A 72,089-nucleotide genomic window follows, 5' to 3' on the forward strand; every position below is an offset into this window, starting at 1 on the left:
ATTATATTACACACATATACAAATTGCGTGGGCCGGGTCTTTTTTCACATAATATATATTTACATCTCAAAGCAATTCTCTAAGATAGAATTAACATGCCACTTTTACAGGTGGGAAAATTTAATTAGTTTCCCAGTCATTAAGCTATGATTTAAATATATTTTTGTTTGAATCCCAAACTCATGTTTGTTCCACTCTTCTAGGAAATATAAACAGATGTTCACAACTTAGAACACATACTGTGAATATGTGAATACGCATAACAGTTTGGATCTACCTGATACGTGTGACAGATTTCTTCACTCCCTGCTGACCCCTGAGAGGAGCCAGGTCATCTATAACTTTGACTTTTCTTTTCAAACTATCATCATCATAGATATACAAAACTATTTCCTTTCCATCATAGACACTTTCCAAATCTCCTTGCTAGTTTATTTGTTTTGCATAACATTCTCTCAAGTCATCTAATAAGCTCCTATTCAATACTTACCATATCCAAATTACACTGTGGAGAATAGAAAGTTAATAAAAATGAACCATAGCTGAATGCTTTGGAAGTAGGAGAATATTCCAAGTATAACCTCCCCACCTCAAATTATGGCAGATCCACAAATGCACCTCTGGTGAGATGCAATGAGGATATTACTTAAAACACAACAGTACATGCAAACAGCTACTTAGAGTATGAAGCAATGAGAATTGTATATTTTTTAAAAAATTTTTAATGTTTATTTTTGAGAGAGAGGGAGTGGGAGAAGGGCAGAGAGAGAGGGAGACACAGAATCTGAAGCAAGCTCCAGGCTCTGAGCTGTCAGCACAGGGCCTGACAAGGGGCTTGATCCCACAAACCATAAGATCATGACCTGAGCTGAAGTTGGACACTTAACCAACTGAGCCACCCAGGCGCCCCGAGAATTGTATAATTTTTTGAAGTTACAGAAATGTTTCAAAAGACATGAAGAAGTGAGGAAGTTCATTCTGGGTTAAAAGGATTAGTCAAAGTATAACAGTATGTTTTGAGAAGAATGAATTTCAGAGAGCCTCTAGTGGAATTATGTCAAGTAACTGAGTTAATTCAGTGGGAAATAATAGTAGCTTGCAAAAATATCATGGTAGTCTGCAAGTAGTATTTAAGGAAGTTTGAATTTTAATTTGAAGACAGCTAGTACAAAAACATGAGAGCTGGATTCTGTTTCATATTTTAAGAAAACATCACTGGAAATTATGTGAATGTTGATTAGATGGATAAGATAATGGAAGTTAATGGGACCAGTCTGGAACAGAGGTGATGAAGGCCTAAAATCAGACAGCCATGGTGGTGATGAGGGGGAAGTAGATACAGTGCACAGTGTCAACATGGAGATGTGCTAAAAAGGGAAAGAGAGAGGCCAGGAAGATTTGCAATGGGATCAAGAATTCAAGTCAGTGAATATGTATGTTTATATAATAATAAGGTTGGGAGAGCCATAAATATCAAAGTTTAATGATTCTACCCCTCCACATTTTTCAGTTGAAAAAACATTACTAGGGAGAGTAACTTTTTTTGAGAGAGAGAGAGTCATTTTAATGGCAAGAATATGTAGAGCTCCTTAGAGGACACCCTTGTGTACATAAAAGAATCAAGGCCCTTAGGAAACCTAGGGCTGTAGGTTCTAAGTTCAGTATTCTCTCCGATTATTTGTTTACTGAACCAGAAATGATTTATTAAGTAACTGCTTTTGCCAGCCACTGTGCTAGGCAGTGGTGTCTAATGTAAGGAAAAGACTTAGCCTCACCTTCAGAGAGCTTACTTTCTTGTTGAGTGGAAACAAAAATCTGTAAGTAAATAAGTCTGTTACAAGATGTAGTCTTGAAAGAAAAAGAAAAAGAGTTATGGCAGCAAATTGGAAAAAGAAAACCGCTTAGATAGAATTATAAAAATGTTTAGTGAAGATTTTTGTCTGAAAGGGAGACCTGAAAGGTAAGTATACGCCTATAAGAAAAAGTAAGAGAAAGTCACTCCAAGTAGAGGAGATGGCATGCACTTTGGCCCTCAGATTGGAGAAATCTTGGCATGTACTTTAAAAATATAAAGAAGTAAGCCATATCTAGATTATAGAAGGCGGTTTCAAATTTAAATTAAATCTGTATAAGTGGATAAAGTACTGGATATATTGCAGGATTAAAGGGAATAAAAATAGTTAAAGCCAAGGAGAATATTAAATTATGTGGGAAAGTCATATAGAATGTGAAAGAAGAGGCTTAAGACCCAGGATTTAGGGGAGAGCTGCTTTTTCTAAAGGACTAGAGGCAGAAAAGTCATTACAGTAATATGAGTGATGTAAATGTGAAGAAATAGAGAACACAAAGCAGAAAAGTTTCAGAAAGTAGAACATCAGCTATGCTAAATACTTGTTGGGTGGAAACATGAAATTAGAGTTGAGATGATCATTGTGTTTTCCAAATGGAACACTTGAGAAAATAGTTTAAATATATTTGGACAGGGGATGGTTAAGGAATGGGGTGGAGGTCATATACATTATTTTTATTTAGTAGAAAGTAGGTGATTGACAGATGAAGAGGAAAAGAAAGCTATGCTTTCCCTTTGTAGGACCAATAGTTATAGACCACCCAAAATAAAACGTGGGTCAATAGGCAATATTTAGCTATAAAAAAGACCCAAAGTGTTATTACTACATGTAAAATACCTACTGTTTTTTAGTACTATTCAAAGAAAATGTAGATTTACACATACACAAATATATACATATAAATGTAAAATTGAATATAATCAAATTTAATCTCCACAACAATTTTTTTATTCCACTTTCTAAGATTATTAAGTATTTCTCAGACAGAGAAAGCATAAGAGAGAAGCATTTCCACAATGGTAAAGATCTTCAAAATCTATTCCTCCTTAAAAGCAGAGAGAACACTGAATAATCAGTGGCCAATCAACTTCTTCAGAACTCTCGAAATTAAACAGAGGACTACAAAATTTTAAGGTGGTTTTTTTTTTTAAGTTTGTTTCTGTATGTATATATGTTTGTATGTATGTATGTATGTATTTTGAGAGAGAGCATGGGAGAGGGTTAGAGAAAGAGGCTTTCCCTGACAGAGGTGTGTTTTTCTAAAAGAAAAATAGCTGATTCTCAGGAAGAACAGTGAACTTTATGGTGTTTTAATTTGTCCTCATTTCATATCCTTCTCCCCTACTCTGTAGAGACAACAGCCTGACAACCATGGAGGCTGTAAAAAAAAAAGCAGTCTCACAGTCAAAGGAAAGAGAATATAGATTTGGAGCTCCCACAAAATTCCTGTCTCCCCAAAGTGTCACTGGTTGACCTGTCTGGCAGCTTTCTGAAAAATTCCCGTTCACAAAGCTTGTCTTTATTTGACCTAATTCATAGGTCACTGAGAATCCCTACCTCCAAGACGTTTGTTAAAGCAATCCTCAGCAATTGTTTACCATTGCAGCTGCCTGAGGCAGTGATGCTAGGGAACCAAACAAAAGACCCAGCAAACATCTTAAAAGGAAAGTCTGGGAATATAATGACTCTAGTAGACTTTGAAATGCTCCAACATATTCCTCTGGAGCTAGCAAGACACATACATGTGCAGGTCTGTGCCTGCTTAAAAAAAGGCTTAAGAAAGCCTTAATCTCTTACTTCTGTCAGTCTTTAAGTTTCTGAACAATCAGGAAATGAATTTAGTGATTCATCACTTACGTATACAGTGCTCATCACAAGTGCCCTCCTTAATATCCATCACCCATTGACGTCACCATTGCCCCACTCACCACCCCTCCAGAACCCTGTTTCTTCTCTATATAAAGAGTCAATTTTATGGTTTGTCCCTTTCTCTCTTTTTTTTCTTTCCCCTACATTCATCTGTTTTGTTTCTTAAATCCCACATATTAATGGAATAATATAGTATTTGTCTTTCTCTGACTTATTTTGTTCAGCATAATACACTCTAGCTCCATCCACATCATTGTAAATGGCAAGATTTCATTCTTTTTGATGGCTGAGTAATATTCCATTGTATACATATACACCACCTCTTGTTTTCCATCGGTGGACATTTGGGGTCTCTCCATAATTTGGCTATTGTTTATAATGCTTCTATAAACATTGGGGTGCATGTGCCCCCTCAAAACAGTTTTTGTATCCTTTGGGTAAATATCTAGTAGTGCAATTGCTGGGTTATAGGGTTCAACCTAGCTTTATAATTATTACTTTATGTTGTTATTTTAATAAGATAGGGGGAGGAATGAGTTACAAACCAACATACATTTATATTGGATTTTATATCTACCTATATATTTTATTTACTAGTCTTATTTCCTTGTGTGAATTCTAGTTAATGCCTATTGTCTTTTCATTTTAGCTTCAATTACCCCTTTACTTTTTTGCCACTTTTTTTGAGGTATAATTGATATATAGAGTTTCAGGTGTACAACATAATAATTCAATATTTGTATACATAGAGTGTTTCTTATATAACCAGTCTGATAGCAATGAATTCTAACTTTTTGTTTTTCTTTAAAAAAAATTTTTTTTAATGTTTATTTATTTTTGAGAGAGAGAGAGAGAGAGACAGAACATGAACCAGGGAGGAGCAGAGGAGACATGAAATAAGAAGCAGGCTCCAGGCTGTCAGCACAGAGCCCAATGTGGGACTTGAACTCCCGCGAGATCATGACCTGAGCCAAAGTCAGACACTTAAGCAACTGAGTCACTCAGGTGCCCCTTCAGTTTTTGTTTTTCAGATAATGTCTTAATTTCTTCCTTTGGAGGATAGTTTCACTGGATAAGGTTTGCATAAAATTTGTATGAAGAAACAAACAAGAAGCAAAATCAGACTTATAAACACAGAGAACAAACTGATGGTTGGCAGAGGGGAGGAGAGTGGGGTAAATGGACAAAATGGGTGAAGGGGAGTGGGAGATACAGGCCTCCAGTTATGGAATGAATAAGTCACAGGAATAAAAAGCACAACATATAGAATATAATCAATGATATTGTAATAGCATTATATGGTGGCAGACGGTAAGTACTTTGTGGGGAACATAACATAATGTATAAACTTATTGAATCATTATGTTGTACACCTGAAACTAATTTAACATTGTGTGTCAACTATACTCAAAATTTTTTTTAATTAACAAAATGTTTGAAACACAAAGGGGTTGAAAGTTAAAGGAGAGTTGGAGAGCTGGACTAGTTATGCTGCAGCAGACAAAATAGACATTAAGAAAAAATATTAGAGGACCACTTGGGTGGCTCAGTTGGTTAAACATCCAACTCTTGATTTTGGCTCACTTCATAATCTCACAGCTTGTGAGATTGAGTTCCGCATGGGGTTCTGCACTGTCAGTGCAGAGCCTGCTTAGGATTCTCTTTCTCCCTATCTCTCTGCCCCTCCCCCACTCATGCATGTGTGCTTACATGTCTGTGCTCTCTCTCAAATAAATAAACATTAAAAAAAGAAAAAATATTAAAGGCAAAGATAGGCATTTTATAATGATAAAATGTCAATCTATTAGGAAAACATAACAATTATAAACACATATGCACTTAACAACATAGTCCCAAAACATATGAAGTGAAGGAGACATAATTAAAGAGACGAATTGAAAATCAAATAATAATTGGAGATTCGAGACACAACTTTCAATAATGTAAATAACAAACATACATAAGGTCAGTAAGGAAACAGAAGACAAACGAAATACAGCTAAGAATTATCTATAGAACATGCCACCCAACAACAGTAGAATGCATGTTATTCTCAAGTACATATAGAACATTTTTCAGGATATGCTATATGTTAGGCCATAAAGCAAGCCTTATTAAATTTAAAAGGATGGACATCCTAAAAAGTATGTTTTCCCACCATAATGGAATTAAATCAGAAGTTGATAACAGACAGAAATTTGGGAAAGTTATAAGTATGTGAAAATTAAACAACAAATCCCTAAATAACCAAAAAGTCCATAAGAAATCAGAAGGAAAATGAAAACATACTTTGAGATGAACGAAAATGGAAATAACAGCATACCAAGACTTATGGAATGCAGTTAAAGGAGTGCTTCAGTGTGGGGGTTGGGGGAAATCTATACTGTTCATAACTATGAAAAAAGAAAAAGAAAAAATATGAAATCCAAATACTCATTTTTCATCCTAAGGAGCTAGAGAAAATAAACCCAAGACAGCAGAAAGAAGGAATTTATATAAATCAGAGTGGAAATATGTGAAATACAAATAGTAAGACAATAAAAAAATTAATTAAACTAAAAGTTCTTTGGAAAGATCAACTTTATAAGTCTGGTAAAAGTATCTATCAAAATTCAACACTCTTTCATGATAATGACACTCAACAAACTAGGGATAGACTACTTCTTCAACTTCGTAAAGGACATCTGTGATAAAACCAGGGCTGACATCTTGCTTACTGACAGAAGACTGAATGCTTTTTCCCTAAGATCAGGAATAAGGCAAGTATTTGTTTTCACTACTGCTGAATGTTGCACTGGGTATTCTATCCAAAGAAATTAGGCAAGAAAAAAAAAGATACCTAGATTAGAAGAAAAGAAATAAAACGATTTTTATTTGCAGGTGACATAATCTTATATTTAGAAAATCCTAAGAAAAATTGTTTTTAAATGAACAAAATAGGCAAATTCCAGGAGATAGAAAAAAAATTAATGTTTTCCAGGGAGGGAGGAATTGGGAGTGTGTGCTCTTTTGGATGGGGTTACTTTGGGAGCTGATGGAAATGTTCTGGGATGAGATCGTGTTGATAGTTGCACAACTCTGTAGAAAAACTAAAACACACTGAATTGTACACTGTGAAAGGGTCAATTTTATATGTTAATTACGTCTCAACAAAGGTATCATTAAAAAATAAAGTCAGGATTGGTAAAAAGAATTGCTGTAATTTGGACCTGCATCTAAAATCATGATTTTTCTTAATTGTAATAGATTGGTTATTAAGAAGGTTTTATTAATAACAGACATTGAGCCTGAGATACAGAACAACTAAAAAATAGGACCACATTCATAAGGAGAAGAGCTGGAAATAGAGTTCAAAATAAGATTTGCTTGTGCTCTTGAAAGGTGTCTACTTCCCTAACTGCCTTATGCAGAATGGACAGATTAAGACTCTGAATTTGTATTGGGTGATATCATTGTACACACAGCACTCTCAGCTTCTGAATTTATTATAACCAACAAAACAGGGTAAATTTTGTCCTCAAGACTTTTAGTCATCAGTGCTGATTCTCTGACAAAATTAAATTTGATTTAGTTTCTTATTACTTTGCATTTTGTAGGACTGCTCTACTTAATTTTCATTTCTATAATGCATCCACTCAACATTTGCGTGTTGAGCACCTACTATATGCCAGGAATTTTTCTTGACAATGAAGTAGTTTACTTTCATTTCCTTTTTCTCCAGTTTCTCTAAAAGCTAGTTATTATTCGAGACCTCTAAGTTTCTTTTTGTAACTGATGGCCATAGATTTGTCTTCCTATTAGAATATTTACATTCTCAGAGTTTTTTTGTCAATTTATGAATACACTGTGGAAAAATTCTACAACCCCAAAATAGAACTATTTTAAAGAGATACCATTGTTAATTTTGAAAAAGTTTTAAGTATAAATGAGTAAAATTAACACATATGTGTAACCACACGAAAATCAATTATTAAACATTTATTTCATCCCATGTAGTTCTCAAATCTGGCAACAGTCTTATGTTGATTAATTGTTCAGGATGGAAGCCATACTCTCCTGCTTTCTTCATTACTCAATCTTGATTCAGCTTCATTTCCTCTTAAGGTTCATTGAGATTAATGATGCACTCCATTTAGCACAACAAAAGAATTCTAATTCTCTGTAAATTTGGAGTTTGTTCTCTTGTGAATTCCACTCCTCTGATAACTAGACAGACTTGAAATATGCTAGTTTTTGTTTGATGACATAAAGGCCAAAAGGAAAGGTCACAGTAGGACCACTTTTAATGAGTTATTAGATAAATACATTTTCTAAATAGTTTAATGTCATCATTAAACTTCAAAGTGGTTTAAGAAAAGCCTTTAAATATGTATGTCAGCTCTCAATTATCTATGCTAATGGAAAGGAACAGCAGTATGTATAATGCAAAATGGATGAAAATATACACATATTTGGCTTAGAGGACACCTGTGTCATATGCTCAGAGAATAAGTAAAATTCAAATCACTCCTTCCCAGTGAGCTGTTTTTGTCATTAACATAGTCCATGGTTTCTGGTAAACTTCTCATATTCTCTTTTTAGTCATAATGCTGGACACTATCATCTTTCAAATTTAAATAATGGTGCTAGTACAAACAAAGAAGTGCATAGCCTCCTTAGAGTTTTCTAAATGGCTTATGCCTCCTTGAGTAGTTGAGGGAGATAAGAATATTATATTATAAAAAAGTCTTTCATTACATTTTTGGGGCAGAATACAAGGAGTAAAGATCCCCAGAGCATCAGGACAGGTAAAGGTTTAGGAATTGAATAATATACTGAGTACCTACTAAGGGCCATGTATTTAGTGCAGTTGTTGCTAACAATTAATTCATTCCAATATCTTGATTCGGTGTTATCACCTTGTGCAAGATAATGTACTGGGAGCTGGGAATCTTATGGTGAGCTTAATGTATGGCAGAAAGCACCTGTATCAAAAGACTAATAATAAATTACTTAATCATGAATTTTGTAATATATTATTCCAAAATGGCAAATGTTGAGAGTTAGGAAAACTTATGGAAAGAGTGCTTGCCTAGTATAAATAGAAAAGAGATCAGAAAAGACCTCTGATTAAGTGATATTTCACTTGTGACCAGACTGCCTAACAAGATGAAAAAATAATAACATGATGTGGGTAGATGACACAGAAAGGCAATATATATGATTATCTTGAGTCAAGATTTAAGGCTTAAATGAGTAACTTGAAGGGTTAATTTTAATATTAGCTTTAAGCAGAAGTAAATATACTGTAAAGCTGATACAAATTTTGGGCCACTGTGAGAGCTATTGCTGGGATGGTATTCCTGGCTCAGAGCATAAACCAGATTGTACTCTAGAAGCACGTCGATATAATTTTTTTTTTCCAAAATTTTCATGAGTTCTGAAAGGAATCTGTTATCTCCAAGGTTCCTATAATTTGATGTGACTTCTTTGCTTCTGCTAATAAGCATTTAATTTAGCATCTAATTTTGTACTTACATCTTTTTTTTTAAATGAGAACTTCCAAAATATATAAACTTTAGGTTCTCCAAGCCCATATATCTGTCCTGCCCTGGTTTTAAGTAAGCAGATAGCAAGTTGAATACAAGATAGTACAACAATGAAGAATCAATCAGTGTGCCTAATTTTATGCATCCCATTTGGGTTTTCCAATTTTTAAGATTGCTAGAGAGCATCATACTTAACTTCCTTCTAAGTGTGAAATAATATAGTCCTTGTTTATACCTTTAAGATAAACGGTACCAACAAGGATCACAATTTTAAAGATATCAAGTATGGCTATTTACTCAGATCAGAATTTTAAGATGGAATTTTCTCTTTTGAAAGAACTTATATATTATACAAGGTTCTGAATAGTTTCCAGAATCTTGTGGACTGAGGAGTGCAGAGAGATTGATGAGAAATAATCATTGGGCTCCAAAACAGTGGCACTGAAAAAATGGGGAAAATGTCCATAAAGAAATAGAAAACTTGACTCCAACTATTTTGGAGAGTTACTTGGTTTTCTTGAGAGGAGAAAAAAATCAAATATGGTCATAGTTACAAGATTTTTTTTCTCCCCAAATCTCTTAAAATGTTTTTCTTTGTTTATTTTTTAAAGTTATCATTATCATTAAATCTGTCAATAATAAAAGTGTAAAGAATCAAATAGAAAAATAGGAAATGGACCTTAAGATTAGAGGAAGATAAATGAGACATAATGGCTTGGAGTGTGGGCTCTAGAGCTAAGGTGACTGGGTTCAAATTTATTTACTTCTATCAGTTTCCTAAGTAAAATGGAGACAATTATAGCTCCTAGTAAGTAGCAAGAAACCATTGAAAACAGGCTGCAGATACAATAGCAAAACTTCGCAGAAAATAGAATATTAACACACAGTTTTATTATTAGTGATCAGTGAAATGTAAGTTAAAATTTCTTACTTTTTTCTATCACATTGGCAAAAAAATAATAATTAGTTTAGCCAATAGTGTTGATAGTATCAGGATAACTTATTTATCCACATTTTTGGAGTGTCATAAATATATGTGATATTTTTTCAAAGGACGATTTTATGGCAAATATCAAATTTTAAAATTTATTTTTTAAGATTATGTATTTATTTTGAGAGAGAGAGAGATGTGTGTGCACAAGTGGGGGAGGGACAGAGAGAAGGAGAGACAGAATCCCAACTAGGCTCTGCACTGTGGAGGCAGAGCCCCAGGTGGGGCTTGAACTCACGAATCTGAGCCCAGATCAAGAGTCAAATACAACCAACTGAGCCACTCAGGCACCCCTCAAAAGTTTAAATTTAAATTAAATATAATCCTTTCATTCTAGCAACAATAATTTTTAAATATAATAATAATTCTGAATGCATAATAATAATACATTCAAAAAATTGTAACCTCTTTTGGGTATTCATGAAAATACAATGCCTATACAGACATTATATGAGGTAGGTGCAGTATCAAAATAAAGTTTATTTTATTCTGTAAGCAAAAGTTTTAGTAGTGTTTGGATAAATCATTATAAAGAGAAGAAAAAAGCATAGAAATACTGGTGGCTTTTATAAATTTTAGAATTGCAGAATAAGACCTTGCTAAGTTAGAACACAATTTTAGTTATTAAAGGTTTAAAAGTACTGAATTACTAAAGTGAAAACAAAAAATAGTGTTTTATTTCTGTAATTTATCAATATTCAATTTTCCATGCAGAATACTTAATTTTTCATCAAAATTTCAGTAGCCTGTATAGTATAACAGGTCCGGCTTTACTATTTTTGGCACTGAGGATATATTGATGTCTGTGTTACTTTTATTCACTAATTTAACAACTTAGGGTCTACTAGGTGCTAGACAACAACAAAAAAACCCAATAACAACAAAATAGGCAATAATCTTTCCCTTATGGAACGTGTATTAGTGTTGAAAGAAAAGGGGCAGAATTAAACAAAAATGCATTAATCAGACATTTAGTGGATGAGGAGAGATATAGATGAAACTTTTAGATTTCCATGAAAACAAAACCTGAGAAAAGGATTTGTCACTGTAGTTTAATAATAAAACAAGTAGTTTATTCGGAAAGTAATATAAGCAAGAGGATGTGATAGGAAGTGCCTGAAGTGAGAAGAGAAAAACTGAATACAGTGTACATTATTGAGATTGATCATATAAACAAAAGAGGCTTGAGCCCACAGATGCTTCCAGAAGAACAGACAGACTCCCAGAAATATCCATCCCAAGAGTAGAGGTTGGGACATATCGCCGTTCTCTATTGTTTGAGGAACATCCCGAAGACATATGGGGAAGGTTTAAGTGGATAGTTTCATGACAGACGAGCTGAGGGAATGAATGTACTTCACAGAGCACTAAAACGTCTGTCATTATGCTTAAGACTCATTTTCTTCCCCAGCTTAGCAGGGAGCCAGCTTTAGTAAAGAGCTGACTCAGCCTAGGTTAGCTCAGTGGAGAATAAGACTGATGATTGCCCACTTAGTTATGTTGTGGCCATTGTTGAATTGATAAGAGCAAGTGGAGAGGTGGGAGTGAATCTTGACTGGAGTGGACCAAGAGGAAAGATGAACAAAGGGCAAAACGATGGCTGGCATTGACAACTAAAAGAGATTTTCCATACAGGGAAGGAAAAATGAGACAGTCAAAAGAGGAGTTTTTATTTTGTGTTTTTTAAAGACTATAGCAATAAATCTACTCTTGTCTGTTGATGAGAATATCCCAGTAGAGAAGGTGAAAACTTGACATCATCGAGACCAAAGAGACAATTGCTGGGATGATGTCCTAAAACGTCAGCTATTACTTAAGCTCGTGACTTATCTGTTTTTGAGTGAGGAATATGGAATATGAAGATTCACCATACAGACATCACAGTCTGGTAGGAAGGGGAAGCTTAGAGGCTTACATTGCACTGATATAACACAATTCCATTTTTGCCTAATGGGAAGTATGGGCTACAAAATTTCCCACAAAATACATATGGACCTTCCACTGAATAGATGGTTAGCTCTGGAGACATCTCTTTTCTCTAGACACGAGAAAGGTTAATATTCAAATTCCACAAGTCAGTAACAACTAAGGATAAAAGTAAATTGAAATACTTCTTTTCTGGAAGTACACACACTGACAGTTTTCTGTTTTATGATACCTTATGCTGTTTAATTAAACACACACACAAAATATTGAAAAAGTTACTGTGGCAATACATGGGTAATGCCTCTGTGCTTTTATTAGTATGTGAGCAATTAATAGAATAAAATAACTTTATTATTAAATCAAATAAAAGAAAATCACCTTAGGAGAAAGATACTTCAGATGCATTTATTGTCATCTTTTCTAATCATCGTTATTTCAGTTTCTCTTTTACATTTTATGTGATCACAGTTATAGACACAATAGCAAATGTTTTAAAAGTCGTATTTATTTTCAATCACAGCAAGGATACATGGAAATGTTCTGAACACTTTGGGCTCATATTAGGTCACCAGGTAGTTACTAAAAATAGGGGTTTATTAACATCAGACAGATCTCTTTATTTACTCCACAGGATTATTTTTCTGAGTCACTATGTGACTGATATGACATTTAGTCTTAAAGTTCCAAGTTGAAGTCTTATTTCTTCTTTTTTTAAAAATATTTTAGTTCCAGTATAGTTAACATATAGCGTCATATTAGCTTCACATGTCCAACGCAGTGATTCAGCAGTTTCAGATATTACTTAGTGCTCATCAAAGTAAGTTTTCTCTTAATTCCCTTCACCTATGTTACCAGCCCCCCCCAACCCCCGCTCAACTCCCCTTTGGTAACCCTGTGTTCTCTCATTCTCATTTCATAATGAGCTTAAAATCGAAGTGTGTTTTGAGGAGTTGATAGAAATGAGTACAGAGATTTAGACACATGGAAATGTCTAAAAGGAGGTAGAATGTAATTGTATTTCCAATGACCTCTGATGTTAGAGTTTATTAATATTTTATATGGAGTTTTGATACTCACTTTATGTTTATACCTGTTTCATGTATTCTGATGCAAATTATTAAGCAATGACAATAATACAGGAAGAAAAGCATGGTAATGTTTGCATAAATCAGATAGTATTGATAAATGATGTAATTTGCAAAATTAATGCAATAATAGTTGTCACAGACTTCAATATTTTATTTTTCTTTAAGAACAAACTCTAATTTATTACTGTGCAACTATCTAACAATGCATTTTTTAGGTGTCAACAGAGATGAATCATAACTTGCACTTATAAAATGCCACAGGTAACTAGATATATTATAGGATCATAAAATTTATTTCTGCTTATAAGCATCCATATGCAATAAAATCAAAATTTATTTACATAAGCTCACTATTAATAATTTCTTCTATAATGTTATGCGGTGATCTCAAAAAATCATATAGAATGCAATTGAGATGTATTTTTCATAAAGAACAGAATATTTTGCACTTGATTTTAATTTAATATGGCAAACCTTATCTAATTGTAATTTTAAATGACATTAATTTGCATATTGCTTTAGGTTTTATTTTAAGTCATTGTCTCAATTGTTAACTGATGAACTTTACTTGATTCCTCTGTAATGAGTTCAAGAATAAATGTGTATTTTTCCTGGTAGAAACAGTTGGCTGAAAAACTGTATAGCCAAGGCTTAATAAAATGGGAACAAATAAATATAATATGGCAATATCTAAGTGAATACATTTAGGGATATAAAATGAATACATTAGAGATCTCTATATAATACATGAAATATCATGGAAAAAAACATTGTTTTAGGAAATATGCTAATTTAACCAAAAATACTGTAGAATTTGAGGGAGTGGGAGAAAAATATTAAACTGGGCACTGTGTCTTTTCTGAGACTTAGAAGAAACAGCGTGCTTTGTGAAAAGCACAATAATTCTGAGGGTCAGATATTAAATAATAATACCTTGAGATGTTTAGATATCTAAAATTACTATTTTTTTTTAAATACTTGTATTTTTTCTTGTATTCCAGTTTTTGGCCATCAAGGAAATGCACTAACCCTAATTAACTATCTTATGTGTCATGATCCCCAAAATGTTTTTTGTTTGGGAGTAGGTCACAGACGGTTAGTTTTTCTGAGCCTGAAAATACTGTGTATGGCACACCTATTTACAAAATTACCCAAAGCTCTAAGTTGATACTTCTTAGGGAGCACAGAATAATGGAAATTGTAGCTATTTAAGGTAATGACTAATAGATCATGGTGCCACTATGGTTAGATGGAGTGTTAATCAATTAGAATATTGCTCAATTTCCATAATAATAATAATAATACAATTCATGCTGGCAAAGAGAAGCTGGTATCAGCCATTGCTGTTCTTTACCCATTTTCCAGATACAAGTAAGTTCATAGACCCAGACACTATTGCTTAAAATGTGTTTCTCCTGTAAAAGGAACTGTGAAAGTTCCTGTAATTCTGCTGCATGTATACATAGTAAATAATCATTTAAAATTTCCAAAAAAGAATCTACAAACACTTGCTAGAAAAATTATGCAATAAGCCAGATTTTTCATATCTCTTAGATAAGAGTTTTGAATTGACAGTGATAAAGACTCAAAGCAGCCTTATAGTCTTTGAATTAAGTAGGAGCTTATGTCTACCAGGTGATAAATGGAAAACTGATCCAACGCTATTTCACAGCCAGTATTCTGTGAATAATCTGTGAATGTTCTAATATTCTGTGAATATTTCTCCGGTTTAAAAACATAAGATCTGGGGTGCCTGGGTGGTTCTGTCGGTTAAGCGTCGGACTTCAGCTCAGGTCATGATCTCGCGGTCCGTGAGTTTGAGCCCCGTTTCGGGCTCTGTGCTGACCGCTTAGAGCCTGGAGCCTATTTCGGATTCTGTGTCTCCCTCTCTTTCTGCCCCTCCCCTGTTCATGCTCTGTCTCTATCTGTCTCAAAAATAAATAAACATTCAAAAAATTAAAAAAAAACATAAGATCTGGATACATATACTTAAACATTGGTGTAACCCTCACCTGTGGAGTGAGGATTAGTTCCCTATTCTGGGAAGTAACAGCCATTATGATAGAAGAGATTAAATGGAAACTTCTACAACCTTCCTTCATTTAAGTCAAGGTAGTAAACCACAAGAAATAACAGATTTGCCAAAAATTGCAGACATTGACTCCATTGACAAAAGCTTGAAGAATGTAGTTATGGTGGGGGCACCTGGGTGGCTCAGTCAGTCAAGCTTCCACCTTCAGCTCAGGTCATGATCTTGTGGCTCATGAGTTTGAGCCCCATGTTGGGCTCTGTGCTGACAGCTCCCAGTCTGGAGCCTACCTCAGCTTCTGTCTCTCTCTGTCTAACCTTCCCACTCTCACGCTCTGTCTCTCTCTGTCTCTCAAAAAATAAATAAATGTTAAAAAATTTTTTCAAAAAAAGAATGCAGTTATGGTCGAGCCCATCACATCAACTAACTTCGATGATACTGATAAAATTCAGATGGGTTATGGCAGATGACTATAAAGTATTGCGCGCCTAGTCAGGTTATAGCTCCACCACAGCTAATGTGACCAGTTACTGCAAGAGATAAGCAAAACTTCTATCACTTGATCTACATGTCTTGACTTGGCAAATGTTTTCCTTGATTCCAGTAGGAAGAGAGAATCAAAACCAGTTAAACTATAATTGGAAAGCAGAGCTCCAATCTATGAGAGTGTTTCAGGGCTCTTTCAACTTGCCTTTGTCACGGTGGAGTCATAGAGATCTTGATCATCTTAATATTCACCAGAACATCACATCAGTCCATTATATTAATGATATTAGGTAATTGAATTCCATGAGCAGAAAGTATAAAATATGCTGGATGCTCTATTAGGAAATAATTACCATCTACCATCATAATTACTATCTATGGTAAATGGTAATTGAAGATTTAAGAACCTGCTACATTGGTGAATGTTTTAGGAGCTAAGTGGCTGCAGCATGCCAAGATCTTCCCTCTGAAATAAGGGACAAGTTGCTACACTTCACGTCTCCATCAACATAATAAGGCATAATGGGCTTCTTTGGACTTTGTAAGCAGCATACATAATACCTGGAGATTCTGCTATGACTTAATAGGCAAGTGAGGCTGTCTGTTGAAATATGATGCAGGGCAAGAAAGAGTTATACAGCGGGTCTAGTTTGTAAGTTTATCTTTGGCATATGCGAAGGTGCTAAAAGTGGCTGGAGTAGAAAAGTTCTTGGTAGACACCAGTAAGTGAGTTGCAAAGTGTACCTGTAAAGTTTTGGACACGTATTATTTTCCATTTGCAAATGAGATCTTATTATATTACTTGGATCCAGAAAATGTCTGTTGCTAACTTTAGGGACAAATGGACATTCTTAACATGTTTTAGGGTTGGTGGGTATAGCAAAAATCCATAGTATATTGGGAAACGTATATCAAACAGATCCAGAAGGCATAAATGAACACATTAAGAGAAGTGCAGATTTCTATGTTCTCTATCTATGTTGCACTGATAATGTTCCAGTTCAGCCTTATGATCTTTTTTAGTTTTAAATATTTTTATTTTAAAAATGTTTACTTACTTATTTTGAGAAAGGAAGAGAGGGGGGGTGGGAGAGAGAGAGAGAGAGAGAGAGAGAGAGAGAGAGAGAGAGAGAGAGCAGAGGATGAGCAGGGAAAAAGAATCCCAATCAGCCTTCAAAATTTCAGCACAGAGCCCATCGGTGAGATCATGGCCTGGGCTTGATCTCAGATGCTTAACTGATTGAGCCACTCAGGTGCGCTCCAAGCCTTATGATCTAATGTGGGGTTTCTTTTGAGTAAATGATAGAGAGGAAAAGGACTCAAAACTAGTTCATATATATGTTACTGTACTATTGGCGATAGCCAGAAATAGTCAGCTACCCCTGACCTAACCCTAATTCTGACTCTTTAAATATAAAACATAAACCCCCCCCCCATATCCTGAAGATCAGTGTTGAAGGAAAATCTTTCATTAGTCAGTTCCACAAGCAATAATCAAGGTCATCCAAACAATGAAGCCAAGACTATAATGAAAAACAGCAGAATGGAGGTGTCTCATACTCTAAATCTTTTATCACCTAATTTAGATATAAAGTCAATGATGACCTATTAAGATCTGATGAGATGTCAGGCAGTATAATCCAAATTGTTATGAAGATAATTTGAAATAAAGCTTTGCATCTTCTATTAAAAGTGATGTGGGTGCCTTGGTGGCTCAGTTGGTTAAGCTACAAACTCTTGATCTCAACTCAGGTCATTATCTTGGGGTTTGTGGGATTGAGCCCCACCATGGGGCTCCATGCTGATAGCATGGATTCCGTTTGGGATTCTCTCTCCCTCTTTCTCTGCCCCTCTTCCAAGCTCTCTCTCAATATAAATAAATACATTTTACAAAATGATGAACATTACCTTGAACTATTAGATAATAATATCTAATCATGATATCATGATTAATAAGATATTTATGTCAGTAAATAAGCAAATATAGAGGTAAACTCTAAAATTTTAATAGTATTTAAAGCCATTTGACAGTATTGTTTTATTACCTTATTAAAACTGCTTATAAAATATTTTATGCTGCTTTTGAGTTTTTAAGAGTTAAATATAGAGTGGAAGATTGGAATTTTATGGTATTTGTCAATGATTTTTAATAATGAAATACGTGAACTACTTTTTTCATGTCCTTCTAAAGGAAAGACATGCTTGAGAAAGTGTATGTTAAATTAAAAAGCGTGTTTTTGATGAAAACTGGATTATATGGAGAAACTAAAGATGTGAAATCATTGATTGTGTTTCTGCTTTAACTGGAATTCAGAAAAAGAAAGAATATAAAATCAAATGAAGAATAAAATAAAATATTCTATTATAAGATTTCAGCTAGAACCACCAGTGAAATGCATTTATCACATCATTTATAGGCAAGCTATTGCAAAATCACACACATATATGGTTAATGTAATTATTGGAGAGTAAAATGAGTATTATAATTTGTGAAGCTTATCTCAATTAAATTTACCAATATTTATAACATACCTTTCCAGTGATTTTAGATATTAAAATCAAGTATTAGAATAAACTTAATATAAATACATATTTTTGAAATTAATAAAGCTTCAATTACATTCTTTTCATAACTGATAACTATTAATATTATTTTGTTGAAGACGAAATGTTATCTTTAATAAAGAGATTGATCAATTTATAACTTGTATTTTCTCACATATTGTAATATTTCTATTTTTTGTATTTTATTTTATAGATATTAAATCATTGAAATATGTCTATAATATTTGTGTATAAGTATACACATAGAAGAGTATACAGAAGGAAAGTGTCATTATAGAAATTTGAAAAATCCTACTTTTCCATTGTAGGGTAACTTTGATTTATACCATCAAATAATGCTAAAAATAACTGCCTCTCTAATACAGGGCATTTGCCCAGTGCCAAAGAATCTAGAATAAATATCTTCATCTGATTATTTTTATATTTTTATATGCACAATAATTATATCTTTCCCTCTCCATAATGTTTGGCACTATGCATATTGATCTTAAGAATAATGAGGTATCATAGATATCATATCATATATTTTGATATTTAATTTTTGAAATGTAATTGATGTATAAAATTATATTAGTTTCAGGCATACAACATAATGATTTAATATTTGTATACATTGCAAAGTGATCATCATTTTAAGTGTAGTTACCATCCTCACACAGAGTTACAAACAAAAATATTTTTCTTGTAATGAAAACTTTGAAGAAAAATCTTCTCAATAACTTTCAAATATGCCATATAATATTATTAGCTATAATCATCATGCTATATATTACATTCCTATGGCTTATTTATTTTACAACTGGAAGTTTATATCTCTTGATCCCCTTTTCCCATTTCACCCATCTTAGCTTTGGGCTTATATACAGTCTTTGTTATGCTGAGGTACTAAACCTAATTCGTTGAGGTTTTTATCAATAAATGGATGTTGAATGTTGTAATATACTTTTTCTGCATCTATTGAAATGATCGTATGATTTTTGTTCTTGATTTTGTTAAGTAGTGTATCACATTGATTGATTTGTGGTCATTAAACTACCCTTGCATCCCTGGATTAAACCCCACTTGATCATAATATATGGTCCTTTGAATGTATTGCTAAATTCGATTTGCTAATGTTTTATTGATCATTTTTTTCCATCTATGTTAATCAGGGATATTGGCCTGTTATTCTCTTTTTAAAATTTTTTAATGTTTATTTATTTTTGAGAGACAAAGCACAAGTGGGGGAGGGACAGAGAGACATAGGGAGATACAAATACGTAGCAGCCTCCAAGCTCTGAGCTGTCAGCGGAGGGCCTGATGTGTTTAAACTCATGAACTGTGAGATCATGACCTGAGCATGAAACTTAACAGACTGAGCCACCCAGATGCCCCAATTCTCTTTCTTTCTTGTGGTTTCCTTGTTTAGTTTTGGTATCAAGGTAATGCTGCCCTAATAAAATCAACTTGGAAAGATTCCTTCCTTTTCAATTTTTTTGGAAGAGAGTGAGAAGGATAGATATTAAATTTTCTTTGAGTAATTGTTGTAATTCATCAGTGAAGCTGTCTGGCTGTGGACTTTTGTTTATTCACAGGTTTTTGGTTACTGATTCTATCTACTTACAAGTAATCAGTCTATTCAGACTTTCTATTTCTTCATTATTCAGTCTTGAAAGATTGTATGTTTCTAGGAATTCATCCATTTCTTTATGGTTGCCCATCTGTTAGTGGTATCCTATTGTAAAGTATTCATAAACGCAACAGTTCAGCTATATTATCAGGTTGAGGTTTTTAGACATTGCTCTTATTCATAGTGTTCTTTAGAAAGATGTCATGGACACTTATGAATTTCACATGGCCTCACTAAAGAATAGAATTGTGGAAGCACCTGAGTGGCTCAGTCAGTTGAGTGACTGACTTCAGCTCATGTCATGATCTCACAGCTCGTGGGTTCACGCGCCGCATCAGGCTCTGTGCTAACAACTCGGAGCCTGGAGCCTGCTTCAGGTTCTGTGTCTCCCTCTCTCTCTGCCCCTTCTCCACTCGAGCACTATCTCTCTCTCTCACTCCCTCTCTCTCTCTCTCTCTCTTTCAATATAAATAAACATTAAAATTTTTTTTTAAAATGGGATTGTGAAGTGTAGAGACAGGACAGGGAAAACATGATATAGTAGCAACAAAGATAACCAGTGCTCTGGAAACTCAAAACCAATAGAGAGAACATTAGCCAATGAGACAAAGTCAGACAAAGTTCCAAGTTAGCTAAGCCTATTTCTAGGATCTGTCACATTTTCCTATTTCTAGTTGAGTTTTCCTAAGCAGACTCCAAATCTTTGGTTTTTAGTTCATTCTAGTGTCTCTTAGCCCCCTCTGGTGTATTCTGCCTATATTTAGTCCCTACATTGTCATCTCACAAATCAAAATGATTTTTTCTGGTCTTCAGTCTTACTCTTCAGACTTACTTTTGGAGTAATGCTTTCCCTTAGTAAGCTGAGTTTTAACTGGGTGCATTCTATGGTGAATATGGTGCTTCTGTCCTCACTCAAGCATCAACTGGACAACATCAAGACATGAAAAAAAATCCAATAGTCCCTAACTCCTACTATATACTCTTCTCTTCAATAAAGTTCACCTTCATAGTGCTTTAAGTAAATGGAGTCTGTGACTCTTTGGAGTTCATAGATATATAGCTATTAGATGGGAACTTTGGCACAACTGCCCCAGAGGCTTTTTGGATCTGCTCATGCTTAGAATTACAACTTTACATGAGTTGCATCAACCTCAGATGCAATGTCCAGCACATAAGCAATGCAGCATTCCCAGACCTGCTGTTTCGGAAGGGGCTTTAATTATACCCCCATTGATTTGAGATTATTTAAGTAAGCTTTTCATACACTCGTTATAGATCGCTATCGCTTTGAAAAGCGAAAATCATACTGATCACATATTAGTAAGTTTGAGCTTCTCAGAAGAAATCGTCCATATAACTGAAGATATAACTGAAGATAATAATATCTTAATTGTATAGATTTCTTCTATATCTTAATTTCTTCTATATCTTAATATCTATTATTTCTTCTATATATTAAATGTATAGATTTAAGGAGTGAAGATCTCAAAATCTCTGTATTTAGCTTAGATTAAGCAACAAATAATCAAATTATATGCAAATGAATATTTTATTCAATATAACCAACCTGCATAACATCTTCAGTGCAAATCAGCAAATACTATAGAATTAAAAACCCTTAAGATCCCTAGTGGCCAGAACATTTCTTGCATGCACAATGTCTCAAGGAAGCACATTTAGCCTGGTTACACCAGCAATTGCCATTTTGTACAAACTCCTAAAAAAAAATCTATCCAATCACACTACACTTAATTTCACTTAATTTTAATCACAGTGTACTTGCATAGACTGGTTTCTTTTAAACACTGATTTATTTTCTAAATGGAGAGTCATGGTTGTTATTTAAGATCTAATGTTCCCCACTGGTCACATTTGGGAGGCTTTCCAACAGCAGGGCACAATTGTTATTTAAGACATAACGTGCCTAACCAGTCCCATTTGGGAGCTTTTTCTGGCTGTACTGAGGCTCTTGCCTGCCTGGCAAATAATGAACCAGTGCCAGAAAAATTGCATAAATTCCTTAATGTATCTGTGTATTCTTCCAGAATTTAGCTAAGCTCTTGTTTTCTTCTTGTTCTAATTAAAATGCTGAGTGAAGGGGACAACGTTTTTATAGAACTATATATTTTTTTCCTTTTGGTGTAGCAAGCCTACTTTGGCTATTTATTTTGGGCATACTTGAAAAATTAATAGAATTCTGAATAGCAAAATCAAGCAAGTCATAAGGCACAGATTAACTGGGTAAAGTGGTACTTGAGCTCTAGGCTTGCCTTATGAATGAAAAATTGACAAGCACAGCCTCCAGAGTAATAGTTGTATTCCTAATGCTCTGAGTGGATGATATTCATCTGGACAAGTGCAAAGCACCACATCTATCATTATACTTTATCTGTTTTAATAACGTCACCCCTTTGTAGCTAAGGATACAGAGAAATTATTATTTTTACCACTCTCCCAATAGTCATTAAATCATGCTGTAGACTCTGGTATAACATTAAGATAAAAATATAGGAGAAGATATTTATTCTATTTGATTTTTTTTAAATGTGAGTGATAATTTTATACAATAAAATGCATAGATATTAGGTATTCAACTTGATGAGCTTGGGCAATTTTATAAATCTATGTAATTACCACTCAATAGAGATATAAATCATTTCCATCACCTAGAAATGTCCCTTGTACTCTGTTCTAGTCAATTTTCACCCACCTCAAACCCTAACTCTAAGAGGTAACCACTTTATGATTTCTGCCACATGTATTAATTGAGTTGCCATTGTTCTTAGAATTTACAAATGCCATTGGAAATGAGGCATTATTTTCAGTCTCACTTCTTTCATTCGATATAATAATTTTGAGATTAATCCATGTTGCTGCCATAAATCGGAAGTTCATTCTTTGATATTTTGATATTATTTTGATATTATATTATTGATATTATTATTATATGAGTATACTAAAACGTGTATTTATACAATATCCTCTTGATAGCTTTTTTCTTTTTCTTTTTGTACTATTTTTAATAAGGCAGAAATGTTTCCTTTCTCTTGGGAAAATATTTAAAATGAGATTGCTGAAAAAATTGGCCAGATGCATGTTTAAGTTTTATTTTTAATGTTTATTTAGTTTTGAGAGAGATAGAGCATGAGCTCGGGAGGTGCAGACAGAGAGGAGGACGGAGGATCTGAAGCAGTCTCTGTGCTGACAGCAGAGAGCCTGATGTGGGGCTCAAATTCACAGACTGACAGATCATGACCTGAGCCAAAGTTAGGAGCTCTAATGACTGAGCCACCCAGACACCCCTATATGTTTACCTTTTTAAGAAATCACCAAAAAGTTCTCCAAGATGGCATTGTTATTTTCACAATCACTGTATAAATATCTAGGTTGCTTCAAATTTTTGCCAACATTTGGTAATGTCAGGATTTTTTATTTTTAACCGTTGTAGAGTTTGTGAAATGGTATCTTACTCTTATTTTTCATTTTTACCAATGACTACTGTTATTGAACATATTTTTATGTGATTTTGTCCATCTGTGTACCTATTTTAATGAATGTATGAAGTTTTTTAAGCCTTTGGAAAATAAGTGTAATAGGAAAAATAATTTCAACATAGTTTAATTGAATGTACATACACATATTTTAACAGGATGGGAAAATTGATAATTTGATAGTCTCTATCGATACTTTAAAAGTATATATATGTGCAACATTTGAAAGGTAGAATTTTATAAATTATGTAGAATCCCAAGGTGGAAAAATCTGAGATTTGATTAAAAAGCTGGTACCAATGTGCCTGAGATGTTTCATCAATTACTTTCTTTTTCCATTTTTGGTTTATTTGTCAAAAGGTCCATTCGAATGTTTCTAGGCTATCAGAACCTATTTTCAGAATAATCTAAGTTATCTAAATAATGTGTTTTCAGGCTAAGTAAGATGCAAGACAGTTTAAAAATGTAAAGAAATCAGGCTACTTGAACTGTACATAACTGATGAGTAAAAATCAATCAGAAGATGGACTTGAGCCATAATTAGCCAGTCATTGTAAAAACTGCTTTTGTAAAAGAAAGAGTCTAAACCTGTGATGTTTCATACCTAGATAAAAGGTGGCACTAAAATTTTAGCTATTACTATATTTCACTTAGTTTCTGATGCAGCATAATTTCCACTGATATGTGCACTCAGAAGTCAAGAAAGAATATGAGTTCAAGAAGAATTATTTAAAGTCTTGGGTCAAGTTGTATGAAATGAGCCCTCCTTGGCTTGTGCAAGCTTTGCATCAACTGTCACCATGTGCATGTGGCATGCTATCTGCTACTTCTACTTCAACTGCATGATGCCTTCAGTTATCATGGTAGAGTTCTTTCACTGGCGTCTGGTTTCTATTCATAAAGTCCGTTATAAGTTAAATTACTACTAGGAATTTGTTATAAAATTTGTCACAATACCAGCATGAGATAGTATTATTGTGAAACCTTTCCATAGTGCAGGTGTTTGTTGGGACATTAGGCTGGAGGAAATCAGAGAAGTCTGAAACTTCTCATTTCTAAGAACAGCAGATGGGAGCACCTACCCTCTTGTCTTCTCTATATAAGTATATTGTTAAGAATATATTTATTTATGATTCTAATACACCTCTAATGAGTGAACTTTTAGTTCCATTCAGTTTTATAGACTCAGACTTTTAGATTAGTTTTCCAGTTTTTAAATAATTTCTTTAATTCCTGTAGTCAAAAACCGTGATCTACGCTTAGGGTTGGTTTATAACTCGGAGAAGACACAATGTAACCATTTTGATAGAGACACATTCTCCTCCAGAATTCAAAGGTGATAATCATAACTCCAAAGTAGGAATTGTCTTCAGGAAGTTGGTTGTCAATCCATTTCAGAACCCCAAGCACCCCTTGGTCTTTCACTATAGTAGTGATCCTGATAAAGAACTCCACTCCTCCTAATGGACATCTATCTCCACCCATGAAAGGGAGACAGGGGATCTGAGTCTGCATTTTTTTTCTCACTCTGTGTCAGAGGTAGCGATGTGGGTCTGTTCTCCTCTAGCAGCCAGACAGCCACTAAGAAAGTCCCAGAGATGAGAGAAGTCATCTCAAGGTCCATTCCCAATTTTTTCCAGGTAAACTAAACGACACCCCATGAAGAATGGTAGGACATGTAAAACACTGAGTGATGATTCTTGATAAAGTTCTGGGAATCCTTCCTGTTGGTAAATAGTTCAAAACCATAGAAGATCTGACTGTAAATGATTTCTGACAATTTCTGCATAATCAATCAGGTTTTGATCAGATATGTATATGATGTCATGCAGGAGAGACTGCTGGGCATTATGGAGCTTCACTGGGAAAAGTATCCCCAGGTCATCCATGAGCAGCATAACTAACTTGCAAGGTTCTGAAGGGAAAGTGGTGCCAGCACCACACACACCATTCTCCTTCACAAGGCTTGGAGCCAATGGGCAGCCACACTTATGGCCCACTGCCCCTGTGTGCTTTTATCAGAACACTCTGACAAAGTGTAGGTGCACAGTGAGACTGAGACAGAATGCCTTAGCCACCCCAGTTTCCAGCGACCACTGGCTGCCAGTTGCCCAGTAGTCCTGTTAACCTTGTACCATGGTCCTTTGTTTGCCACCCTTGGCCGTGTTGGCCCATACTCAGGAGACCCAAGACACCAGCCTGAGCTCTCAGGCAGTTGGGAAATGGGCAGGTCGAGCAGAATATGTTGACGTGTTACTCAAATTTTTTTAAAATTTTGTATTGCTGATATGAAGAAGTTATTTATGCATTCAGGAACTCCTTCATCAAATATTCATCAAATGTGAAACATTTTATCTCATTCATCGGCCGGCCGATTGATTTGCCAAAGTGGCATCAGCAGATATTTTAATTTTGATGCTTTCTAGTTTTCAACTTTTTTCTTTAATTGATAGTGCTTTTGTGAAGCTAGGAAATCTACCTCAAGGTCAAAGCATGTTTGGCTATGTTATATTGTAGAAGCTCTATAGTGTTAGCTTTATTTAGGTTCATGATACACCATGAATTTTTGCCTTTGAAATAAGTTAGAGTGTGAGATTCTTTTTCTTTTCTATACAGATATCCAGGTGTTCCAGACCTATTTCTTAAAAAGGTGCTCCTTTTACTATTGAATTGCCTTAACAACTTTTATAAAAATCATGTATGTCTATTTCTGTATTCCATATTTCATTTCAGTGATATATTTCCTTTCCTTCCCCAAATTTACAATGTCTCTATTACTCTAGCTTTCTGCCTTATATTGAAATCAACTTGTTAACTCTGTTAACTTTGCTTAAATTGAAGACTCTTGACTATTTTTGGATTATTTGAATTTTTGGATAACTTTCTAAATCAATGTCAATTTCTGCAAAGAAGATTTCTGAGTTTAAAATGATATTGTTTTGAATCATTTTGGGAGAAAACTGGCAATATTGAGTTTTCCAAACCATAATCATTGTATACCTGCACATTCTCTTAATTTTTACCTCAGTGCATTTCCTAATATTTGCATCATTAGTGAATGTGGTTAAAAGGAGACATACTTCTCTTATTCCATATCTTACAAGAAAAACAGTCAATATTATATAATAAAGTATAATGTTATATTAGTGAGGGCATAAAGTCCACCTTGGCCTAAAAGGAGGAAGTCTAGGACAATCCTGTCATTCATAAGAATCCTAGACAGATAATGTCTCTCTCCATGTCAAAGTTTACCCAGATTTGATTGCAACCCATTATAAAATAAAGTGAGAGAGAGAGAGAGAAAAAATAAGTGCCATCTTTTCCACTGGAAGAAACTCAGACACATTTTCTGTGTTAAACTTGAACCATCACAATAGCAGCACCACGAATAGTGCCCTATCTACAGTGAAGTCCTGGTGGGTAGAGCCGTCTGCTAGGCACTGAATATAGGTCCTCATCAAAGAGAAGACATGCTGTCTTCATTCTCAGTATTTCTAGTTTAAGTTGTATACATATGTGGGGCTGAATTAGATACCTGAAGTGGTTCAGCAAAGCATATTCGGAAACTGTAAGTTTATTCTCAAAACTGAATGTGTCTTAATTCCTAGTAATCTATCAACCTGTCATCTATAAAGCAAGAAGCACTAGTCCCTTGAAAGCCTCAAAGTTTTTTTATATAGACCCTTGCCCATATTTAAGCTCCACCTTTCTGAAGGTTACACTTCCCTATCTTTTTATTACATTTTTCTCCCTGTTTTTGCATATTGATATAGTCAGTGAATGTATTAGTTTCCCATGGCTACAGTAACAAAGTACTACAAATGAACTAGCTTAAAACAGCAGAAAATAAATATCTCACATGTTTGGAGGCTAGAAGTGCAAAATCAAGATTTCAGTAGGACCATACTCCCTCTGAAACTTGTGGGGGAGAATCTGTCCTTCTAGCTTCTGGCATTTGCTGGTAATCCTCAGTGTTCCTTGGCTTGTAGATGCACCATTCCAATTTCTCCATTGTCACATGGCTCTGTTCTCCCTGTAGTTTCTATGTCTGTTTCTCTTCTCTTTTTATAAGACTCCAGTCATTTAGGATTGGGGTTTCACCATACTCAAGTGTGATGTTAATCAATTAGTCTGCAACAACCCTACTTCCAAAAAAAGATAATATTCTTTTCATTTTCATTTTATTTGTTTTGAGAGGGGAAAAGTGCACACACATGCACACATGTGCACGTGAGCAGGGGGAGGGGCAGAGAGATAGGAGAGAGAATCCCAAGCAGGCTCTGCTCTGTCAGCAGTGAGCCTGATGGGGGCTTGATCTCAGGAACCCTGAGATCATGAGCTGAGCCAAAATCAAGGGTTCGATGCTTAACAGACTGAGCCACCCAGGCACCCCTGAAAAAGATCATCTTCTGAGATTAGGATTTCAATGTATCCTTTTGGGGAACTCAGTTCAACCCATAAAAATATCTTTAAAAAATTACTCAAAAATAAAAGATGACATATCACCACAGAGAACACTTGGCATTGACACTTAACTGCTGTTGTTATCTGGGGTAAGTCACTTAATGCCTCTCTTTTGACTCACTTCCTCATCTATAAAAGGAAATAATAACATTGCAACATTTGTAACATCTCATAGGAGTGTTACAAAAAAATTGTTAGTATCTGGAAAGTGCATAGAACAGTGTCTGCCACATAATAAATGCTTTAGTGTTATCTATTCGTTAATAATTAAATTTTGGAGAAACTGTCAACATACCTTTGATATCTGTCCTCCAGAAAGATACTTTTGTTAATTTCAAAACAATGACAGTTAAAATTATTTTCACAATTTCAAAAATTACTTATTAACATTTTCAATTTAAAAGTAAAGACTTTCATTTGCTGTCATGAACTCTTTATTCAATAAATTGAGTACACTTATCATTAGGGTTTGTATCTTAGCATAGTCTAAAGTATTAAGTATTACATGTTAATAAAATGTAAATATTCTATAGCTACATATGTCACAACCATTTTCCTTTCCTATCTTTTATAGCACAAAATTCACAGGTCTAAATATATTCAACTAGATGTAGATTTGTTTCTACAATGTCATGGGTATGACAAACTATACATTCTAAGGTCAACACACAAAATACCTATGGAATTTGGATTCAAAATATACCTTCTATTTCTCATGAAGTGACAGTTTGTCATATGGTAACAAAATTGTGACTATTCTTCTATTTCTCCCTCAAAGAGTGAGCTGCCGCTGGGAATTTAGAATTTGGCAACCACAGAAAATGTTGCCTAATATCTATTTTCTTTCCCTACTCACACTGAATTTTCATCTTTACATGACTTAAAATGGTGATAAATATTCAGTAAATATGAAACAGGGTAATGTGGAAGGAATTGGGATAATCCATTGCTAGTCACAATGCTGTATTTTATCAGTGGTAATAGATGACCTCAAACTTTGAAGGCCTGAAAAAAAGTGTGGATCTGTTTTTTTCTCCCAAGCTCATACACTTTAAAATCTTTGGAAGTGCTTTTGTAGATAACATAAAGAAGGCCACTCATATGTTTCTGTTCTATCCCAAACTCAGTTCTGCATTTTATTAACACAGAAGTAAAAAGTGAACTTCCTTATTTACAAGTTTTCGAAGTCACTTTAAACTGTTAACTCTAAAACCTCTGATCAGTGTATCATATATGTATATAAATATATATCATAAATATTTATATATCATATATATAAATAACTGTCACATACATTTACTGAATATATATCTCAATATGTATTTTAAATACATGTATTATATAAATATACCCACTAAAAATAACATTTAAGTACAATCTGGCAATCCATTTAGTAGTTTTCAATGTTTAGTAGTTTATTAGTGTTCAATAGAAAATGTGGTATTAGGGTTTTAGTTATATAAAGAAGCAGTTATGTAATTATACAAGTTAGGCTCTGAAGAGTCCAGAGAACATATCATAGGATGCCTCACCTTCACATTGTCTGTAAGTCTAAAGGAAAACTAAGATTTTGAAATCTGAAAAGTTTAAGGGTCCCATGAAAACAAAACCGTAAGATGTGAATTATATAATGGTTATGATATAGGCAAATAATAAAGAAAACCTGAAGATGAAATATAAACTAGCAATCAGGAAATTCTGATACACCTCAAAGCATTAAAAACCATTAAACTGTCCTCAGAAGCATGATGATTCTCTGAAATGCACTAAACTCCTGCAAAATTTAGCAACGTATTCATAGGAGGAGCATCCAACTAAATCAACCCTGAGAATTGGGGAATATCCATTCTGCTTTGCTATTACCTGTTATGTGTTACTCAGGGTAGCCCATCTGTCTGTAACAGATGCCTAATCCCATCACAGAGAATGGCATGCTCTACAGTGATCTGCAATGGGATCAAGGGAAAGAAACAGTGACCTGGCTCTTTAGAAGTGGATTATTGTTCCCCGGAAAGCATCTGGAAAGGAAGGCAGCTTTGGTTTGTCCTCTGCGTAGTATTTTAGAAGATGACTAGTAACCATTTTCTCCATTTCCCTTGGGGCTGCATGGACCCAGCTTTCGAGTACCATCTTTTTTTTTTTTTTAATTTTTTTTTTCATCGTTTATTTATTTTTGGGACAGAGAGAGAGCATGAACGGGGGAGGGGCAGAGAGAGAGGGAGACACAGAATCGGAAACAGGCTCCAGGCTCTGAGCCATCAGCCCAGAGCCTGACGCGGGGCTCGAACTCACAGGCCGCGAGATCGTGACCTGGCTGAAGTCGGACGCTTAACCGACTGCGCCACCCAGGCGCCCCACGAGTACCATCTTTTTAAGGCTCCTATTAATCACTTTTATTCTGATTCACTAGGTATGAGGGATAGGGAAGCTACTGTGTATGCTAGATATAAAATTACTGGTGAAACACTCCAGCTGTGTTTGACATGAAGAATCAATATTCCATATAAACTCATTCTGTTCATGGCAGAAATGCCTTCATGACTCTCTTGACTGTATAAGATGCTGTTATGAAAATTACTAATATTGACTCAGTAGAAAAGGATACAAAAAGCCATTTGCTTAAGTATTTTGGCAATGTGCCCATGGAACATTTTGAAGAATACTATTAAATCCTTCCATTCTACTTCTTATTGTATTACAATTCAAAAATATATACATATGCTCCCTGCTGCTTTATCAAGAATATGCGTTTATAACCATTTTACAGATGGTTGTTTAAAAATCTGTATAGAACACCTAGGAAGGGATTACCATTCAAAATATTTTGAACTTTTCTATTAAGTTGCTGTGTGCTTTAAAACTGTCTTCAAAAGAGACAGGATGAATAGACCAAAGTAAATCGTGTTTGGAAACATGAGATATGGCATGTGTTTGAGTTGATAATATAGCACAGAGCAAGAAAAAATTTATAACATGAAGAAATAACCAAAAGATCAAAAAGTCTCAAAAACTTAAAGATAAATGTTAAAAGGCCATTTGTCTAACAAAATATTTGTGAACTCTTACTATGTGACTATAAATAGCCTAGAAATTGAGTATAGACTCATGAAGGCATCAGTTTCTCCTGACCTCCTAAAACTTGCAATCTCTTTAGGAAGGCCACTCTAAACAACTAACTTTAACAGAATCATGTGTGAGTGAAGCTATAAGAGCATTTTATTGTGCACTGTAGCTGAGGGAACAAACAGTAATTTTAAATTTTATAAGTTTAGAAGTTTTATTAATTGCAGAGCCACTTTTGAAAACAACTTTGATTTCATTTAACATATTTTCTAATTACGTGGGTATATTAGAAATACATTAAGACCGTATACATCCAAGAGACTTCAAGTATTTACTAAGAAGCATAATTTTAAAAATAGCATTGTTTTGGGGCGCCTGAATGGCTCAGGTCATGATCTCACTGTTCGTGATTTTGAGCCCTACATTGGGCTCTGTGCTGACAGCTTGGAGCCTGGAGCCTGCTTCAGATTGTGTGTCTCCCTCTCTCTCTGACCCTCTCCCACTCACATTCTGTCTCTCGCTCTCTCAAAGATAAATAAACATTAAAAAACAATTTTAAAAAATAAGACTATTTTTATTAACTTAACCTGACAAAACCCCAGCCTGACAACTTTTTATTATGGTACGCTTTCTGGTATGTAACTGCGTCTGGCTTATTATAGATACTATACGTAGTACTGGCTGAATGAATTTACAATTTGCATATTCTAGAAAATGCAAACATTGGCAAAAATAAAATCATAATGTAATATGGATACCATTTGTTTTTATATTTCAAAAATTTTAATTCAGGTTTCTAATAATTTGTCTCAGATCATTTTATCCTGAGTGTATTTGAAAACCAACTTTAAAATGTGAGAGAATGGGCACCTGGGTGGCTCAGTTGGTTAAGTGTCCAACTTCGGCTCAGGTCATGATCTTGTAGTTCGTGAGTTCGAGGCCCACATAGGGCTTTGTGCTGACAGGTTGGTGCCTGGAGCCTGCTTCAGATTCTGTGTCTCTCTTTCTCTCTGCTCCTCCCCTGCTCATGCTTTGTCTCTCTCTCTCTCTCTCTCAATAATAAAATAAACATTTAAAAAAGTTAAAATGTGAGAGAATACTTTAACACTGAAGATTTCTCCCTACTTCACAGTCAGATCTGTATTTTCTCTAATACAGCAAAATAGGGAGGTGGAGGGCTTCCATGATAATTCTGTGCTACTAGTTAGGAGATGAGTGAAATCCTAGAGGCATTTCTGTAAGTCTGAGAAGAAAATATTCCATAACACTGACCTGTTTTGTGATAACTTGCTTTTTGGTTTTATGGACTGACTGGGTATAATGTGAGAAATTAAGAGGTGAGCAGGAGCTTAAATTAATAGTCCCACATATTGGTTGGTTTTAATGCCGTTAATAATAAAAATAAAATTTAGAAATGTATGCTGGTATCCTGTGTTAAATTTTTTTGAATAGACCATTATTTCCAAAATCCAAGAATCATGGATTCATAGCTGAGAAAATAAAAAAAAGGGTAAGTGAATTTTATGTATTCAGTGGTTAATTGTAGAGGAAACAGTGTAAGATTCAAATCTCCTAATTTGGCCATAGTAATCCTGGAATTATTAGATTTCAAAGCACAATCCAGTGATATTAAATATAACAAAAGCCACTCTCCCATATGCCCTTGCTCTGAATAGGCCTAAAAAGAAAGCATTGCATATGAACACCCACTTGTAAATAAGAATCGACAAGCAGAAAAATTTGGAGTTCTGAAGGAGAACAGGAAAGGCGATATTACATGTGAATTTCTCCTTTCACTTTTCGTTCATACCTAGACTGTCATCAATTTCTTTGGAATATTGACACTGCAGCAGCTGGACTGTTTTTGGAAGCACCTGAGATTTCCTGGCAGAGTTTGCCTTTGTAATTGCATCTGGCCATGCCTATATGTTTAATTTAGTGTTGAGAATTTTAGGTTGTTCTTTCAAGCTGCTATTCACAATGCCCAGAGACTGAAAAACAAGATGTTTATTCCCCAGCAACAAAAAAAAAAATTTTTTTTTTTTCTCAACTAAACACAGGCAAGATGTTCTTTCAGGTGTTAGCTCTTTAGATAAAGAACAAGGTAGACTCAAAGAAAATTTAGCTTGCTTTGGATGAAACATAGTGCTTTGGAACTGATGGAAACATTTGAAAATATTAGATAGGAAGAAGATTGTCCTAAGGAGAATGGTAATGCTGGAAATAAAATATCAATTGTCTAATTCATGCTGAGATAATTGCAATTGTGTCAGCAAATGCATCCCGATAGGTATAATTCTAAAATTTTACAGAAAAGATCGTGTGTGCATATACATACATGCATATGTGTGCACCCAATAGCTTTTTCAGTCCTTCCTATTCCAGTTTGGAAGCCTTCTGCTATGGCCCTAGTCCCTCCCAGGACCTGCAACAATCCTGTCCATTGTGTCAACTTCTCAATGAATGATGTCTGAATTTAGTCTGCCATTTTTCTGATACCCAAAAGCATCCCAGATCCTTCATACAATACACATGTCCCTTTCTCTTTTTCTTTTTATCAACTGTTATGATTAGTACAATTCCTTAGTGGTTATATCTAGCCCTCCTGTTCTCTACGGTCCCATTGTGAATCACAGGCTCCTTAGCCTGGACCCCCCACAACTGAGTGGGCCCTTGAAAGCTTCTAACTTGAAGAGACATCCTTTCTTGTTATTCACAACCACTGACTAGAATCCAACTATGGATTATTTACTATTAGGTTATAATATGATACCACAAATTTATCTGATTGTCACTAATAACCAATGTAAACAGCTATGTCCCACTCATCGTATGGAAAATTCTGACTTTGGCTTTGATGGCTGGGGAGAATACAGTAACAAGTTTCTCCATGCAAGGCGGCTACTGAAGTTATTTTATTTTATATAGTATTAGAATTAAGTGCTCCTAAAGAGATACATTTCTTGGACACGTGTTTAAACAAAGAATTAAATCTGTTGCTACTCAAAGCAGGTAGTCATATTCGTTGCAAATACAACTTCTTTCCTGAAGAAATTTCATATTTTAGTTTTATTTCTTAAGATTCATTTTATGTACTTCATATCTATTTGCTATTTCTAATGTTTATAAATGCTATTCTATTGCAAATATTCAGACCATTCTTGTGCAAAGGTTGCAAATGTTGATGATAAAGTGGCTAAATTATTCCAACAAACCTAAAGACATTGCAGAAACTGCAATCAGAGGTAACTGATTCCTTGACCTTGAAGTTTTTGGCAGGTGTCTGGCGACAAAGGAAAACTGCAAATCAGACTGAGGATTCTATCAGTTCTTTCAAGACTCCTCCCTTTACCATTCTCTTGGGACTTGTTCAGTACTTCTGGATACTCTGGCTGATTTTCCTCTTTCTCATCGGGGTACATAACCAGTAATAAGCTTACAATATGTCTGAATATTTACTATAAAATGGAGAAATTTACCTCGTATACAATCCTCTTTGTAAGCTCAGGTTTCAGGCCTTAGGAGGGTATTCTTATACTTTGATAATAACATTTGTATTAACTTTTTATAGAAGTATAACATTCAGAGAATAAAAGTACACAGATCATAACTGTATAAGTCAATTACATTCTACAAAGTGAACAAATCTCTACCACACACAAAGAAGTAGAGCATTACCGGAACCCCAGAAGGGACTCTGTTACCACCTTCATTCACTACCCCTAGGGTAAACTATCCTGAGATCCACAACCTTAAATTACTTTGCCTGTTTTTGAATTTTTTGCAATCAATTTTCTATGAAATGTACTCTTTTATATGTCTTCTATACCTTTTTAAAAATCTTGTTTGTGAGATTTATCCATGTATTCCTGTACGGTAGTAATTTGTTAATTCTCAATACCCTAGTATTACATTGTAGAAAGAAACCACACTTCTTTCAACCATTCTAAAGCTGATAGAACTTTGTTTTATTTCTAGTTTGGGGCTATAATGAAATGTTTTGAAATGAATATTACAATACATGTCTTCTAGAGAGCACATAGCCATCTTTGTTGGGATAGTCCTGAGTGAAAATATCAGATCCTGGAGTTATATTCAACTTCAAAAGGCAAAGCCCTGTACTAATCACTTTGTACTCCCAGTGTTCAGTGCTTGAAAGTTCTAGGTTCTTGGTTCCAAATCTTGGTATTGTATGACTTTTCTTTTTCTATTCTTGGAATAATATGAGTTTAACTGAAATTCATCTTCTATGAAGTGCCTATTATAGTTTTTATTCATTGTATATTGCTTTGACTTTAATTTTATTACTAATTTGTGAATTTTATGCAAGCACACACACACACCCTGGAAACATTTGAGGTTTTTTTGGTCAGGTATGTATTTTGTAAATATTTTCTTCTATCCAGTGTTTGTTTTTCACTCTAACACTGTATTTTGCTGAGTAAAACTCCTTAACATTAATGTCTAATTTATTTTATTTATTTATTTTTTTTACTAATGGTCAGTGCTTTTGATTAAGATTTCTTGGCCTACCCCGGAAAATAATGATAGTGTCTAATGTTTTAAAAGTCTTATTGTTTGCTGTTCACGTTTAGATGTTCACTGTACCAGTGAACATGTTCATGATATAAGATTTTTTTTTCATGATATAAGATATCATGATATATGATTTTTTTTCATATGTTCATGATATAAGATAAAGAAAACCTTTTTCTCATAAAAATATCCAATAGACCCAACATATTGTTTTGAATATACCATTATTTCCCTATTGCATCATAGTGTCGCTTTGCTATACATCAGGTGACCTTCCATATATGACCTTTCCTGGACTCTCTATCTTGTTCCAGTGATCCATTTTCCCATCTTTATAACAATACTGTACTGTTTTAATTGTTTTATTTCAATGTAGATTTTGCTAACTCCATCTCTGACACCCTGTAGAGTTCTTAGCTTTCATTCTTCTTCAGGATATATTTGGCCATTCTTGTCCTTTTTCTACTCCCTTTTTCTAGTCTATCAATTTCTTCTGATAATTATATGCTTTTTAATATTAGAAGAATTAAATTTATTAAGCCAGCAATTAAAGTTCTTGCTGCTCATACATCTTGATAAATTGTATCTTGATTTTCTTTAAAAAGGCTTTGAATATACATCTTTCTGGCTACGTGGTGAAAATATGTTTTCATAGCAAATGTATTTCAGTAGAAGGTTGTTGCTATCGTATATAAAATTAAGACCACTAGTAGTGATTGAAATGTAAGAGAAAAAATATGTCCCGTGTGTGTGTGTGTGTGTATGTGTGTGTGTGTGATACAGAGAGAATAAATCCTTGAAAATATTTGCAAATAAATTAAAATCTAGACTATAGAACTACAATATTCCAAAAATAAATACTTTATAATTTTATTATCAATTATTGACTTAATACACTGACTTGATTTGCTAACAGTCTTCTTCGGGGCTCTCACCTTATTTAATGTATGAGGATATTACCAATTCTAAGAAACAAAGAATAAATAATGCCAAAATTTCCCATTTTCAAAAGAGCATTTTGACTTATCATTTTTATGTATCTAATTAGGGCAGTAACTGTTAATTGAATAAATGGCTACAGGCAGCAATAATAAATAACACATGTCTTATAGGGCTGTCAGAGTATTAGATAAAATTAGACAGCTAATTTTTACTGAGCTAATTCTCAGTACCTAACAAAACATTGCTACTAAATAAATATCAATTCATATCCCTTTGCAAATTAATCAGCCTTTTGGTAGACCATGGCAGACTGTGCATTAGCTCTTATGTTATTATTATAGTAAAACCATGTACATATTTTTAGATTATAGAGATTAAATAGATTATTTTTGAAAAATGAAATATTATGGCTAGGACTACTAATCCTCACAAAATAATAAAATAGCCTTTAGTTATTTGGTTAATTAAGCCAAACTTTTGACTTTGGTTTTGATCAGAAATAGATTTGTTTTGTTATTTTGGGAATGGGTAATGTTAGAGGCAGAATGCAATATGCATACCTAAAACAAAAAGCTTTTCAGAATAGACATGAATATTGCACATTATTTTTAAAATTCATTTAATGACCTATATACCTAACAACATAAGCATACAAATCAAATTTTAAATCTATAGAGATTTTTATGTTAATGACCTGTGGCAAACAGTGTGTTGTCAAGGAGCCCCTACAGATGAGAAAAGAAACTAAGGTTTGTTTCACACTCGTGTGTTAGTCAGAACCTGAAGTTCTGTTAAACTTTTACAGTTTTATGCACTCATTATTTCTTTCACAATGATTTTACTTAAAGAGTATAATAACGTAGAGAAAGGTTTTTTTCCTTTTACCTGGTTATTAGTACATATATCAAACTTCCTATGCCCCCCCCCCCCCATAAATCAGGTCAAATGCAATGGGCAAAGGACCGTAATGTGTTAATTCAAGTATCTATATCAACTACAGAGAAACCCAGCTTGTAATATTTTATAATACTTTTAAGTATTTTTACACTCCTTGAGCCAGTCAAATGATCATCTTTAAAAAACTTGATTGGATTGTATTTTGAAATTTAACTTAGCTGAGTGTAAATATCAGTTTTGTTCCTTACTAACTGCATAACAAAGGATTTTCTTCGCCTCTGTGTCTCTTACTTTATGAAATAGGAATAACGATCTTAATGATCTAGTTTAGAAAGAAAATAATTAATGCACAGCATTTAGCACACCGTTTGGGCAAAGTAGGAAGTTAACAAGCATTAGATCCATTACTCTTAATCATTCGGGTATAATCAGTCAAGGTGCGCCTGGATGGCTCAGTTGGTTAAGTGTCCCACTCCTGATTTGGGTTTAGATCATGATCTCATGGCTCGTGAGTTTGAGCTCTGTGTCAGGCTTTATGCTGGCCATGTGGAGTCTGCTTGGGATCCTCTCTCTGCCCCTGCCACCCACCCTGCCTCTCAAAAATAAATAAATAAGCTTAATAAATTTATATTCCAAACCTGAAGCTCAGGTTTATACTTAAAACTGATAAACTCTAAACTTAACTTTAAATGGTTACAGATAATACCACTAATGAAATATTGTTACAGATCATATTGGAAAAATTTTATATGTATACATTTGATACAAACTAGGTTTTAGTTTGTATGCTTGTTATAGCACTTTGCTATTTCGTAGGAAAATCCATTCTTTGGACAATGTATCAAGACTTTATGCTCATTTTAATCTACCTATCTCCTTTCCCACGATTTATTATTATCCCGCAAATAATTATATAACTAGAAATTATCATTTCAATAGTCAATGGATATACAATGAAGATTTAATAAATTCCTGAATCAATTCTATTTTTTCAACTAATTTTAAGAGTTACTGGAAAAAAGGAGTCCTTAACAATTATAAAGTCTATTTTAGATGCTTGGATGGCAGTAAACATTGGGCCAAATTTGTTTCAAGGTATAATTTTTCCATTTCATTATTTATTTTGCATCTCACCAAGCCCAAAAAACAGTTAAGTGATTCAGATGTATTCAAGTATTCTTCCCGGATTTTTACTTGACTATTTGAGTGCTTTATGAAATTATTGTTTATGGAATAATGACATTGACATTAATGATTAAATATTTTGAGAATGACAAAATATTGGTAAACCAAAATTATCTCCATACCACTGAATTTTGGGAACAATAAAGATAACAGGGTCCCTGTTTCTATATACTCATGGGGAACAATAGAGCTCTGTTGTCTGTTCTGAATAGAGCTGAAGAGAAAGTACAAGGGGCAGGACCAGCTCTAAATTCTAGTTAAAAGACACTTTGAAAGGCTGCCTCTCTGCTCTCAGATACACAGCAGAAGCTTTAAGTTCATTACTGATAACCTGACATTTATAAGCCAGGCTGTCATGGGTTTTAGCCTGTTCTGATGAATCTCATGAGCTTCACATTATGAATTTAGAGTTACATTGTGACTCAAAGGAAATAAAATAATCTTAGTAAAGGAGGATGTTAAGAATGGTTAGGGAAATCCAATTTTTTTTTCTGAAATTTGTTTCACAAAGGAAGGTATAGCTTTGATAGGTCCTTCATATAAATCACCAGTAAATTTGAGATTTTGAGCAATAATTTTAGAAAACAACAAAAAAAGTTTTAAAAGCATAAAGTTTATAATAGATGGTGTTCAATTGGGTTGTCTACTTTTACTTATTAATAGGTGTTCATTGTATGTTCTGTATGTAGGTCCTTTGTCACATATACTTATTACAAGTACCTTCTCCCATTGTTTTTCATAAAAATGTTTTAATCTCTTAATGGTTTGTTTTTGGTGAACAAAAGTTTTTTTTTTTATTTTATTTTAATATAAACTACATTAATCTAAATGTAGTTTAAACTACATTTAGATTAATGTAGTTTAATACAATTTTTTTCTCTATGAAAAACATTTTTGGTGTACTGTTTAATAAATCATTGGCTACTGCAAAGTTTTGAATACATTCATGGAGTAGTAGAATGAATAAAGAAAGTGTGGTACGTTCATGCAATGAATTAGTGAGCAGCACAGAAAATGATTGAACTACATCTACCTGCAGCAACATGATGTTAAGTGAAAGAAGTCAGGTGCATGCACTGTATGTCTATATACATGGCATCTTTAAAAATATACAGAATTAATCTATGGTGATAAAAGTCAGGACAATGGCTGTGGTGGAAAGGAAGCAACTGAAACGGGGCTCTGGCATTCTGGTAATGCTTTGCTTCTTGATCAGAGTGATTATTATGTTCATTCTTTGAAAATTCCTCAAGCTCTACACTTAAGATTTCTGCATCTTTTTATATGTGTGTTTTATATTTAAAAAAATTCAAGAGACAGCAGCTGAGTGGCTCAGTCGGTTAAGCATCCAACTCTTGATTTCAGGCTTAGGGGATAGAGCCCCACACTAGGCTCTGTGCTGATAGCATGGGGCCTACTTTGGATTCTGTCTTCTTCTCTCTCTGCCCCCCGCTGCTTGCTCTCTTTCTCTCTCTCAGAATAAATAAAAATAAACTTAAAAAATATTTAAGGAAATAAAAAGAGGAAGACAATTGGGAAAGATAAATTTAAGATAGTAAGAACAGAAGTCTTTGAAAAGATGTGCTCTAAAAGGAGTTAGAACTGGTACAACACATATAGATTGAATGCTTCACTAAAATGTGTTTAAAAGGAAATATACAGGAGAGCCTGGGTAATTCAGTCAGTTAAGCAACTGACTCTTGACTTCAGCTCAGGTCATGATCTCACGGTTCCTGAGTTCCAGCCCCAGCCCCATAATGGGTCTGCACTGGCAGTGCTGAGCCTGCTCAAGATTCTCTCTCTCCCGCTCTCTGCCTCTCCCTTGCTCACACTCTCTCTCAAAATAAACAAATAAACCATTTAAAAATAATTTAAAAAGGAAATATACAATGATACGTGCGTTTTCTTGGTTTTCTATAAATTCTCATTTAAAACAAATAAAAAAGTGGCACCTGGGTGACTCAGTCAGTTAAGCATCTGACTTCAGCTCAGGTCATGATCTCATGGTTCAACAGTTCAAGCCCCATGTTGGGCTTTGTGCTGACAGCTTGCAGCCTGGAGCCTGCTTAGGATTCTGTGACTCCCTCTCTGTCTGCCCCCCCCCCCCCATTCATTCTCTCTCTCTCTCTCTCTCTCTCTCTCTCTCTCTTTCTCTCTCTCAAAAATAAACATTAAAAATTTTTTTAGGGGCACCTGGGTGGCTCAGCTGGTTAAGCATCAAACTTCGGCTCAGGTCATGATCTCACGGTTCAAGAGTTCAAGCCCCATATCGGGCTTTGTGCTGACAGCTCAGAGCCTGGAGCCTGCTTAGGATTCTGTGACTCCCTCTCTGCCCCTCCCTTGTTTATTCTCTCTCTCTCTCTCTCTCTCTCTCTCTCTCACTCTCTCCCCCTCTCCCCCTCTCCCTCTCAAAAATAAACATGAAATTTTTTAAATTTTTTTTTAGGAGCACCTGGGTGGCTCAGTCGGTTAAGCATCCGACTTCAGCTCAGGTCATGATCTCACAGTTCATGGGCTCAAGTTCTGTGTCAGGCTCTATGCTGACAGCAGGAGCATGGAGCCCGCTTTGGATACTGTGTCTTCCTCTCTCTCTGTCCCTCCCCACTTATACTCTGTTTCTCTCTCTCCCTCTCTCTCTAAAAAAAAATAAACATTTAAAAACTTTAAAAAATTAAAATAAAATAAATAAAATATTATATGTAACTAAGACACATGATAAAATCAGAAATAATATATCCCTGAATATGCAAACATGGAAATTTGACACTGGAGATTGTTTCTTTACAAATATCAAGTTAATTTTTAAATATTTTAATACTGTGTACCAACTCATATTGGTATTTATACAAATCTATATTGTAAATGTGTATAGTAGAAAATATTTACTTTTATGCACGAACTGTACTACTGCTATTTTAAACTACTGATGGCAGTTTAAAACTACCAGAATGGTTAAATCACTATCATCTAATAGCACTGAAAATATAGATAAATATAGTATAAAATAGTAAATAATAAAAATTAAAATATACTATATAATTTAAATATGTAAATGTTTTATATATTTTTATGTGTCAGTATTAATATGTGACCAATTTATTTATAAATGCAATTTACATTATAGTTATTTCATATAGCATATTAGTCTGGGCAATTCTTTAATCACCAGGAAAGTGATTCATAAGTGATATCTAGTAACTATTTAGGACACAGTGCAAATAAATTTATTATCTTAGGTTATAAATTATCCTAAGAAACAATAAAAAATTAATACCTTTATAAGCAGGGAACATAAGTGATATGAAAATATATGAACTGATGTACTTAATGCTACAAGAATAACCACTTAATCAATAGATATATATGAAGATCTTTGTGCAAGGCACAGATACAATCAAATTCTAATCTATGATGAGCTGAACATGAAATTAGTAGAGAAATATGTGTAAAGTAAAATATGTGTATATGAAAGAATGGTCTGTATAATACCTTTAAGTACCTCTTACTGTAATGTTGAAATATGTCATACTAACTTAATATGATGGGAATATTGGTTTTCTTTAGAGTTTCACTAAGTAGCTTAAATATTTTAATAATTATGCATATACTGATAATCAAACCTTATATAAAAATAAAGGCTTTATTATGAGTAAAAGATTACAAGGAAGCCTGGGTGGCTCAATCGATTAAGCATCCGACTTCAGCTCAGGTCATGATCTTGTGGTTTGTGAGCTCGAGCCCCATGTCTGGATCTGTGCTGACAGCTCAGAACCTGGAACCTGCTTCAGATTCTGTGTCTACATCTCTCTCTGCCCCTCCCCTGTTCGTGCTCTCTCTCTCTCTCTCTGTGTCTCTCTCTCAAAAATAAATAATAAAACATTAAAAATTTTAAAAAACAGAATAAAAGTTTACATATTTGGAACATAGAAAAGAATTTTTTTGTTTAGAAAAATCATAAGCATATGTATCTATGCTCATATATGAATAATATACATAGTATATATATAAATGGATTTATATATGTAGATAGATATATGTAGATCAATACATGTAGTATATATAGGTAGATGTATATACATGTAGATTGATATATATGTAGATAGATATAATTTAGTACAGTATGTATTATATACACTCCCATACATATATATATTTTTTTACATAGTGTGCATTATAATAAAATAACATTAGTTCACTGAAGCAGGTTGGGATACATCCAGATGCAGGCCCTGAATAAGAATGTAAGTGTGAGTGGTTTGTTTGGGAGGTGATCCCAAGAAACCCTTAAGAGGAGTGAGAAAAAGAGACAAAAAGAAGAAAACTTATACTGGGTGTATTACTAATATTATCTCTATAGATAACTAGAGTTCAACACCTCTGGAAAACAGTTGGGACATTGATTAGTTATATTTAAGGGCCACAAAAATGGGTATATTTGTACTTCAACTCCTGTTCATTATTCATTGAAAGCGGCAACTGAGAGTGCTAACTCTTCGGACTTCTGATCTACCCAATAAGTGAACCTAAACTAGAATGATGGTGAATACTGAGAGACATGGGAGGGACATTGACAGTGTCTGCAACAAGGAGCAATCAATGTGGTTGGCAATAATCTAAAGTGACCACCAAGAATCCCATCCTTTGGGGAGGATACCTTGTATAATTTCCTCCCTCAAGTGCACTCAGTAGCTGTAAATATGACGGGTCTCACATTGTAGTTATGCTATGTTACATGGCGAAAAGATTTCATGTAAGTAATTAAGATGACAAATCAGTTGATTTGGATTTGATCAAAAGGGACGTGATCTGATTTAATCGGGCAGGATCCCTTAAAACTTAAGGAAACATTCAAAGAATGATTTAAATTTCTCCTACTCATCCTGAAGAAGATGGAAGCTGTCACGGGTTTTATGGCTGTAAAACTAACTCATTGAATGAGCTCACATGAGACCAACACCTTAAGTGAAACCTGCAAAACCCTGAGCAGAGAACGCAATTATGTTGTGCCTGGACTTCTGAACCACAGATACTCTGAGATAATAAATTTGTATTGTTGTAAGCTGCTAACTTTTTGGTCATTTTTTTATGAAGCGATAGAATACTAATACACATAGGCATAAAACACATGCACACACATAAATCTTACAAATTTGGTTTAAAAATTGCAGCCCTTACTGTTTATCTTGTTCCGGCTCAGACTGATTTAAACATCTCATTCACCAATTCTTAAAGTCCATTTTATTGGTAATGTTCCTTTTATAGAATACATGTGCAAATCCTTGCCCAACTCTGGTGGTTTCCCAAATCAACTTCTAAGTACTCAGTCATTTGTCCAGGGTGAGAACCACTTTCTCTTTGTTGTAATATAAATGCATTTGTTTTGCTTTGCCACTGTTTTATAAACTCCTATTTACATCACCAAAATTCTAGCCACCATCCTTTCCACTGTCACATTTTCATTCTCCTCCTCTTCTTGATAACCACTTCCATTTTCTTCATTTTTTTTATGCACATTGGCCCAATAACCTACAAGTACATTTACTCTCTTTACTTCAATGGCTAAGTGTTTTAGTTCCTTCTCTCCCTAGCCCTTCTAAATCTCCACAAAATGCTACATGTAACACACGTACACACTCATACATACATAAATACTACATAGAAGACATTATTGATGAGTTGTATTAATTAATCCAAAATATATGGATTAATATATTGATGTGTAGACATATCAGGGGATGATTATATAAGAACAATACCTAATGTACCTGAGCATCCAATTGACTTACTCTAACCTTCACTCAAGAAAGAGATATCAATATCATTTCTAAGTTCTTCACAGAAAAACTAGACAGAATTTCCCAGATTGGAAAGTGATAGAAGGGAATTATTGGAAGACTAAATGTGGAAACTTCTTTGCAAAATGATTGGTTTTTTGAATATGGAACAAGAATTGGGAATTATTCACAAATTTTGTGGATTTCCTGAGGAATGAGTGACAAAAACCCTACTCCCATACAGAATCTCATACAGAAAAACCACCTCAGAGGAAAATTTCACCTGGGGAAGTTTGAACCTAGTTCCCAGGGCTACAAGTCGCAGTAAAAATTCCTATTCCCTATGAATACAAGCTATGAAGCTTCGTAACTTTTAAGATCATGTAAGTTTATATGGTTAGCATATTAACAGTGAGTTTTCAAACAAGATAAAGAGAGTCCTAACAAGACCGCGATACACCTTATGGAAACTTTAATGACCTTTGGGACTGGCTTCATAATGAATAGAATGAGGGTTCCCACGCTTTTAAGTGAGAAAAAATACTATATTTGTTTATATTTTGTTTTTATTTATTTTTTAAATTGTTTTTAAGTGTTTTATTCTTGAGGGAGAGAGACAGAGACAGAGCACAAGCAGGGAAGGGGCAGAGCGAGAGAGGGATGCAGAATCCGAAGCAGGCTCCAGGCTCTGAGCTGTGAACACAGAGCCCAATACGGAGCTCTCTCACAAGCGGTGAGATCATGACCCGAGCCGAAGTCGGAAACTTTACCGACTGAGCCACCCAGACGCCCCTATATTTTGTTTTTATAGTTAAATAAAATTCATGTGCTTTTGTACCTATTCTTAGAAAGGTAGATGTTTGATAGATCAATCATTTTGCAGATATAAATATGGATAATTGATGAGAGGTTAGGTAGTCAAGGAGGCTAAATAGGTAGATGGATTGAGAATTGATAAATAGGTAGATGGATAGAGAAATTTATGGTTGTAAGTGGAAGAATATGCAGTTAGATAGTTTCCTAATTATAGATATCTTAAAAATCCATATAATGATTACAAGAATAAGGACATAAGCCCTTGGACATCACTTACCCATAATTGATTAGTAGTTACTCCAAGGATGCCTCTTTAATGTTCTTTAGGGAGAGCTACAAAACATATTTAACCAACCAAAGCTTCAGGCTAGATTTGGGCAGGGAGTTCATAATTATACAAATTAGAAAGAGGCCAAAATGATGAAATTAATGTCTTCATCAAATGAAGAAAAAGGTTAGTCAACTTCCACAAGGCTAGAAAGTAGTTAAGCTGCTAATTAACAATAGTCTTAAAATGTCTTTCGTGCTGAAGACTCATTTAACTCTCACAGAGTGACTCCAGCCACCTCAAGTCAGTGTTGCCGAGTCTGGGGATTTCTGCCCTTACCAAGAGCACAATCTAAAAGAATAATGAATACATGAACACATATAGTTTCACCATAAAGTAGAATATAATCAAGGATTAAAGTAAATACAAATTAAATTATACAAAGCACACCAGTGTAAACATTTAATTGTAGCTCAAAAACTTTGTAGTTGATGTGACATAATAATGCTCAAAGACTTTGACAGTTAATTTAACTTCTATGATTTTAGGCAAATTACTCATTCTTTGTAAGCCTTAACTCATCTTGAGCATGGTTTTAGAAATATCATCTATTGTGTGAGGTTTCAGGGAGGATTTAAAAAATAACCTGTGTAAAGCATTTAAATTTTAAGTTTAGTTAATATTGTTAGGGTCTGTATGACTATAGCTTAGACTTTTTTTATCAAAACTGTGCAAGCTATTTTAACGGAAGAAATATTTCTGGAAAGTAGTCTTGCTTGTTCAATAGTGAAAGTTAAAGGGAATAAATTTCTATTTAATAAAGTGTCCCTGGAAATAAAATATAAATAGTAGATATAACAGGCATTTCAGATTATAGAATAACATTGTGAATTAGTTTGTTAATTACTCTATGCTTCATTTGTGAAAAGTAGAATTATAAAGTTACTGAGTCAACATCCCCCAAGGAAAGCCGATGCTAGAAGTAGAGAAGGAAGCTTAATATGTGAAAGGAGTAGATAGTTTGATTAATTTAGGTCAATAAAGGGTTTTGATGACAAAATGAATGACCATTTTAATGATACTGGTGGAGGAGTAAGGTGAGGAGGATACATGCATAGAAATGAAGAGAAGTAAATCATTGGATTTGACGTGGATTAAAGAAAATCTGTTAATAATATGCTAAAAAAACTTGTCAGTAAATTTTTTCTATTTAAGGCATTTTATGGGAAAGGAAAAAAAACAAAAGGAGACAAAAACAAACAAACAAACAAACAAAAAAGGGGTATAAAAATCCCACTGGAGAGAAAAGGATGTAGGCACACTATATTCTTCTATTTCCAAAGTTCCTACAAGTTTTTTTTAAACCAGATCACATATATTAATTGAAGAAAGCTTGCTTTTAAAAAAAAAAAATTAGATTGAGGAAGACTAAAATCATAACTTCATATCCAAAAGACTTGTAAGTTTATTTGTGAGATTTCCCCATCTTCTCCACACATAGCATGTTAAAAAATATAAGAATAAGCTAATTCAAAGGCAGGTACTCTCCTGGAAGCTAGAATATTACCTGAAGTTGAAGTTACATAACTGCTGGGATCTGGGCCTAGAATCTAGCAGAGATGCGTAAGCTATTTCATTTTGTTGGATAACAGGAATTAAATATTGTGCATGAAGTGTGCATATAGAACGAGGGGTGCCTGGGTGGCTCAGTTGGTTAAGTGGCCGACTTTGTCTCAAGTCATGATCTTGTATTTCGTGAGTTCTAGCCCCACATTGGGCTCTGGGCTGAGAGCTCCAAGCCTGGAGCCTGCTTCAGATTCTCTGTCTTCCTCTCTCTCTGTCCCTCCCCTCGTTGCAATCGATTTCTTTCTATCAAAAATAAACATTAAAATTTTTTTTTTTTTAAATTAGAACCTGACGGGGCGCCTGGGTGGCGCAGTCGGTTAAGCGTCCAACTTCAGCCAGGTCACGATCTCGCGGTCCGTGAGTTCGAGCCCCGCGTCGGGCTCTGGGCTGATGGCTCAGAGCCGGAGCCTGTTTCCGATTCTGTGTCTCCCTCTCTCTCTGCCCCTCCCCCGTTCATGCTCTGTCTCTCTCTGTCCCAAAAATAAATAAACGTTGAAAAAAAATTTTTTTTAAAAAATAAAAAAAAAATAAAATTAGAACCTGAAAAGCTTTGTGAAACTGGGACATAGAATGAGTCTCTCACATTCATGAAAGTGAGGATGAATAAAACACTGGCATTGACCTGTATCTGAATGCTGTGATGTGAGGGGAATAGGGAAAGTGGACTCATTCTTGTAATGACAACAGGAGTCAAATTTCTCACTGGATTTGGTCAGCCTCCCTCCCTTCCTCCATCCCTCTATCCTTTCTTTCTCCTTGCTCCCTTTCCTCCCTTCCTCTTTCTGTCTTTCTTTTTCTCTTTCTTTTTTCCTTCCTTCCTTCCTTCCTTCCTCTTTCTTTTCCTAAATCAGATATATTGACAAGTATAGATACATACTTTATGCATATAATACCTGCTTTGGGACTGTTTCTTATGGAAGAATAGAAGATAAGTCAACACAACGTCCTCTATATGCAAGTTTAAGAAAAGCCGAAAGAGATGAAGAGGGAGAGGAAAAGGTATGGGAAAACAGAGAGATCAGAGAGAGAGAGAGAGAGAGAGAGAGAGAGAACTATGAAAATACCATTAATGGAGACCAGTTTCCAGCATGATAGCATGAGGAGTTCTGCTGAATAACTCTCTAGTGACACTGATGTAAACTCTAGAAAAAACAATTTAATTCTCCGGAAATGGTTCTAAAGGAAAATCAGGAAAACCTATGAAAATTTAGTAATTTAGTAGGAAAGGAGGGAATCTGTGGTACTTGAACAGAGACTAATCCTTTACTACCTACCTTCTAAGTCAGAGAGACAGAAAAGCACTCCAAGAACACAGGGTTCCCCATCTCCCCAGTTCTCAATTGTCCTGCCTGTTGCTGAAGCTAAATCCCAGTGAGTACAGCTGAGAAGTGGGGCTCAGTTCTTCTGTCCAGCTCCCACTCAGGGAATGGAGATCCTATCTTTCGCCACTAGGTATTTCCTCATTATGGATACTGGGGCCCTGTCTTTGCCCCACCTCATGAGACAGTAATTCCATACCAATGGAGACAAGCTGAGAGGCTTCCCATCAAGTTCCCAACAAGTGCTTAGCACCTAGAGTATGGCAGTCACTCACTGACAAGTTTGTCGTTGTCCTCATCCCATGCTCCAGAGACTTGGTAAGGGTAGAGGTAGGGGGAAAGAAGGAGGCCATGAAATACATAGTTCCTAATCCCTTTCTAAAGGAACTATCTTCATTTGCAACAGAGTTTGGGGAGATGAAGCCTAATAGAGGTTGTGGTGGCGAAATGTAATTGGGAGGACATTTAGGATGTAGGGTAAAGTATCAACTTGCTAGTGTGTAAGAGAGTGACTGGGAGTGGGGTAATCATACTGGGGTCAGAACAATATCAAACACTGACCACCGAAAACATTCCATCAAAAGAACCACAATCTGACTTAGTTGGTAGAAAAATCTATGCCCCAGGGCATTATTGAAATATTTGAGCAATAACCTGGAAATTAATGGAGTTCAACAGATAAGTGTGGTAAGGGAAAGAGAGTAAGGGAGCCTCACCAAACCACTGTTATCTCCAGGTGATTGTGGGCGTACCCAAAATGGTGCACCCCTGAGGAGCACAGGAGAACTAACTCTGTGTGAGGGGAAATAGACTTCACTAAAGTAATTCAGTGGGTCATTAAATAATACACATGAAAATAACAATAACAAGGCTCAGAGGAATGGGAGACTGGTACCCAGAGTTGCTAAAATATATTCTGTAAAATAACCAGTTTCTTTTCTTTTTAAGTTTATTTATTTCTTTTTGAGAGAGAGAGAGAACAGGGGAGAGGCAGAGAGAGGGAGAGAGTGAATCCCAAGTAGGCTCTGCGCTTTGAATGCAGAAGCCTGACTCAGGGCTCATGACCTGAGCCAAAACTGAGTTGGAAGCTTAACTGACTGAGTCACCCACATGCCCTAAAATGTCCAATTTGTAACAAAGAATTATGAGGCATGCAGATAAACAATATTATGTAACCTACAGACTGGGTAAAGAAAAAAAAGTAGGCCACAGAAACTTCTTATGAGAGTGAACAGATTTATCAGAAAAGAAAAATTTCAAAATGGCCATTATAAACAAGTTATAGAATTAAAGAAAAACCATGAATTAATAAATAAATGAAAGTATGATGATAATGTCACATCAAATAGAGAATATCAATAAATAGAAGTCATAAAAAAGAACACAGGAAATTCTGGAGTTGAAAAGGAAATAACTGAAAAAACCCACTAGGGCGTTCATAAGTAGATAAAAACTGACAGAAGAAAAACATATGTGAACTGAGAATAGATAGAGAGCATGCAAACCAAAGCAGAGAGGGAAATAAGAATGAAAAAAAATGATGGGCACCAGCGTGGCTCAGTCAGTTGAGAATCTGACTTCAGCTCCCGTCATGATCCCACGGTTTTGGGGTTCAATCCCTGAGTTGGGCTCTGAGCTGACAGCTTGCAGCCTGAAGCCTGCTTCAGATTCTGTCTCCCTCTCTCTCTCTGTCTCTCCCTCGCTTGTGCTCTCTCTCTCTCTCTCTCTCAAAAATAAATAAACCAAGAAAAAAAAGGAATGAAAAATTTGAGAAGAGCCTTAGGAAAATTAGGGATACTGGTTATCATACTGAAATACAGCTAATGGTAGTATCAGAAAGAGAGGAGAGAAGGGAGAAGAAAAAACATTGAATGAAATTACTGCTGAAAACTACACAAATGTATTGATAAGGAATTTACACATCCGGGATATATGAAAGGAAGATAAAAAGGAGGATAAGTTCGAAGAGATCCACATAAATGAAGACAAACTAAATGCTTTCCCAGATAAACAAAAACTGAGAGAATCTGTTAGGAGTAGACTTGTCTTACAAGAAACATGCATGGAAGTTCATCAAAGCTGGAAACAAGTGGTGCCAAGCAATAATTCAAATACACACATTCACAGAAAGAGTGCCACTAAAGATCATTATGTAGACAATTACAAAAGACAGCATGATTCCATATTTCTGCACCTTTGTTCTCTTGATTAAAAAGCCATTGCATAAAGCAAAATTGAATAGGTTGATAAAAGTGTGGTTGACTGAATAATTCCCCCTTGCCCAAGATGTCCACATCTTGGTCCCTGGAACCTGTGAATACATGCTTCCTTCTACCTAACAGTATAATGACAGAGATGGCATAAAGATATCACAAATCAGTGTAAAACCATGGATTATTCTGTGGGTGACATTCAGATAGTGGGCTATGCAAATGCAAAATTAGATCAGATTATTACCTTATTCCATAAACAAAAATACAGAGGTGATCATTAAAACATCATATGCATCTCTAACCCCAAACTCCTTCCTCTACATTTTTCTTGTCCAATAGGTTTTTAAAAAAGACATATCCAAAATTCTTCAATAGACAACAAAATCTGTCATATCTAGGGCATCTGGTGTTAACAGTAAACCAAATTTCTGAGGTTCGTATTCACTCTCTCACTTACATTCCAGGTGTAGAAAAGCAGCTGTATTAGGGCAACCATATCTAAAGCATTCTGGGACAATATTCGATTGATGTCATCTTTTGGAGAATTTTCTATTTGTACAAGTATGACAGTTTCTTATTTGTACACCACTTATACAAGTCTTCAGTTTTGTACTGCTACCAAATGTGGAGTTCATGGAAATGGATAGGAAAGCTGTGATTCACAATTAAACGAGATATGTTGGACGACAGAAGCCTAATGCCAAAAAATCTTAAAAGTCTGGATAAATGGGTTTCATCTAACTGATGTAATTTAACATAGACAAATGTTACATTCTGTTCTTAAGGCTTAATGATTTAAAGGCAGGAAAGCAGTCTGAGGAGAATACAAAATGTTAAGCTTTTAAGTTGAACTTGGAATTATATGTGAGTCAGTAATATAATATGATCTTGGGTGATTAAAAAGTTAATATAATCTTGTTTCATTAAAAGACAATGTATAGCCCAGAAGGAGTGAATTTTAAAGCTTATTCTGTTCGCTGGCAGGGGTATTTCTAAAAATAATAGCTGCAGAAATACATTTGTTTTTAAGAGGCAAATTTTCAAAGAACAATAGCATTTGAGTTAGCAGAATGTTGAGAGAGAAAAAGCCATTGACTCAAAATATTTACCACTGTGTTCCAAGTATAATACTAGGCAATGTACCATGGAGGGACACCATGAAAGGAATTAAGTGTGGTGTATTTTGTTATTGATCCCAATTATTTTTTTGCCTCTCCCTGTGAAATGATTATATTTCCTCTTCCCTTTATGCCAGGACTGACCATTTGGTTTTGAAAGTGACTGTGCAAATGACAAGTGTCAACTCTGAGCAAAAACTTTAAAATCCATGTGTGGTTCCTGCAATGTTTTCCGTTTTTTTGTTTTGTTTTGTTTTTTTGTGTTTTTGTTTTTTCTCTCAGCCCTACTGTCCCTAAAGAGTCTGCTCTTTCAATGAAGACCCGTGTATCAGAGCCACTGCTACCCTGCAGCTAAGCTGACAGGTATCCTGTGAGAGAAATCAGTCTTTGTAGTTGCAAACACTGAGATTTAGGAGTTGTTATAACAACATAACCTAGTGAAATTTGACTAATGTTTTAAGGCTGCTTAACTAGAAAAAGACATTTAGGGAGGTCATTGTCCACACCTCTCTGAATGGGTGTCACATGGAAAAATTATGAAAATTTACTTCTGAGGTTGAGCAAATGCCCTAGGCAAGGAGTTATAGTATAGGCTAGGATATGCTACATGAGCAAAAAGTGTAAAAGTCTCAGTCGTTTAACCCAACCAAGAATTATTTATTGCTCACAATATATGTCAGTGCGCATCTATGAGGCCTCTGCTCCATGTGGCCATTCAGATACTCCTGCTGATAGAGGCCTGCCACTATTTTGTAGATGCACCATCTAAAATGTGCGCTTTTGGTCACTGGCTTTCTATGCATTGGCTCAAAAGTGGCACACTTCAGCTCATAAACTGGAGTTGTCACATGGCCACATCAAGCTGTAAGGGAGCTGGGAAATGTTAACCAGAGCATGCCATATTTGATAAACACTATGTCTCTGTCATAGGAGTGAATGGTTTTAAAAGACATAGTTGAGCCATATATATTAATGAACTTTATCATGATTATAGAAGACACTGAAGTAGAACAGATTATCTTGTTGACATAAATTCCCTTAGGGAATGATCAAGAGAGTTTATGGCCATTAATAAGATATGTGATAGAAGACATTTATAGATCCAAATACGTTCTAGTGTTTAAGATATATAATCCTAAATTAGAAGATTTCATAGATTTAAGTGAGATTATCACAATATAAGCATCCTAAAGTAATTTTAGGTGAATATTGTAATAGGTAACAAAAAAGTTTCACAGTGTATTACATGATTGTAATTACACTTTATCTAATTTTACATAATTATTAGGAAGACTCTTCTTATGCTAAATTTTTCTTTTACTTGTAAATAATTATTTTTTGTTTTAATTTTTGAGAGACACACAGTTAAAAAAACCTCCTATCATTTGCCCTTTCAAGACAGTTGAATTCAGACTTCATTCTAGTCTGTCTCCTTTATTGCAATAACCTTGAATAAATTGATTGCTTGTTTAACTTTCTCCAAGCAGTTTTGCTTTGACACCTATGCTCTAACTCTCTAGCTCTTTTCTTTCCCTTCCATTATGAACCTTGTCCACTTTCAAAATTGGATAGAGGGGCGCCTAGGTGGCTCAGTCAGGTATGCAAACATTTTATTCAAGACAGAGACAGCGTGAGCTGGGGGGGGGGAGAGAGAGAGAGAGAGAGAGAGAGAGAGAGAGAGAGAGAGAGAGAGCACTGCCAGCACAGAGCCCAATGTGGGGCTCAAACTTAGGAAACCATGAGATCATGACGTGAGCCGAAACCAAGAGTTAGATGCTTAGCCAACTCAGCCACCCAGGCGCCCCTAATATAATCATTTCCATTTAAACACTTAAATTTAATTAAATTTGATAAGTAAAGCATTTGATTTAAAAGTAAAAGTATTTCTGGGGTGTCTGTATAGCTCAGATGGTTAACCATCTGACTCTTGATTTGGCTCAGGTCATGATCTCACTGTTCACATTGGGCTCTGTCTGCTTGGGATTCTCTCTCCCCCTGTCTCTTTGCCCCTCCCCTGCACACACACATACACACACTCTCTCTCTCTCTCTCTCTCTCTCTCTCTCTCTGTCTCTCTCTCTCTGTCTCTCTCTCTCTGTGTCTCTCTCTCTCTCAAAATAAATAAATAAACTTTAAAAAAGTGAAAGTATTTCCTTTTTATTACACTAATATCCATGCTCCCTAAGAAGAGAGTAGAATAAATATTCTAAAACAAGTTCTCACAGAGAGCGGGAAGAACAGAGATAGAGGGAGACAGAATCTGAAGCAGGCTCCAGGCTCTGAGCTGTCAGCACAGAGCTGATGCAGGGCTGGAACTCATGAACCAGGAGATAATGACTTGAGCTGAAGTCAGATGCTTAATCAACTGAGCCATCCAGGCACTGCTCTTTTATTTGTAAACAATTCTAGTTGCATATTGTCACGTACATTCCAGATGTTTTCCCTATCTTTGGAGAAGATTATTTTAGTGCCAAAAATCTTTAAGGTGCTTTTGAGAGGTGAATCCTGGTTTTCTCTTTGGGTTTCAAATGTTGTTTATGGAGGAATCTACTCTATTGATTTGTTTAAGATTAAGTGTCTGATTAGAAACTCTGAAATAAATTATTAACCTCAAGACAGGCCAATGTAGAGTTAGAAGTCCTTTATCTAATCATTTTTTCTGGTTTCAATTAAAGACTAAATATTTTGAGGCAGAACATCTCTTTTTTATAGTGGCTAAAAGAGTTGAATTAACAAATATGTCAAAAGAAAAATTTAGTAAAGTTGATACACCTCTGTTATTAAAGAAGGATCATTCTGGAGTTGATTGGACACCACAATGTATCATTCTTGGGTCAGAGTAAATAGTATCTTACTACAAGGTCAATAGAATAATAGGAGATTTTTTAACTCTGTGTTGAGAGGGAGACCACTGGTCATTCATTTCCACTAATTGGTATTACCCAAAGGAAAAGTAAATTTTTTCCTATTGTTATGATAGGCGTCTACCTTCCCAAAGAGAATTCCCTGGGAAATAGGGAAACTATCTTACTTGCTGATTACCTTTCAAAGAGTTGGCTCCCAGGTCCCTGAAAAACATTCTTGAGTTGTAAAACTGGCAAGAGACTTTTTAAATTACTTAAATTTCAAAGATGAAGAAAAATATTCTACAAGCACTAGGTGAGAAAAAGAGAGTCAGGGGTTTATTGCCAGCAAGAAGACTATAAAGTTTAGTCAATCTGAGGAGAACTTTAAGGTCCTCTTGGTCATAAGGCAGATTGAAATCTGAGTGATCTTAATAATTAAGTGTCTCTTAACAGTGAAATGACAATGACTATTTTGATTCCAATATTGATTCTCTAAATAATTACTTTTGTATCCTGTTAAGCCTGCAACTCCTGTGTGCATTTTATTACCAATCTACACATCTATATTTGAACTGCCAACAATTTAGCCGTTTTGAAAAAAAAAAAAAAACAGGTTTCCAATGTCGATCATTATTTTTCCCAAACTGAATGTGAGTTTAGTCATTGTTTTAAATTATTTTATTTTCTTATTTTAAGCAACAATTTAAAAAGTTTTTGATGCCTTACTATAAGTCACTGTATGTGATAGGGAATTAAGTGTATGGGAAATAAAATTTAGTGCCAAAAGGGAAACTGTGGGAAATTAAGTACTTAAAAAATGAAATAGAATTTTTAAGTTGTTGGATCTTTCTTCCAGTTTCATTGAATCATATCACTGTAATGGAACTTAAATGCTGTCTAGTCAGTTATGAGTGTAAGTAGGCAAAACGTAAAGCAGTGACTACAAAATGTCTACCGATGTAATGCTTAGAGAAGTCTCCAGTGCTGGGGATCCAGGGATCCGCAGTCAGTTGAGCATCGAATTCTTGATTTTGGCTCAGGTCATGATCTCATGGGTTCATGGGTTTGAGACCTGCATCTGGCCGGCATCCGGCTCATCTCAGTGCAGAGCATGCTTGGGATTCTCTCTCTGGCCCTCCCCGGTGCATGCTCCCTCTCTCAAAGTAAAGTAAACTTTAAAAATGAATGAATGAATGAGCAAATAAATAATTAGTAAATAAACAAATAAAATACACTTTGTCTTATATTAAACAAATGTCACTAGTGCTGATAACCCACCTTTCTGGTTTCTCTACTTCAAAATACAACATAAGTTTGAATTTCCCTGCACCTTTGAAATTAGGTAAGTCCATAGATCTTGCTTTGAAAAAATGAAATGCAAGAAATATAAGTGATACTTGTCACTTCAGGATGAAAGCATGTAAGAGATGATAATTTTCCATTGTTTTATTCCTTTGCTGAGGAAATCATTGTAGCATGTGCTGACAGAGAGGCTTTATGTGCTTACATTTTAAGTGGTAAAGGTAAGCAGACTTCCCTGCCAGTCAGCAGTTCCTGTGTAGTTATAAAGCTTGTTTTAAGCCACTGAGGTTCTGTGATTGTTAGTTACGGTATTATTACTTAACGTATCAGTTAATACCTTTGCTATATGACTATTTTATAGATTCTACTTAATTTTGTGTTTTTGAAAGTCAGACATAATGCCAAAATGTCTGTGTCCTGAATGGAATAATCCACCTGATATGTAAAATCAATTTTTCATAAGTATCCTGAGATACTTGTGCTGATTCCAAGTCTAAGGTCAGAAAGCATCTTTTTTTCTTGATCGGTTACACTTCTGAGTTTTTGGTGTTCATTCCTTCTAGAAGAATTTCATCTTCTAGAAACACTCAAGTTTCTTATGAAAGATTTTCTTAACTTCAAATCGCAGAAATCAAGGATTGTAGCATCAGTCGTTTTTCTCTCAGGAGGCCATAGCTTTTCTTATTCACATCCTCTTTTTAATCTGTGTTCTGTGTTCCAATGGAAATTGGAGAATGACAGCTTCGATAAAATTACAAAAGACTTAGTTTCAATCTCTGAATACCATAATGGAGTATTCTTATTTCACGTTTATCGAGGTAAGAGAAACATTCACATGATCCTTCCCATAATAAAGAAAACCTTCTCAAAGGTGGATATATTTTTTCTGATTTGCGTATGTTCAGCATCAATAAAAAAATAAATAAAATTGAACAACTGGAATATAGCACTGACATAGCTATAGGTATTATCAGAGGTATTTAGGAAGAAATTGCATTATACCATCCAGGATTATTCTAGAAAATAATCATCTTGGCAAAGTCATGAAGATAGAATTTGTACCAAAAAAAAAAAAATCCTGTCCCAAATCACCATATCAAGTGTTCTCATGACAGAAATCTCACTTCCTCCTACAGCCATTTTTTAATGTTATTTTTAGACAATATAGATTATTTAATGTATGCACTAATCAATAACAATAGATAAGGAACAATAGGAGCGTGAAATGTTAACATTAGGTAAATATAGGCAAAGAAAATACAAAGCAAAAACATGAAAGAAAATAATACATAATGAATTCTGCTTTATGATTTGAACCCAGTATTAAGTTGTTCCATGTACCAATGTGATTTATAACATTTGATTTCTTTTCTGTTAATCTTATTATCTGGCCATGTCGATGAGGATTTTAGAAAAATATGAGTCACAAGGTAAATCATGTGCTTATTACTGGAAAAAAAAGTAAGAAAACAAGAGCTTGTAGATAATTACAAGAAGAGAGCAAATATATAAATCTAGGACATAAGGAGAAACAAGATTTTTAAGGAAACACAATAAAACATTAAAATATGATTCCCTTAACTGCTCAATTCCACAAAGTACTTGCAAGGACTGAGAAATTTCAAACCCTACTGCTTTGTACAGAAGTGATACGGGCAAAATAAACACTAGAATAAAATGTTACATGTAAATATTATTAACCAATAATCAAAACATAAAGAACAATAAGAACAGGAATTCTTTTTTTTTTTTTTAACTTTTGAGAAAGACCTAGTGCGAGCAGGGGAGGGACAGAGAGAGAGAGGGAGAATCTCAAGCAGACTCTCCACTATCAGCACAGAGCCCTAAGCAGCCTCAAGCTCACGAAACTGTGAGATCATGATCTGAACCAAAATCAAGAGTCTGATGCTTAACCGACTGAGCCACCCAGAAACCCCAGGAACAGGAATTCTTAACATTAACAAACTCTACACAACTGTGAATATAGAAAAGACCATAAGTGAGCATTTATATGGCCCTGAAAGGCTAGCTCTGCTTGGTGAACAAAAACAAAAACAGAAAAAGGAAACAAACAAACAAACAAAAACCTAAGTAAGAAAGAAAAATTGATTAAGTAAGCTATACTTTTGGTTACAGGTCATGGAATGATGTATCCCAACCAGACTGCTCCAGTATATGAGCATTTATCTCACAGTCAATGGTTCAAAAGAATTAAAATGAAAAGACTGAAGAAATCATCCTTCTAAATAATCTTACACAGTTTTTCATCAGCAGGTACTCAATAACATGCAAATCATTTTAGGAAAGCAGATTTTGAAACAGACCATGAAAGAATGATATTAGAGTCTTTTATCAGTTTCAGAGTTAAAAATAACATCATCCTGGAAATAAAAGGAGCACTGGAGAGACTATTTAAGATATGTAGCATATAAATTTATCTAAGGTAGAGCAAAACCAACTCAATTATTTACTCAAGAAAATTTTAAACACAGATGAAAAAGATGTTATTATAAAACCAGGGACAGACTCAGAAGAGAGTTTGAAGGGGGGAAACATGGGCAAAAGGAAGTAGAAACACAAAGAAGAAACAGGTGAGAGAATAACATGTAACTAACGTTAGTGGTTTACCCCAGATCAAACAGTTGCAGCTATGTCATGGATTATTTGGTCTGTTTTCCAGCAAGTTTCTCCAATGATGCTATTTAAGATTTTAGAAACAATTGAGTCACAAGAGAAAAAAATAGGGGAAAAGAAAAGTGTGTAGGGAATAGCAAATTTCTTTTTTGCTAATGTTGAGATCCAAGGAGGTGAGACTTCCACTGTAGGCAGAAGTTTCTTATTTGTGTATGTATGTATGTATGTATGTATGTATGTATGTATGTATTTTCAATTTTTTTGTTTTTATTTTAAAGAGAGAGAGAGAGAGATAGGGAGTGAGCAGGGGAGAGAGGCAGAGTGGGAGAGAGAATCTTAAGCAGGCTCTGCACCCAGGGTTCTACCTCACTACCCTGAGACCCTGACCTGAGCCAAAATCAAGAGTTGGACTGATGCTCAACTGACTGAGCCACCCAGGCACCCTGGGAGAAGTTTTAAAAAAGTGCAGAATGATAAAAATGACCACATAGAAGCTAAGTATTCAAGATCCAATAGGAACTACAGGAAGGATATTACTAAAGAGGTGTCGTAGAAACCTATACTTCAAGAGTTGGAATTGATTAAATGGGGAAGGAAGATATGAAATCACCTTCAAGTGAACAGAGGACATACAAAATCTAGAAAAAAGCTATAAAATATTTTAAAATATAAATAACTGCAATCTATCTCACGTCAAGAGTCATTGCTTGTACAAAAAAATGTGTATGGAGAGGAGGGGACTGAGTAAAACAATGTTTTGATTGGAAATAACAGAACTTTTTGGGTCAATAAAAAAATTATAGACGGTTCCTGGGGTGGCTCAGTTGGTTGAGCGTCCACCTTTTGGTTTTAGTTCAGGTCATGATCTCAGGGTTGGGAGGTGTAGTCCAGCATTGATCTCCATGCTTGGCATGGAGCCTGCTTAAGATTCTCTCTCTCCCTCTGCCTCTCCCTCCTCATGTGCGCGCGCTCTCTTTCTGTCTCTCTCACTAAAAAAAAACAATTATAGGAGGGAAGATAGTAGGTCATCTATAGTTTAAATAATAGTTTCTTACATATAAGCAAAAGGTAAGGGGGGAATATGAAGCACAATCTTAAGGATAATATTTTTCTGTAAAAGTAGAAATATTGAAGAACCTACAATATTTTAAAAAGTCCAGAAGCCATGTCGCTAGAAGAGAATAAATTTTATAAAAGAAGGATGAAATAAATGAAGGTAGTAACATTGGAGACTCCTGGGTCTATTAGAATTATTTGTACAGGAAAAAATGGTAATACATAAAAATATTTTATTATAAACATATGATAAAATATTTATTTGAGATGAAAATTCTTTTAAAGTTATAAAATCCTGTCCAAATACAAGAATTTATTTTTATTACTGTCACAAATGGATTCCTTTTAAATTACAGTTATAGCACTTCGGATGTCAAATATATTGGGGAATGAAAATGAATAATAAAACCAAATGAAAAAGCCTAAGGAAAGATATAATATTCCAGACGAGTTTTGTAAGATATTAATTGGCATGTAACATGTCAGAAATAATTGAAATACTAAACTACCCAAATGCATTGCAGAAAAAATAAAATGGAATCCTATGTATTTATTTCTGAAAATGTTTAAATGACATGTAGTAATTTTCATATTTGACAAGCCCCATGAACATGAAAATGAATTGAGAGTTTCAACTTGCATACATGCTTAGTCTCTTGACTCTATACTAATTTTGCCATTAATTTGAAAAAAAAAATTAATATCCCTCAACCCTAATATTGTTAAGGGTGTGTGTGTGTGTGTGTGTGTGTGTGTGTATGTGTATGTGCGTGTTGGCTCATTACATCTATATTTCATAAAAACTATCCTGCCTTAAACCATTATATTCACATTAAAAACAAAATTCTAGTGCATTGACTTCATTGACTCCAGAAAGAATATTTTAATAATATTGTCTTATGCCATATTTGTCCATTTTGGCCTTCCAAATTTAGATTTATGACAATTTATAAGTATAAGTTGTTTACCTAAGGCCTTGAAGCTATTTAATACAGAACAAGGAAGGACTTTTACCCATTGTTTTTTTCTTCAACCCTAAAATGCCATTCATTCATGGGCTTCAATGATATCCAGTTATACATTTATTAACTTCTGTTAAGATAAAATATTCATAAATGAAATTGACATTGATATACAGAAATATATCAACCAGACAAAATGACTTTGAGCAAACTGCGTATTATCCCAGTACAGAAAGGGAAGAAATTTAATTCAAAGGTCATCTATCTTTGATATACTTGCTGATAGATTAATTTACTTAATTCTTAATGATGCTATCATTTATTAAAATTAGGCTGTATTCCTTCAGCACTATGATAGCAGACTTGGGTGAGGTAAGTGGTGCTGTGAATGTATTACATATACCTCATTTGATTTTGACCTCAAAATAAAGCCTGGATATAATTTTTGTCTCAATTTTAAAAATAAAGGAAGTGAAGGGGCACATACAGGGCTCAGTCAGTTGAGTTGGACTTTTGATTTGGCTCAGGTCATGATCTCATGGTTCATTTAGGTTGAGTTCACGGGACTGAGCCCTGCATGGGGTTCTGTGCTGACAGTGTAGACAGCCTACTTGGGATTCTCTCTCTCCCTCTCTCTCTCTCACTGATCCTCCCCTGCTTGTGCTTTCTGTTTCTCAAAATAAATAAATAAACATTAAAAAATAATAAGGGCACCTGGGTGGTTGAGTCGGTTAGGTGTCTGACTTCAGCTCAGGTCATGATCTCACAGTTTGTGAGTTCGAGCCCCATGTTGGGTTCTGTGCTGATGGCTTGGAGCCTGGAGCCTGCTTAGGATTCTGTGTCTCCTTCTCTCTCCATCCCTCCCCCACTCATGCTCTCTCTCTGTCTCCTGTCTCTCTGTCTCTCTTTCTCTCAAAAATAAACATTAAAAAATGTTTTTAAATAATAAAAAAAGGGAGTTAAATTAAATTATTTTAGTTTGGACCAATAATCTAAATCTGGTTTTGTATATGGTTGAATGTTGAAGGTTGGTTAAGGAGAAGTAAACAGACAATAAGAGAATCCCAGAGACCCATAAAGCTACTCTTACCTTTTGAAGCAAACTACACAGAGCTATTTTTACTAACTGAAGCATATTAAGATCATTAGTGCATCACAGTGAGTACAGGGTATCTTTGTTTACCCCTCCAGGTCCACTCTCTACCTTTCCCTTCCCTGCTTTGTGTCATGAGAGGTTGATCTATATATGGTTTACATTAGTGAACTTCTTTGCCCTCTGGCTCTTCATTGGGTTCAATGGAGAGTATTAGGAGGATGAAGGTGAATGGGATCTGAAAATGTATTCCTCTGCTTCCTGCACGCAGGCAGGGTCACAGTAGTCTGGCCGAGGCCCCCAGTGAAAAGGCAGAGCTTCAGCCATGCAGTCCTCTCCACACAGCTATCTCTGATTTTGAGTTCCAGCCACTGCTTTCTCTTCTTACCCTAGTAGGTCACTGCACCCTAACAGACATTAAGCTGAGGGTAGGCGAGGCTGAAAAACAGATCTGGAAACAGTGATCAAAACATATATTTGTTGGGGGAACTTACATACAGGGAGTCCAGGAGTAGCCAACTGCACAAAGCATTCCCCACTGGGATCTACATACAGCAGGCTCTTATAGCCTAGCGACTTTGCCTATCAGCTATTTGTAGCCCTGCCCCTCCTTGTATAGTAAGTGGTCCAAGGAGATCAAGGCCTGCACCTAGATACTCTTCCTTATAAAGGAGATGCTCCAGGTTGGCCACCCCTGGAGCCCCTGACCTTGGACATTGAACATGTTTCTCTACACGTTCTGTTTGATGAGAATATACAGGGAGGACGTGATCTCTACATTTTAAAGATAGTGATTAACAGGGGCATTCAGGGTGTGTTTGCACAAACTAACTATCCAACACATACCATACACCTGGCTTGAAGCCCAGTGGGTTAATGACTTCCTGTTTCTACTGCTTTACCTCATAGATTCCCTCTACCTTGGGGCAAATTGTGTGAATAGTTACTTTTTAAACTTTCCCTAAAACAACCATTTTTATCCATACATCAGCCAGGATCCTGAGTGATATGTAATAGGAGAAAAACAACAGCAACAACAACAAACAAAAACAAAACCAAAACCCTTCTAGACTCTTTAGGAGTCTATAAGTTCCTTAAGAACAGAAAGTATGCTTCTTTTTTTTCTCTTTGAGTTCTAGCCTTTGTCTATTACACAACAAGAAATCAATACATTTTCTTGCTGTTCAAAGTCACACCTCTAATAGGGATCTGCTTTTAGTTTCAGTGGGATGCTTAGAAATTCAAAGGATAGAGAGTAAACTGTTAAAACAAGTCCGTTAAGATCATGATATAGTTATAATAATTATATGAATATACAAAGTGGACAGTAAATAAATATACATGTCAATATTCCAAATAACACACTGAAGACTCTTATCAATATTATAGTTGAATCATAGCATAAATATCATCTGCTTATTAGCTAGATACATTGCAAGGTTAATATCTGTTTTTATATAGGTATCATGCAGCTTTTACAAGCAGGTCCTTCATTTCTTTTAATGTCTCCACACCTTCTAGAATAAGGTGCACCATAAAATTAGATCATTTATCCAAACAATATTTTATTCTATTAGTATTCTAGAGTAGCAATGGAAACATGTAATAATTTTCATGGGCATTTGGGAAGGAAACATTAATGAAATTGGTGTGTATTAGATTGGGTAGGTATAAAGTACAAGCTTTCACATTTTCTAAGACCACTGTATTAATTAACAATAGTTTTAAAAAGCATCTTAATATTTCCATATTCTTAAAATAAGTTCAAATTTTCATTTCAGTACACACTAAATTACCATTTTCCTCATTTCTGTTAATTTTTCCCTTTTATGTTTTGAAAAATTGGTTAATGCAATTTTCCAAGATCAAGCCTCTTTTCCTTTTACTGAGACATACTCAAAGAGAAATACTTTTAAAAACTCACAAATGAATATTTTTAACCTTTCATGATGGGAATGTTTATCATGAATTTGACATGATCTTTTAGAAACTTTGGGAAATTGAAAACCTTTTATTATCTAGTCCTATCACAAATGTGTATCAATAATAGAATACCATTTCCAAGTAAAGCTGAGAAAAATGAAAAAATATAGTAACCTAATTTCACTGACAAATAGTCACATCTTTGTTAGTTTATTTTTCTTTAAATTTAATTCTGAAATAAATAATTCAAGTAAAAATATGTATTTATAGTCACCTAAATCCAGCAATCCACAGGCTATGATAATGTGGAAAAAAAAATCTCATTACAGACACCTAAACATGTTGAATAAAATAGAACAAAAACTATTTTAAATGCATAGCTTAACTCAGAAAATATGAGATAAAGCTTCATGTCTCAGAAAGAAGAAAGATCTGACAACTAGACAAGAGGGCACTTTGTTTGAACCTGTGGCTGTATCGGACATGTGTTTGGGGAGGAGGAAAAGCTTTATACCTATTGCACAAGACACATATTTTCATATCAGGCATGTATAAATGAATGGTTTTTATTATTTTAATTTTGAGATAATTGTGAATTCACATGCATTATAGTACAATGTCATAACCAGGATATTGCACTTATATAGTCAAGACACAGAATATATCCATCACCATAAGGTTCCCTCATGTTGCTCTTTTTAAAAAATTTTTTAAAAAGTGTTTATTTATTTTTGAGAAAACGAGGGAGACAGAGTGTCAGTGGGAAAGGGGCAGAGAGAGAGGGAGACACAGAATTTGAAGCAGGCTCCAAGCCCTGAGCTGTTAGCACAGAGCCCTACGCAGGGCTTCAACTCACGAACAGTGAGATCATGACCTGAGCAAAAGTCAGACACCTAACCGACTGAGCCACCCAGGTGCCCCTCTGATGTTTCTCTTTAATTCATAGAGTCTCTTCCATCTTGCTACCACTCATTCTTTAAAATGTGGTTACCACTAAGCTGTAATCTATTTCCATAATTTTGTCATTTCAAGAATCTTACACAATTGGAATCATGTAGCATGTAACCCTTTGGGATTGTTTTGTTTTGTTTTGTTTTGTTTTGTTTTTTACTTAATTCTTTGGAGACTTCCAGGTTACTTCATGTATCAATAGTTCATTCATTTTTATTGTTGAATAGTAGTCTATGGCATAACGTATCCTAGCTTGTTAAAATGTTATCCTGTTAAAGGACAGCTGCATTGTTTCCAGTTTTTTGTTGTTATGAATAAAGTGGCTATAAGCATTCATGTACAGATATTTGGGTAAGCTTAAGTCTTTAATTGCCTGGGGAAAAGTGCTTAATAATGCAATAGTTGGATTGTATGATGGTTGTGTGTATAGTTTCATAAGAGTTACTAGAGTTAACAATAAGGTATTGTGTACTTAAAAGACTTGTTAAAAGAGGGTAGATATCATGTTAAATGTTCTTACCACAAAAAAGAAAATACCCCCAAAACAAACTAACAACAACAACAACAACATAACTGGTACAAGAAAACTTTTGATGTGATGAATATGTTTATTACCTTGATTTTGATGATGGAAACAAGAGTGCATACATACGCTTAAACTCGATGAGCTGTTTACATTAATAATGTGCAGAGGTTTTTTTAATATAGTTCATATAAAATGTTACATTATTTCAGGTGTACACTTAGTGATTTGACAAGTTTATACATTATGCTATGTTCACCACAAGTATAGGTACCATCTGCCCCATTACATCACTATTACAGTGTTATTGACTGTATTCCTTAGCTTTGCCTTTTATTCCCATGACTTATTCATTCCATAACTGAGAACCTATATCTCCCCCTTCCTTCAGCCATTTGCCCATCTTCTACTCCCCTCCTCTTTGACAACCATCAGTTTGTTCTTTATATTTGTAGGTATGATTTTGCTTTTTGTTTATTTCTTTTTTTTAAGATTCTATTAATGAGTGGAATCATATGGCATTTATCTTTCTCAGTGATATTTGTCTTTCTCAGTCTGACTACAAAGCTGTAGTAATCAAAATAGTATGGTACTGGCAAAAAAAATAACACAAATCAATGGAATAGAATAGAGATCCCAGAAATAAACCCGAGATCATATGGTCAGTCTATAACACAGGAGGCAAGAATATATAATGGGAAAAATATAGTCTTTTCAATACATCATGCAGGGGAAACTGAACAACTAAATATAAAAGAATGAAACTTGACTACTTTCTAACACCATACACAAAAATAAACTCAAAGTAGATTAAAAACTTGAATATAAGACCTGAAACCATAAAACTATTAGAAGAAAACAGGTGGTAAACTCTTTGATATAGCTCTTGGATATGCCTTTTTGAATCTAACACCAAAAGCAAAGGCAAAAATATAAACAAACAAACAAGTGAGACTACATCAAACTAAAATGCTTCTGCAAAACAAAGGAAACATCAACAAGATAAAATGGCAGCCTAGAGAATGGGGCAAGATATTTGCAAATGGTATATCTGATACAGGGTTAATATCCAAAAAATATAAAGAACTTAAAGTATTCAACACCAAACAAATAATTCAGTTGAAAAATGGGCAGAAAATGTGAACAGGCATCTTTCCAAAAAGACATTCAGATAGTCAACAGGTACCTAAAAATATTCTCTACATTATTAACCATCAAGTAAATGCAAATCAAAACTACAAAGAAATGTTACTTTACACCTGTTAGAATGGCTAAAATCAAAAAGACAAAAAGTAACAAGTGTTGGAGAGGATGTGGAGAAAAAGACACCCTCATGCACTGTTGGTAGCTATGTCAATTGGCATAGCTTTTGTGGAAAACAGTATGGAGTTTCCTCATACAATTTAAAATAGAAATACCATTTAATCCAATAGTTCCATTATTGGGTATTTATGCGAGAAAACAAAAACACTAACTCAAAAAGACATATGCACCCCTTGTTTATAGCAGCATTTTTTACAATAGGGAATACATGGAAGCAACTTAAGTATCCATCAAAAGATATATGGCCAAGGAAGATTTGGCATATGAATACAGTGGAATATTATACTGCCATTAAAAAGGGTGAGGTCAAGCCATTTGAGACAACATGAATGGATCTACAAGGCATTATGCTAAGTGAAATATGTCAGATGGGCAGTTTTTTATAAAGAAATTATACCTTAATAAAGCTGGGATAAAAAGAAAGAAAGAAATTGCTAGACTGCTTTTCCAGAGTGGATGTACAATGTTATAAACACATAATAGAAATGCATTAGTAATGTAGTTTCTTTGTATCTTTGCCATCATTTGCTATTATCACTGTTTTTTTTTTATATATTAGCCATCTTGATAGGTGCATGGTGATAGTTCATTGTGGATTTAATTTGCATGTTGAACCTCTTTTCAAGTGCTTTATTTTCCATCTATATGTCCTCTTCAGTGAAATGTCTTTTCATGCCTTTTGTCCATTTTAAAGGAAATTGTTTCCTTTTTTGGGTGGGGGATATAGTTGACACACAATGTTACATTAGTTTCAGGTATACAGCATATGGATTAAACTTTTTTATATGTTATGTTATGCTCACCACAAGTGTAGCTACCATCTGTTGAGTTTGTAGAGTTCTTATATGTTCTCAGTGTTAATCCTTTGTCAGATATGTGTTTTGCAAATATCTCCTTTTGCTGTTTAATTTCTATTTGCATCTTCTTAATGGGGTCTTTCAAAGAGCAAAAGTTTTTAATACTATGAAATTCAACTTACTAATTTTTTTTTTCTTGTGCTTTTGGTGTCAAATATAAGAATTGTTCACCTGGCCCTGGATTCCATAGATTCTCTGTCTGTCTGTCTGTCTGTCTCTCTCTCTCTCTCTCTCTCTCTGTCTCTCTCTCTCTCTCTCGTTGTTTCCTAAAAAAAATATGGATCTATGTTTTATATATAAGTCCATGATCTACTTTGAGTTATAGCATTTTTAGTGGTTGTTCTAGATATCTAGTAGCCTGGGAGGGATGGAAGTCAAGATTTCCTGTTCTGTCTCTAGTCACACCTGAGGGAATGGGCTCCTTGTCACTGCTGGGTCGAAGTGACATTTCTGGCTTCCTACACGTTCTTCACTGATTCAAACACATATACATGCAAATTCTGTGTGTTTGTGTGTGTGTTTGTTTGTGTGTGCGTACCTATAATAACTAAAAACACAAATAAGTAAACTGGAACTCCAATAGATAATATTTTATTTTTATTTTATTTGTAATTTTTTTTTCAACGTTTATTTATTTTTGGGACAGAGAGAGACAGAGCATGAACGGGGGAGGGGCAGAGAGAGAGGGAGACACAGAATCGGAAACAGGCTCCAGGCTCTGAGCCATCAGCCCAGAGCCTGACGCGGGGCTCGAACTCATGGACCGCAAGACCTGGCTGAAGTCGGACGCTTAACCGACTGCGCCACCCAGGCGCCCCGATAATATTTTATTTTTAAAGTGTTCCATGTTTTTAAAGAGCTACATAAATTATCTAGAAATAAAGATCACCTCACTGAAATTTGAAATACCACCAGGGATACTGTAAACTGCATTTTAGAGTAAACTAATGAGAGACTATATATTTTAAATGATAAAACTGAGGAAAATATTCAGAACTGAATACAGGAAAATAAGGAGATAGGAAATAATTTTTTAAAAGATTAAGAGATATGATAAAATGAAATTAAAAAATTAATCGTGACTAATATAATTCCAAAAGATGGACAAGAATAGAAAAATTCGAATTGAACAACATTCAAAAGATAAGGACAATATATTTGGTGTTGACAAAAGGCATGAATGAGATATGTAAAGCACAAATCTTGAGGAATACAAATAAGAAATCACACTGGGAAGCATTCCAATGAAATTGGAGAAAGTGAACCAGGAAACAGAGCAAGCAAGTACCTGAGCCAGATTTGTTGTTGCCTTGGTGCATATGTGCACAGATGCCATCCAGGTCTGGTAAATGGGATTCATGTCCATGTGTGTTGCCCTTCATGAGTTGGATTTTATGGAGAAGTCTTCTTTCTGTCTCATAGACGTTAATCTGCGTTTTACCAGAGTGAAGAAAAAGATACTTCTAAAGAAACAGCAATAGACTTGTTAATACCAATATAAGTGAGAGATTCTTCTATCTTTAAAAATGTTATTGAAAAACATGTAAATGGTATTTAAAACGTGGGGAACAAACAAAAACATCTTTTTAAAGAAAGACTGAGAATTTACTACCCATAGATTCTTGTTGGTGTGGTGTGGAAGAGAAAACAATTACAAAAAAAAAAGTCCTCCCATATCTATAGGATCTATTTCAAGCAAAAGGAAACTAAAACTCAAGGAAAAAAATGGAATATAAGGAACTATGATAGCAAAGTTGGTAATCTCTAAACTAGCGTGAATTATAGAAAGTAATATTGAAAACAATGGCTAAAAACTGTTCGGATAAACCATTCTTAAATCACAGTGGATTTTTATGTCATTGGTATGTTTCTCACTCACTACCACCATCTGAGCATCAGGGTCATTGTCCAAGCTGTTGCCCTCTATGTGTTGCCTCTGTATTCCAGTCTGCTTAATCATGTGGCACCTCCATATTAACATGTACTTCCACAGTCACTAGGGCAGGAGAACAACAGGTAGTTAGTAGAGAACTTTATTTTTTTTTAATTTTTTTTTCAACGTTTATTTTTTTGGGACAGAGAGAGACGGAGCATGAACGGGGGAGGGGCAGAGAGAGAGGGAGACACAGAATCGGAAACAGGCTCCAGGCTCCGAGCCATCAGCCCAGAGCCTGACGCGGGGCTGGAACTCACGGACCACGAGATCGTGACCTGGCTGAAGTCGGACACTTAACCGACTGCGCCACCCAGGCGCCCCGTTAGTAGAGAACTTTAAATACTTACACTATGAAGTGAGATGCTTTATGTCTGCTTATATTTCATTGTCCTGAAAAACACATACAACCACACCACGGTTTTGAGGAGCAGAGAATTCCGGACCTCCAAAGACACAGAAGAAAAGGACAATCAAGTATGCATGAGCATTAGACTTCTTTTTCATAGAAATCATTCTTTTCTATTGTATTTGAATTATGGAAAGTTAATCACACTATGTCTAAGTGGATTTTTTTAAAACAACAATCCCTCCTGGAACAGGTTGAGTCCTTTTATTTATTTTTTTATTTTTAAAGATTATTTATTTTGAGAGAAAGAGTGAGAGAGTGAGAGAGTGGGTCTGAGCACAAGCAGAGGAGGGACAGAGAGAGAGAGAGAGAGAGAGAGAGAGAGAGAGAGAGAGAGAGAGAATCCCAAACAGGCTCCACAGATCAGCAAGTGGAGCCTGACATGGGGTTCAATCCTACATCCATGAGACCATGAGCTCAGTGGAAACAAAGAATTGGACACTCAACAACTGAACCACCCAGGTGCCCCTAGTCTTTTTAAATTTCATACGAAGGTTTTGCTTCAGTTCACAAAAATGTTCTTTAATAATTACTTTATTCACTATTTTTAATTTTTTTAATGTTTATATATTTTTGAGAGAGAGAGAGAGAGAGAAAGAGAGTGAGCACGAGTGGGGGAGGGAGGGAGATAAGAGTATCCAAAGCAGGCTCTGTGATGAGAGCAGAGCCCGACTTGGGGCTCACATTCATGAACTGTGAGATCATGACCTGAGCTGAAATCAAGAGTCAGCCGCTTAAACCACTGAGCCACCCAGACAGACCTAGTTTATTCACTATTTATATTACATCTGTCATTTTATTATTTTAGGGGCATTATTATTTTAACATTAGGTCTGTTAGACCTGTCCTCAGTACCCTTATCTTTCCTTGCATAATTCTCTCAATAATTTTGTACTATGGGTGATATTTCTATTTAATTTTCTAAGCCACAGATTATGGAGGATGAAAGTGATTAGCAGCAGTATCTGGTTTGCCAGATTGAAAACCTTGTTCCCTGGAACTCTGCCCTAGAAAATTTCACATGAGAGAGAAATGCTCTGCTGAAGCTACTCTTTTTGGGGATTTGTGTTAAGAGCAGTTGAATCATTACTGTTTTAGCCTCCATAATTCTCTCAGTGACTGATAGATTTCACCACTTTATGTACAGCCAAACAGCCAAATGGATGATGGGGTAGAAAGTGCTCCCCATTTTATGACCTTCCACAAAACAATCCCACCTCTATTTCTGTATCTCTGTACGCCTACACCCATTATTTTTAGCCACTATAAATGTATCCAACTACATACCGCAGCTTTTTATTCTGTTGTAAGGGAGGAGAAAGGAGTGGATATTAGGAATATCTAGCAAAATTTCTGCCATAATAGATTTGAAAATTAAATCCTAAATGGATTATCCTATTTGTTCAATAATCTATTAAATTATATTTTTAACATAAAATTTCAGTATTGCTGAAACATGAAATTTAGTTTAAAAATACATTCAGGGGCACCCGGATGGATTAGTCGGTTAAGTGTTTGACTCTTGATTTCAGCTCAGGTCTTGGTCTCAAGGTTTGTGAGATTAAGCCCTGAGTCAGGATATACACTGACAGTGTGGAGCCTACTTGGGATTCTCTCTCTCCCTCTCTCTCTCTCTCTTTCTCTCTGCCCTTCTCCTGCTCTTGTATGTGTGCTCTCAATCTCTCACTCTCTTTAAAAATAAATAAATTTTTAAAAAATGTGTAAAATGTATGCTAAATTAGTAATTTGAATTATTAATTACATTAATATGTAATATGCACTATGTTACCTGTTACCCAGAACCAAAATGAATTGAATGAGTTACCAGGAATTGTAAGTGTTCTCCTTTGCAAAACATATTAAAGAAATAATTAATTCCAGAAACATACTTTTGACCCTATTGATGTCTATGCATTTGCTATTTTATCAAATTTCATCCACCAAAAGAATAGCCATACATCTAATACAAAACTATTTTTGTTGGCTTTGAGTTTTTCTTCCTATAAAAATACTGGCACCTTTATGTGAATGTCCTATAGTTATGTATGTTTGTGAGACAGATTACTTTAAGAATGCAAATCGAAAAGAAATGAAATTCCATGTGCTTTTATAATCTATAAATAGGAAGAACATACTGTAATTAGAGGCAGAATGAATTTTGGAGTCAGCCAGACCTAAGTTTGAAATAAAGTTTAAATGTACTATCTGTATGCACATGACCGCCTTAAGCCTTAACTTCATCTGTAAAGTGGGGCTAATAGAACTTACCTCACTGATTGTTACAGTAATTAAGTTAGATAATTTATGTAAAGCACCTCACACAATGATTAGGCTGTCACCTCCTCCCAATTTATATGACAAAACAGATCAAAGTGAGGAATATTTACTTTGGTATTCTTGATGTTTATTTAAGCATTAAGTATGAGCAGGATCATTATTGAGGACTTCTTTCTGAAGAAATGGTTAAGAAAATAGGGAACTCAGCTTTATGGTAAAACATTCATACATTCACAGGTATTACTGGCTTCTAACAATCTGTCTCACATAAAAAGCAGCACATGACTACTCTACATATATACATCAACACCCGAGTATATATTTATATACATTAATCTAATTAAGGA

Source organism: Prionailurus viverrinus, chromosome F2 (genome assembly GCF_022837055.1).
Source record: "Prionailurus viverrinus isolate Anna chromosome F2, UM_Priviv_1.0, whole genome shotgun sequence".
Classification (NCBI taxonomy): domain Eukaryota; kingdom Metazoa; phylum Chordata; class Mammalia; order Carnivora; family Felidae; genus Prionailurus; species Prionailurus viverrinus.